This window comes from Eulemur rufifrons, chromosome 29 (genome assembly GCF_041146395.1).
Source record: "Eulemur rufifrons isolate Redbay chromosome 29, OSU_ERuf_1, whole genome shotgun sequence".
NCBI lineage: Eukaryota > Metazoa > Chordata > Mammalia > Primates > Lemuridae > Eulemur > Eulemur rufifrons.
The window spans coordinates 52707309-52779397 of NC_091011.1; positions in this window are offsets into that span (position 1 = coordinate 52707309).

A 72089-nucleotide genomic window follows, 5' to 3' on the forward strand; every position below is an offset into this window, starting at 1 on the left:
TATATTTTCTATGGTAGATAGGTCTAGCTGTCCACCGAAGCTGTGTTCTCCCTTCTATACTGTGAAACTGTTGCTGAGAAGAGACAGCCTAACAGTGAATGTATTATTCAGCCCTAAGCCCATCAAAATTCAGCATAACCATGTAACTAGTACTTGCTAAGGGAAAATGACTGGAAGCTGTGTTTTATTTCTGGTCCAAGAAAGTTAAAAAGCAGGTATGTCTTTTTCACTCCCTAGAGGAGACAGAAACAACAAAAGGAAAGGAGCCTATATGCTGAATGGAAGGCCTGTCAAACAGGAATGTCTGCACTAGACTCTTACCTGAGCAAGAAATCTATAATTGTGGTAAACAACTGAAATTTTAGAATTTACTGCAGCAAGTGTTAATCTAACATATACAGAAATTGGTACCTTGAAGAAGGTGTAATCATAAACAAAAACTAATGTATGAGGTATAGGTATGAGGTCAAGTGACAATGGTAAAGAAATAGGTATCCTAGGTTGGAAAGTTGGAGATCTATCATATACAAAGGCAAATGTTCTGTAAAATTGCTTTCTGTAATAGCAGGAATAGAGCTAGCAGATTTTGAGTTCACCAAGAATAGCCCTATAAGATTTTTTTTTTTTTTTTTTTTTTAAAAACTAGTGCCACTAAAACACAGCTTCAGAGCAAAGACCATATCCAGGGTGCTGACAGTAAGACAAGGCATCAAACCAGGTACAGTGGCTTACATCTGTAGTCCCAGCTACTCGGAAGGCTTATATGGGAGGATTGCTTAAGCCTAGGAGTTCAAGGCTGCAGGGAGCTGATTGTGTCACTGCACTCCAGCTTGGGTGACAGAGTGATACTCTGTCTCTAAAAAAAAAAAACCAAAAACAAAGTATCAGGGGGTGACACATTCAAGGATGTTACTGGCACGTTTGTTAGACTTCTGAAAGGATAACGGTCATAATTTGTAGATTCTTTGAGTTGGACAAAAGAGATCCAAAAAAGGTTCAAGTGTATGGTGGTTATACTTATGTTCAAAACCTCAGTAAGGAAGTATAGAGGAAATAGCATGATTGAAAAAGAGTTATGGCTTATGAAATTGGCTTGAATAACAGAAAAACTACAAAATTTTTGAGAGAGCACTATTGTCAAAAAATGCTTTGATATTCGAAATATAAAAATATCTCTAAAACTCTAACTTCATAGGCACAACAACATCAACTTAAAAAGCCATTCAACCATTAAGAATATGTTCTTTAATGCTCTTTTCAGATATGGCCAAGGGAGATGATATGAAAGAAGGACATACCATGTGATGATACCAAAATCCTGGACAAAAATAGTCCAAGCAAGTACTCCCAGGAAGCAGGTAAGAGCCCTGATATGTGACATGTCCTACCCACAAGTGAGGTGAACCTTGTAACATTTGGCCTCCAGAATTTCAGAATTGCTGTGGAACAATAGCTCCTATGTGCCTCTCATTTTTCCCCTTTTAAAACAGGAGTGTTTATTGTAGTTATTCTACTAATGGTGTATGGAGGACAGTTTACTTGTCTGTTTAGTTTTTTTGGTATTCAGAGGAAGAGGATCTTCATCTGGATCTGAAATAGAGCATATGGTCCTACACTTCAAGCCTGATTCTGTGATTGGTTGAAAATTTTCAGGTTGGGACAAGTTAAGTAAATTTTATAGTGGTAGATTGAATTTCTCCACTCTTCTACCTGGAATCTTTCAAGTATCTAGAATGAAGGGATATATCTCTTCATACTGCTAATATTGAACTCAGCCACATAATCAGCTTTGGCTAAAGAAATTTTGGTGGCATGTGATGCAAGCAAGGATTTTAAAAACGTTTACATGGCTTGGCTTTGCCTCTTTGCTCCGCTGATGTATATCATGGTATGAAAATTCCCCGGGGAACTGCTGTCTCAGGAGGCTGAATTGAACTCAACTTGAATCCTGGACACAAACCTAGCTAACGTGCAACCTGATGTAGGTCTACCAAATTCAAATTGCAATCTTGTGAGTGGGAAAAATAAACGCTCTTTGCTGTGAGCTGCTAAGATTTTGCAAAGGTTTGTTTCACTTCATTATTGCAGCAATATTTGACTAATGAAGAGATAATTAAAATAAATTTCTAATTTGCAAGGGATTTCTCCTTTTCAATTTCCTCTCAAAATTACTAATAATGAAGAACAAATCACTAAGGACAATGTAATTATATTGCTTTGGGTATCTTGATTATACTCTTCTTAAAAAACAATTTTCCACTTCTCCACCCACTCCAGATACCTATTTTAATATAGTAAATGAACATTCTTGCAGTCTACTCTCTATATATATTTATTAGAATCCTTGTAAAATATAAATTGAGTTATATTTGTATATGTTTAATTTGCATAAAGTATAAAAATTTATTTGTGTTCTTACTATTTTTCACTGAAAATATTATATTTTTGAGATCTGTAATGTTGACATATATAAAACTCTTTTCTTGACTCTGAATATTGCAATGGTATTCCAGCACATATATGTAACAGTCTTGATTCTCCTATTTCCCGGTCATGGTACCCTAATGATCCTTTTCTTCCACAAACACCACTAAAATGTTTGTATTGTCTATGTTTCCATATAGACCTCTGCAAAAGTTTTTCTATATTATATACCTAAATGTGAACATGCTTGGGTACCCTGAATACTGGCAAATTTTTCTACAAAATCATGTTGAGTTTAAAATAATATTTTTGTTATTTTAATCTATGCTTATGTTATTACTTGTGAATTTATATCACTCTCCCCTCCTACCCCCTTTTTTTTTTCTATTAGGATTAATGTATTTTTTGTTCTGCCCAGGACAAATTAGGAAATATATTAAAAAATTTTAAAATGCCTGTTTATGAACTCTGTTCCTCTTTGCTGCATGCAGGCAGCAGTTCTTCCTACACCACAGTGAAATCATGTTTGGTCAACCTAATGGTTTTTTCCAGGGTTGAGGTGAATTATTGGATGTGGAATTGAGATCCATTAACCTTCCTATCTCTCAAAGGCATTTTCATTCAGGCTTGGGATTCATGCCAGTGTCTCTAAAACTCAAAGTCTCCATATGTTTTGGACTTTTATTAGCTTGTTGTGTTGGTATTTCTGGTATTCCAAAAACAGCTACTTTTGAGAAGGAGAACATATTTAATATCTTGTACTGTATTTCGGTCTCCTTCTGTGAACAAGTTTTCTTGCATAAAACAGATCTAATGGAATCTATGGCTATTTATCTGAAAATATGTCAGCATTCTACTATAGGAAGGGGATTTGTAATTCTTTGGAGTACCTCCCTGAATTATGGCTGGTTTTCACCCTCAGTCCCAAGCACATCAATGGTGGGGGGGTATTCTCCACTTCTTTCCAGAGTATTATAGAAATGTAGCCACATGTATGCCTTATAGCATTATCTTCACCATTTTATAGCACAAGTGACTGTATGCTAAATTAAAAGATCTTATTTAAATTTTTAAAATTTAAGAATAGTAGCTGTTGGTACTATATATTGTTGCCATATAGAAATAAAATGTTTCATACCAGGCTTCTTCAATATTCTAAAAAACTTGAAAAGTAAATTCATAATTCAATGTGCTTGATTATAAATTTATAGACAATTATGCTCAGAATAGTAACATACTTGAATATATTAAATTCTTAACAATAAATTATTTCTCTCTCTACACATGAATTATATTTTAATCAGGAATAAAACAAAACTAACTTTTTAATAAGGGGGCAGGGTGTTTTCTCATCTATTTTCTATTTGAAAACTCAAGCCAGTGGAAGTTTCATAATTGTAAAGTAAAAACATTGGTAGCAAATCCAAGGGACAAATGCAAGACCACATAGCCAGAGAAGATAATTTGTTTCAAGGGTTATCTTAGTTGTCACTTATTTTTTTATTGGCATATACACAGTGTCAGTTTGGTCAAGGCTCTATTGATAACCATTAGAGATAAATCACATCAATATTTGAGTAAACATAAACATTCCCAGAATGAGAACAAATCATCTTTCCCACTATGTTTAGAGAAAGAAAATCTTGCAGATGGTATATTTGCAGTCCCAGGACCAATAGAACATTTTACCAAGGGATATACCTCTCCTGACATATTCTAATGAGAAAAAGTATATGGATTTAATGAAATATTACAGATGGCAGATTTTCTTAATCTCACAATACATTTCAAAGCACTATTTTAAAATATTTTAAAGCATATGATTTATAAGAAAAGTATAAAAAATATAAGAAACCATAGGATTATAAACATTTTTTCCTTTTGCCAATAAATTCTCTCTCTAGTCATTTAAAAGGTTTTTATTTCATTTTATTGTAGCTTAGTTTTTTAGCACAAATTTCAATGGTCTTTTTTATGGCTTATGAATCTGAGATTTAAATATATTCTAAGGGATGACTGATAAAATAATATGAACTAGTTGCTCAGTAGTAAAAGTATTTAAAGAAAGTATTTTCAATGTCTTCATTGCTGAGACAGATACTCTACTCAGTGAAATAAAATCCCAATATGGTGTCCTTCTATGGATCAAAAGGTATTTACACTTGACACTTTATACCAACACAGAAATTCACATCCACTGGGCCTGAGATGAAAACATTTGTGGAGAGAATCTTAAAGTTATCCAAATAAATGACTTTTAAAAAAGTGTCAATCACCTTCTCATCTGAGTTGTATGTGTGTGGGCATAGAATGAGAGATTTAGACAAAAAAACCCAAATAATAGTTAAAACAAGATTTCATGGACTTTAATTCCCACAGGACTTAGCAAGCATTGAATTTAATCAGCATTATAAAACAGTTTATGTAAATGTCTTAGACACTTAGAAAGGAAGTATGAAATTTTATTTAAGGTAGAGAGAATCAATTTAGTTGAATACAGTTTGATAAAAACTGGACTTCATTCAAATCAATTTCCCCCAAGCTGAAATAAAAACACTCTTTCTCTTATGAACTATTATGCATAATTCTTTGACTCTGATATCTACTGTGAGACTATTTTTTACGAAAGTAACTGAGAAAACAATATAATTTGAATCTATTTAGTTTAACAAAAAAGCTATAGAAATTCTAGAAGAAAATAGCTATTGAGATACAAATAAGTTTGTAAGAAAGCATCAAAAGAAGGACAATTAATTCATTCTTTTAAAAACTTTGCCTGTAAGTTATGTATAATAATTATTAAATTAAACTCCTTTTAAAAAGGAATTATAAAGGAAATCTATTAACTTTTTATTACAAAAACAGCATGTATGAATCAGTCCATCTTACTTGTAAGCCCAAGTTAATTTTGAAATCAAAACATCTTATATTTTTGTGTATTTATTCCGAAGTCAAAATATCTCTATATTATAATATTTGTAGATACCAGAAGGCAACCAGATAATAAAATCTTTATTTTCCTTAGGAATAAGTGTTTACCCAGACTTTCTACACAGTGAATAACATTTTTTTCCTTTACAGGTTTACTTTAGATTGGAATGAAAGTTGTAGCCATGTGGGAGATGAAATTAAACATAGAGAGTTGGACATAAATAAAAGTTAATTTGTAGCATTTCAAAGTCACTGCCTTCTTATCTTACTCACTAGACAAGGTATTATTTAGTTCTGAAAATAGGACATATATAGGTGACTATTATTCAGCTGTTGAAGAATATAGTTAATAATCACTTGCTTTGTGATGATTCTGCCCTAGTGAGAACAAGAAGGGGAGAAAGGGGAAGCTCCTGGATTAGATCCAGATTTTGCTTTCTGAAAGGAATTCCCTTGTCCATTGTTCTCCATAGCTGCTGTTCATCTTCTAGGAAATTTCTCCTTGCTTATCATACTCCATGGGCACAGCTGAAGTAGGCTTTGGAGAGTAAACCTTGGGAACAACAAAGATTCTCTCCTTGACCGCTCTGAATATCTGATCACCCTCAATATCTGATCAAGTTTTTCATCCTCTTCCCTCCCTCAGGTGATATCTGATCACACCCACCTGCCTTCAGCAAGAATCCTCTTAGGTCAGCCTAGCTAGAATTTCCTCTTACCCTTGATGTTTTTTCTTAGTCATTTTTCATTTACTGAGCCCCACCCTGCTCCTTCACTGTAAATTTCCACTTTTCCTTGTTGTGTTTGTATTTAAGTCCAATCTCTTTCCCCTGCTATAAAACCCCATTGCAATGGTCCCCACATCCATCCTGCTGGTCCTGAAAAAGGTCTGCCTTATTGTTTAACAAGTATCATAAATATTTTTTTTTTCTTATCAGGGTTTGTACAAATTTCACAGCAAAGTCCTCATACTATAAATCTGGGCACTCAATGTTTATCTTAAATTTTAAATAATCAAATGACTGAAATCCAAGCTTATGGTTTTTTTTGGAATACACTTTACTCAACAATTCTTTCAGCTTCTGATCTATTTACTTCTCACAAGCAACCATGCCAAAATTTCTTCCTTAGGACTAACTCTCAAGCATAAAGTATTTCTTTGCATCCATGCTCCTATGACTCTCTCAACTTAATGCTCACTACTCTGTGGCAATCTGGAAAAATAGGCTTGTTGAGAAGGGGATCTCTATGTTTCCTTTAAATTATGCTTGCAAACTGGCTAGTTTTTCTTTGAGCTCATCTCTGTAGAGGTAACAACTAACAATAACCATTCATGATATCAATATACTGCCAAGTTTGGACAACAAATTTGCCCAGTGCCAAAAGTTCATTAAATACATTTTCTGACTTCTTGTGTAAGTGTACCCCAAGGGCCATTCAGACTACAATGCTAGGCTAGCTAAAGGGAAGCCATTTTTCTTCTAGTATGCTTTCAGTTTGTTCTGTCTTAAACATTTGGAATTAACGTGCTACTTGTTTACACAGCTGCATGCACAAGATTAGAAAATGACCTTGAGGAAAAACAGATCAAGAGTCTGGAACAGGCCAACTTCAGACTACTGATGACAAGATCCACAAGATGACCTATGGTTAGATAACCATTATGCAAGTCATGATGACTTGCACAAAGCTTGCTTTCTGCTACCCCTTTTATCCCTTCCCTTTATAAGTTGCTCAGTAAGCAGAGGAGATGAGGTGGTCTTTGAGACAATAATCTGCCATCTCCTCAGGCTGCTAGCACTTGAATAAATTCACCACCTTTCCTTCACCAACACTCGTCTCTCTAATGTCTGGTTCTCTGGTGGTGGGCAGCTGAACCTGCATCCGGCAATACTTGGTTACCACAGGTGATAGTATTACCAAATATTATATTTTGCTACCATATAACATATGCTACCATTTGCTCAGCCTCTTATAATAATTGCTTCAACACTCACTACCCAATCATGAAACCATTTTTGGGAAAGGTGGTTTACAGCAGTGTTTCATTTTTGATACCATTTTTTAAAATTTAATCAACTAATACTGCAAAAATCTTGCACAGAAAATCACATTAAAATTCAGTGATTTATAATAAAAAGCACATATTTTTTGCTCATGATTCTGCAAAATAGCTATAGGCAAAGTTCCAGCTCAAGGCCACAGGTTCAGTTTAGGCATGCTCCGTGTATTTCTATATTTCTCTTGGATAAGCAACTATCCAGGGATTAGGAGTGCAGGAGACCAAACCACCCCAGTCTAACCACTCAAGCATGTTTAAGTCCTCTGTTTAAGTCATGTCAGCTCATGTTCTATTGACCAAAGCAAGTCCCTGGGCAAAGCCCAACATGGATGAAATGGAAAAATATACTCTACCCACTGCAGTACACTACAAGGTCATCTGGCTGAATGAGGCAGTGAGGAATTGAGGAAAACATTTAATCTATACCTATCTATCTCACCTTACCATCAGAAGTGGAGCTATAACAATATAAAATAAAATAATGTTATCTATAAATTAAATATCTGTATATTGGTCTTTTTCATGACATTGTACACTTCCTATTTACATGATAATATAAAGAGAAAGACATGTATATGTATATGTATATATACATATACATACATATAAAGTATGTATGCAGATAGATAGATATGAGCTTTCTGTCTTTTCTGCTAAATTCCAGAAAAGTGAAGCTTTTAATTGAAATCTTAGGACAATTGATCAGACATATTTATTTACTCATTTCTTCATAAACTATTTAGTGATCTTACTATTTGTAATAAATATACTGTGATAGTAACCATCTTCTATTTCTTTTGGCCTTTTTATTTATTTATAAGGATTCTTTATATAGAGAGAGCATTACTTCTTTGTTTACAATGTGTTGCAAATAGCTTTTGTTAGTTTGTTATATGTGCATGCTTAAGTGTGTTTTGATTTACATGCAATTTGACTTATATTTAGTTGAATTCATCAATCATAATTTATCAGTTGTGGATTCTGAATTTCATTCAGAAGAGCTGTGTCTTTGAAAACTTAAATAGTACATCTAAAGAAGTTAAGATGAAATCTTAAATGCATTATTTTATGAGTCTCTAAGGAAGATAACCATTCTTGTCACAAAATCCAGATGAAACAAAACAAACAAAACCAGAAATGACTATGCCCTTTTGAATTTGTGATGGATAGAAGCAAAGAAATGAAAAGTAAAAAAAAAAAAAAAAAATTGGGAACATGGAATTATAAAATGATTAGTTACTTTTATACTTGAAGCATCAATCAAATTTCTACAGAAATTTAATATGTTTCTAATTTACTTTCTAATCATAGACAATTTTAAAAAGTGATCAGGCTAATCTTTAACTGTCAGTTGTAAAAGACTGGATTTTTATGAATAAAGAGAATGGGATGCATAGTCACCTACTTTCATAGAACATATAGAAAACCTGTTCTTGGATGTAGTTTGCTACAATAAAGCAATTTTGAAGCATGAATCTGTTACAGTAATCACTGTTACCAGCTTCATTGGAAATCCAGGTGCTAAGCATTCCTCACAGTATAAAGCAGTTGACAAGTTGAAGATAACCAGACCTTTTGTATAAGTCAAAACTATAGTTTCTAGCCAAGGAAATAAGAGTACTGTCCATGTGAGTGACAAGCCAAGATACCGGGGGTAAGTAGTAAAAATGAACAATCACCATCAGCATTTTCTATAGTGACAGATTGATATGTGTGTGAGTGTACGTGCGCACACGTGTGTAGGTGTGCTAATGTGTTTAAATAAGGAGAAATATATCATTTTTCTCTAAAGCCTTGATAAAAATGTGACACTTGTGCAAGTATATTTTTGTTCCCAACAGTAGCTTGTTTTGCTATATTCAATGCACATTCCTTCTATTCATTAGGAAGCCATAAATAGATCTGTTTATATACAGAATAACCAAAGTTATTTCATTTCAAACATCTTTGAAAAATATTTATTTTAATTGTCTGCCTTAGAATGTTGTAATGGTGAAGGTGTTTGAAGATCCAATGTTAACATAAAAGAGATTCTGTGCCAGTTATTCCATTAAGATATTCAAGGCACTGTATTGTGAAATAATTGGATGGTGGAGAGCCTGGGAAATTTGGAGAAATCATTTGGATAACCATACATTTATGATCTTACAGTGGACAAACTAAAGATTGTTTAATGTTAAGAAATGCAAGACAGAACACCTGAGCAAGATCAGCCATATTATTATTGAATTCCACCCTCAATTCATATTATTATTATTCTCCAGATCATTTTAATCTTATAAGTCATTAAAACACTCCGAGCCAGTCCCTGTCTGTTTTTTCCAAACATTTTAAAACAGACTTATTGTTCCCTATCTATCACTTGCATGCATGTTGAGAAATATGATGCCAGTTTTATATGTCCATATTGTTGATGTTTAGAAAAAAGGATGAAAAGTAAGAGGAAAACACATTTTTAACAAATTCTTTGATATTTTGTTAATTTCTCATGGATTAAAACAAAATCACACACTCTGGCTACCACACATTTAAGGTAAATGTGAATTATGTGAAAGATTTGAAATTCAGATGTAGTAGAACTTCAACATAACATGTTTGAACATCACATTGAGTCAGAAATAACCCTTATAAAAATCATCTTAACTCATGCAGTTTGTGGGTCTGAAAGATGTTAAACAAGTAGGATAGAAGATTTCTCTGGAACTCACTTGTCTGTTGCCACACTCTATAGCAGAAGGAATGTGTGTCCCTTCATTGTAGGTCAAATGACAGATGCTATTAGAACAGATACACTCATAAACTTTGATAGCAATCACTATATGTCTCCACTATATGTCTCCGGAAAATTCAGGGGACTGCACTCAGCAATCACCTGACTAAATCCACCCTCCTGACATCTTTGCTTCTGTCTCTCCAACCTTAGGTGTGGTACACATCAGCCAGACTGTCAAATTCCAATATAGATTAGAAGTTCACATTCTATCCACATTTTCATTCTCAGACTTCAAAGAATGCCTTCATCTGACAGCTGAAAGCCCCCTCCATTCTCAAAAATAATTTTTTTCCCTTCATGTTTGCAAATCTGCTCCTCTTTCCCCCACTCAACAAAGATTTAATAATCTGAGAAGCTGAGGATTTAGGTAAAGTTTGGAGGACAAGACTATTTTTGTAGGTTCACATAGTTTTTCCAATATTTTGATTTGCCCCTGTGGACAATGCCTTTGAAGTCAGAAGTCAATAATTTGGCTTTTTTCCCCTGTGGCTCCCAAATGGCATTTTCCCAATCACTTATTCAGCTCCAAATCTTACTCTATGGCAAAGGTGATACCAAATCTTTTGGATTAAATAGAGATGGCCACTGGAGACAAACAAAAACCCAGAGATTACTTAATATCTCAAACTTATTCCAACTATAGTATGAGAGATTTAGGGGGACCTGGTCAACAAACCCACTGGCCCTAAGAATGGATTTTCTCCATTTTATCCTAAGGCTCAGTACTTAAACTCATGCTACTCTCCCTAAATCTGTAGTTCTAACAATACAGACAGTTGGATGACTAAATATTCACACTAGTGGTTATCAAACTATAAAAAAATAAGATATCTTCTCTATATTGACAGAACTTAATTTGTATTTTATTAGAGGAAAATAATAGGTTTCTACAAAACTATAATAAAGTTCTATCAAATCAGAGTGAGGAGTAATTCATTCTGATTAGAATTACATAAAACTTCACAGAGAAAGTGACATTTGAGTTGACCTTGGAGGTTCAGTAGAGTTTGATAGATGATGGTGGGTGGTGAATAGGAGAAAACATTCTGAGAATAGGAAAGAGCACAAGAAAAATCTATGAGGCACAATGATGAGAACCTGAATTTGCATGCATTTGAAATTATAACAAAGCTTTTCTGTAATATTTTTCTTGTGACATATGCCACAATTTCACTTTATGGATGAAAAACTTTAAAAATTTGATCTTTTTCATTTCAATAAAGTAATACTCTAGTGTGAGAATTAAGATAGTTTTAGTGTAAAATATATTTCACACATTAAATGTTGACTAGCCATGTTTCATAAAAGATTATTGAAAAAGTTTTAATAGTCAAAATTTCGTGAGTAATTAGATTAGTAGCCAACAGCTTTTTTCTAATATGTTTGATCTTAACTATTGTGTGCCTTTCCAAATGTTATTAAACATTAATAGTTCTGCTTTCTGATCAACAGAATTGCTGGGGTGTGAATGTTTGTGTCCTCCCCCCCAAACTTATATGATGAAATGTATATGTAATCCGCAAGGTAATGGTATTAGGAGGTGGGGCCTCAGGGAGGTGATTAGACTATGAGGGCAGAGTATCTTATGATTGTTATTGTGCACTGATAAGAGGCCCCACTTATAAGAGAGCTAGATAGCACCTTCCACCATATGAAGACATAGCAAGAAGGTACTGTCTATGAATCACAAAGTTGGCCCTTAATAGACATCAAATCTTTTGGCAACTTGATATTGAACTTCTAAGTCTCCAGAACTATAAGAAATAAAATTCTCTTGTTTATAAGCCACTGAATTATATTGTTTTAATAGTATTTAGTTTTAGTAGTATTTAGTAGGTATTTTGTTATAGTAGTCCAAATGAACTAAGACAAAAGTGATTTTCTTTTATATTATCAAGAGATGCCAGTCGACAAATATCATGGAGTAACAAGAAAAAAGAGAATATTGTTAGTTTTTAAAACACACAGTTTGAATTCTTATACTGAAAGAAAATGTTAATGATCAAATTGGATTTTGAAAACACAATTATAACAGCTAGCTATTAGGTCAGCGTATTTGATGTCATGTTAACTCTAAGTCTTTGAGTTCATGAGAGGTGACAATCTACTGATGAAAGCTGAGTAAGGCCATGCATAAACTGCTAAGGCTTATTCTTACTGGTATTGGCAAATTGTTAAGAATATGTGCAGGATTCCTGGAAATGATTAAGAGATTGATGGTTCAATTCATGATACAATATCACAAAGAAATATGGAGGGATTGACTAAAAAAACATAACTGCTTATAAGAAGAATAGTAAGAGCATAATATTGGTAAACAAGGCAAATTATTGACTAGCCTGAAAGCCATTTGTTAGAAATGATAAACTAAATATGGCCAGTGAAACATTTTTGTTTTAATTTATGTATAACCTGGTTAGACTGAAATTAATATTGTGCCTATTTTCATACAATAAAGTTGGATGTGACATAAATATTTGGTCATTCTAAACCCTTAATTCATTATTGAGGATATTTTGAGAATGATCACACTAGCATTTCTGGACACTTGATGTTTCTGGAGCTACAGAAAGATGTCCTAATCAGTTAGAAGCAACAGAGGCAGTTTAAAATTTGGGACATATGCATGGGTTATTTTTCCCAGTCAATCTCTCAAATATATAAATACTTTCCTCAGTAGAATATCTTTTCTTATGGGCATAACCTTATTAAAGCACTAATACTGATTAATACAATATAATTTCCTATAATTAATTTTATCTTCATATGGGAGTTTTATTAAGAGCATAGTAATGTGTAAACTTAAATTTCAGAATCATTGTCACTTTGTGATGCTGACCTGATTTGCGAAATCATCCATACTTTGGACACTCTTGCTTTTCTTTATGTTGCAATTAATGTAATTACTATGAAATAGTCACAGATGAGAGTCCCAAGTGTATTATAACATTATAGACATAAAAAGCAATTTATTAAGAAAAAACAGGTGATATTTTAACATTCTTCTTTCTTCGGTCCTTTAAGTTGTGTCATGAAGTAAATGGGAGGGTGAGAAATGCAATTACTACCCAGTCACTTTTCAATCCTTTATTGATAAGGAAATTCTCTGGTGGTTCATCAAGTTAGGCTTGATGAATTGTTTCATCATGTATCTAATACACAGTCATATGTCTGATATGATGTAGAAGATACAGAATAAGAGTAGATTAAGTTAGGTAGTAGAAAAAAAGATAAATTGAATAAAGAGCAATGAGTGAAGACATAACAACAGGGAAAATAGAGTAAAAGAGAAGGGAAAGAAGTTGTATTATTATTTTTACAGTTATTTTTCTTGGTCCGTTGCCTTTAAGGAGACCTATAATTCGAATGTTAGTATGCTTCACATGGTCCCATATCTCTTTCTGTGACTGCTTAGACTTTTTTATACTCTCCTCTGCCTCTTTGAATGACTGGGTTATCTCAATAGCCTTGTTTTCATGCTCTGAGATCCTTTCTTCTCCTTGGTTTAGCCTATTGTTAAGGCTTTCAACTGCATTTTGAAATTCCTTGAATTACTCTTTCATTTTTTTAAGTTCTATCATATCCTTTCCTCTAATATGTTGTCTAGCTCTCTAGTGAATTTTTGATTGATTTCCTGAAATATTTTTTGGTTTCTTTTTGTTGGTTTTCAATTCCAATCATCTTATTTGCCATCCATATTCTGAATTCCATTTCTGTCATTTCGGCAATTTCCCTGTGGGCGGAGTCCACTATGTGGCTCCATTGTGTTCCCCCGGAGGTGTTGAACTATTTTGTTTTCTCATGTTGCCAGGGTTCTCTTAATGGTTTCTTCTCATCTGCCTTCTTTTTTCTCAGTTCTGGGTTAATAGGTATGCAGGGTACATGTTCTCCTTTGCTGGGAACTCTCTCAAAGCAAGTCCAGGAGTGACTGCTGCTCAGGGATGGGGGTCCTAAATGAAATGTTGGACCTCAGGGAGGTTCTGCCATCCCAGCAGTAGGAGTGGGAACTCAGTTGTGGGGTCTTGCGGTCCAGACACAACTCTGGAGTCTCAGGGCCCTTATTATTTAACACAAGGTTTAATAGGTATGTCCTTAGGACCCTTAGAAGGTCTTTTCAATTGTAGAAATTTTCTATGGGGCAGCACCTTTTATCCTAACAAAGGACCTAACTGTCCCCGTTTGTATTTTATGTTTGTATATATCTTACTGTGAGAATATTTTGCTGTGGACAAGAAAGATCTTGTTATTTGACCCCAGAAATTTTTGGTTTCGATATATGTTCTCTAAATTATATTTGAAAACTGAACTTTGTCCTTTTTAAAAATTTATTGACAAGCAAAAATTGTATATATTTATGGTACATAACATGACGTTTTGTTATATGTATACATGGTGAAATGCCTAAATCAAGCAATTTGGCATATGCATTACCTCACACACTTTTTTTGTGGTGAGAATAAATTATAGTTAACTGTAGTCACCATGATATAAAATAGATTTCTTGAACATACTCCTTCTGTCTAACTCAAATCTTGTGTCCTTTGATCAATATTTTCCCAATTTCCTCACCCCCTAGCCTCTGTAAAAAAAAAAAAAGAGTTGAACTCATAGAAACAGAGGGTGAACAACTTTTTCATGAAAACATCATTCTCTTCCTTATTATATTATGAACATCTAGAAGAAGCAGAGTAGATTTTTTAATATTCAATGTTGAAATCTCCATAATTAGCCACGAGATCATTAAAATCCCTTTCACCACAAATAACAGTTTCTGCAATTATTCTGTCAGTGTATAATTGGAAACTTTTCTTCAGCTCTTAATAACTTTTTCTTCACTGTCCTTTGATCCCTCACCAACAGCCTCCTTGCTGAGGCTTATAATAACCATTTCTTTAATGTTCCTTCAGCTTCTGCCCACTTCGTGATCTGAAAGCTGTCACATATTTTATATCTTTATGCAACTACCCCACATCTAGAAACCAAATTCTGTTTATTTATTGCTGCATAATGACCTACCACACTATTTAGTGGCATACAATAATAACCATTTAATTTTGATAAACATTCTGTGGGCTAGGAATTAAGGCAGACTCGAGCAGAGATGGCTCTTCTCTGGGAACTTAACTAGAGTAGGCTGGTGTCTGGAAATGGCTGGGGCAGCTGGATTAGGACCATAAATTTGCAACTTTAGTTTTTTTCTCCCTTTGAGATCTGCTGGAGCTGGAATATCCAAGGTGATTCTTTTACTCAAATGTCTGAAATCTGGGCTAGGGTAGCTATTTCTCCAAATGGCCTCCTCACCTGGCTAGTATATTCTTACAGCACGGTGATCTTAGTTTGTTAGACTTTTCACATGTCTATTATAAGAGAGTATTCCAAGATAGACGTTTCAGGGCTTAAAAGCTAGCCTCAAACTCAAGCAGCATTATTCATGCCACAATCTTTTGGTTATATAGGGTCAGAGCAGATTCAGTGTTGGAGGGAAAATGCATAAGGGTTTGAATATCAGGAAACATGGTTCAGTAGGGGGCTAATTATTACAATGCCTATTGTCCAAGCAAAAGTAGTGGCTGGAGGTCAAACAGCAGAGCATAAGAACATTTCTGATAAATTGGTATTTAAAATTATAGTAGAATTTATAATGTTGATTTACTTCCATTATTGTGTGACTTTCATATTCTCTCCTTCCTATTTCAACATACCAACATTCATCCTGTTGGGTTTTTTGTGAAGTCTTCTTAAAGATCTATGGCAATCTTATATACACTTTGTAAATATCAAGCTGAGATAACATTAGTTTTTTTCCTCTCTCAGGATATCTTAAAATTTTATCTATTTATTGTTATAAAAATTAATGGTTTGTACCAATAAAAGAATTTGCATTTTGTCCTGAAACTTAATTATGGTAATTTCCTCCTTTCTTCAATTTTTTATTCCATGTTATCCTTTAGATGATGTGCAAAATTAAAATGAAATCAGTTTGAAATAATATATTTGAAAAATTTTTTTTTTAATTTTAAATTTTTTTACTTTTTTTTAATTTCAGCTCATTATGGTGATACAAAAGTTCAGGTTATGAAATTTTTAAACTATCTAAATAGTTTCATTGCTAAATCCTAGCTTAAAAAATAAGCTTTTTTTTTTTTTTTTAACCCAGAAAAACTGTCAGTTTACTGAGACACATTTTGGGAATTCTAGAGAAATAAATGTGGTCTGTATATTAAGACCTATACTTTGGAAAGGGTAGAATCACAAATGGAAAATTGTGGGGGATATTGATACTTTCTTTTCTTTTCTTTTCTTTTCTTTTTTTTTTTGAGACAGAGTCTTGCTCTGTTGCCTGGGCTAGAGTGCCGAGTGCCATGGCGTCAGCCTAGCTCACGGCAACCTCAAACTCCTGGGCTCAAGCTATCCTCCTGCCTCAGCCTCCCAAGCAGCTGGGACTACAGGCATGTGCCACCATGCCCGATACTTTCTTAATAAAAAGAGACTCAAAATGCTCTTTGAGAATTTTCATTATCAGCTGAGACATTCTGGCCACAGTGTAGAACATGTACTGTGACTAATAATCCTAAGGATGAGAAGTGTGGAACAGTGCATGAAATGGTATTTGAATACACAAACCTTATGTCGTCCATCAAATGTGAGCAAGAATATTGTGTCTAGGAACATGAAACAGATCCCCCATTCACAGGGTCAGTGAATTGGGAAAAAAAAGATAAGGGAATGAATTAAGAGAGAAAAGGAGGTAAAACACATAGCACAGATGGCAAATAAAATGAGAGACAAGGGAGAGAAGTGTGACAGTGATGCTATAGGAGTGTGGTTTTGTTTTCTACATTTTTAAGTGGGTAAACTAGGATGAATTATTTTAACTGGCTGTTCATAGTTTATTTTATTTTCCTTTTTTTCCTCTGTGTACATCAGTTCAAATTTTTTCCACATTGGAATAAATGACACTGATATAAATACAGGTGGGAGAAATGGTCCTATGCTAGTTTTTCTATTAATTTAAAACAGAAACAATCCATCTGCATTCACCTTCTCCTTCTCTTCTTTAGATACTTTAATATCTTTTTCCATCTTTCCCCACTTTGGAGCAGCTACAGCTGCAAAACACACACTGAATAGAGTACTTCCATAGGGAGGAGGAGAGAGAAGCTAGAGGGGCTTTCATTTCAGCAAGTAGTCTTGGCTGCCTGTTCTTTGTATGGACAATTATCACACAATCTCATTGTGAATCCTGTTATTGTAATGGAGACAAAGTGAATTATTTTTGTGAGTTCACTTTTTTAATTTTGGCTGCTGCCGAGGTATGTTTTAGGGGAATATGAGGAAGCTCCCATATGCACCCTAATGTTTTCACAGTGTTTGAACAGAGATTTCATTTAACAATTAAATATAATCCTGGTAATTCTAGACTATAATTTTTACTTCCATTATTTAACTTCCATCAGTTACTAAGTTTGTAACTGAGTTGCTATAAACTGGTTATTCTTAGTTTTGAGCAGAAGGAATGATTAAAGAGATTTCCTTTTGATCCTGAATGTTTCACAGATAGGGAATGGTCGAGACCACACAAAATTAGTTGAAGCTGTCGGAAGTAAACGTCTAGAAGGGAAATGATTAAATTATTTTCCTAAAAATATGATATTTTTCAAATTATTTCCTGAAAAAATTTCTAGACACCTCTATAGTATTCTTCTAATACGACCACACCTGGAAATCTGAGTGTTTTGCTCAAGGCATTTTGCTAGAGAGGTATTTGATAGGTATCAGAGAGATAAGTGAAACCACCTGGAGACTTGCTCCGGTGGCAATCGCTGGCTTGTCCTGTGATGAAGTTATGTTCCCTTTACTGCAGCTGTGAAGCTGCTACTTTGTTCTTTATAGCCCCTCTCAAAAAAATATCAATCAAAAGGTGTCAATTAGGTTTTATAGGTGGCAGCAGCTCCACTTTTATGAAGGGTTGTTATTAAATACCTGTGAATAATATTAATAATGCCTATTTAAATATTTATGAGGGCAGACCATATGACCTAAGTCTTGGGAGAAGATAAAACTGCTCACAAAACCAGGAAGCCCAGGAAAGTAAGACAAATACCTCCAATGTGTGTAAAGTAATCATTTCTTGACCCTCAAATATTAAAGTCTAAGAGACAACCTAGGAGGGAGAAGAATCAATAAGGAGAATAGAACAAAAAAGCTTGAACAGCACTGCTAGAATTATTGTCCTTGTGCAAAGTGAAAGTAAATCTCTTATAAAATGTGCAGTGTTTTGATTCTACTTTGATTGTTGCTCCTCTTCAGGTTTTGAGAACTTATAAAAACATATATAAGCACATCTTTGTGAAATAGGAGAATTTGGAATCACTTGTTACAGATACTCCAACATTTCTTCAGGTAAATGACCAAGAGGGATAACATTGTGTTTTATTTTTTTTTAAAGTGTGTTTAACATTTTAGAACCAATAATTTTTTAAAAGATTAAAAGCAGCCTTTTATAAGTATAAAATTTAGGCATTTTTTATTGTAGAAGGGAATAAGCAAAAGTAAACACATAAAATCTGTATTATGATCATACAGATATTTTTAGTTCTAAAACCTTACTGATATTCTTAAAAATTTAATTTCTACTTAGATTTTCCACAATGTGTATGCATAATGTATATGCATAAAATGAGATAGATGACTGCCATGTTGTTTTGCTGACTGCTAATTTTCATTAACAATCACTAGTGTTGTATGTTAATATATATTCACCCCATTTATAGATTCACATTTGTCTGATCTTATCTAAACTATCCTTTATAGTTGGTTTAGCTAAGCCAGATTCAATCCAGGCTCATATTATTAATATGTATTTACTTATTATGTTCCTTAAGTCCCTCTTTTTACTATATATGTATGTGAACATGTATGCATGTATGTGTGTATGTGGTATATGTGTCTGTTTGTGTGTACATAAATTAGTTTATAATCAACTTCTCAAAGAGGTTAGTTAACATGTTTTCTTTTCCTAGAATAATTTTTTCGTTTTGTTTACTTTTCATTTTAAAGACATTAAGAGACGAGGTTGGTTTTCCTGCAGTGTGATCTATCTTTTTGATTTGTCTGGTTGTCTACCTAAGGTATCATATAAGTTATTTTTCTATCCCTTATATTTTCTGCAAATGTGCATTTGCATCTGAAAGCTTGATGGATTCAAGTTTTGTGGGGTTTTTTTTCCTAGAATGTTTTCTAAGTGATATTGTGGATGTCATATTATATCAGCTGAGGAGGCTCATAACATATATTAATACTTGAGTCACCATTACTGATACTTTCCATAGCTCGAATATAATGTGTGCAATGACACTTTAGTGCTACATAAATGTCCCATTTACCACCTACTATTTATCTAATGGTTTTCAATAACATTGCCTTTGTCCTTTAACCTTGTAGACATTGTTTTCTATCATGGATATTTTTGGACTTAATATAACCAAATTTATCCTTCTTTTACTATTAGCATCTAAGTTTTATTTACAAAGTCTCCCCCTACTACAAGATTAATAATGACTTTATCATTACTTTTTCTTTTCAATCCATTTGTAGTTTATGTTGGTGTATGGTGTGAGGCATGAGTTAAGCTAATCTTTATTTTATTACAAATTGTATCTATTAATATTTGACACAACATCTATTTAAGAGTCCATCTTTAGCCTACAGTTTGAAAGCCTGCTTAACACACACTAAATCACCAAATATGTGTGATATTTCTGGCTTTTTTGTTTCATTTTCTGCCTTTTTATATGCCAATACTATTAATTTTTGAGGCTTTATGATATATTATAATATATGGTAGGGCTAGTCTTAACTCATTTATTTTTCAAAGTTTCCCCTGCTGGTCTTACTTATATATTCTTTTTCCATATGAACATCACAAGATACTTGTCCACTTTCATAAAAATATCTGTTGATATTTTGTAGAGTCTAGTTTGAATTTATAAATTGTTTGAGAAAATTGACTTCTGTGTGATTTTGGTTCTTCCCATGCAAAAGATGGCAAGTCTTTACATTCAAAGATACTTTTGTGCCCTTCAGGAGTGTGTTCTAGTTTTCTTCATGTAAGAATCATTCCTTTCAAAAGAACTGATGTCTGTTTTATATTTTATTACTCCCAAAACTATAATTTGGAAAACCTGTACATATATATACCCTGACAGTAATACTTCCTCCTCCTTACGATGGGCTAACATACCTTTATGAAATGTCTTAATTTGTTCATTTCCTGCTGTCTCCTTTCTTTTTCAAGTGTGTTTTGTCCTAACATATCATTGCCATTTGCTTTAAATTTATTGTGTGATTGAAGGGAAAGCTTTCGTCTTCACCTTTGCTGATTCCCCTCTGTGTTTCTTCCTTTTTGAAAGACATCTTTACTTTAAACCAGACTGAGCCAAATTTTAAGCTACACAAACTCCATTTTGGTGTTCTTAAGACATGGACTGGAGAGATTAACTTGAGAAATCAATATCTTGAAAAAGATATAGATCTATTTTTTTCTGAAACAAAAAGCTCCCTCCATATATTAAGCCTACATATAATACTTAAAAAAATTAATATGTTGTAGAAAATAAACTATGTTCACTTATTTAGTCTATTGTTATTGGAGAGTCTGATCCCATAGCTAAAAACTGAGAAGTATATTATAAAGTAAAAATAGGGACACATTAACAAGAATTAAAATCTATTAATGGCTTTTAGGAAAAAATGTACAAATATTAAAATTAACTTTAATATTTTCAATGTTGATGTTTTTAGTTGATCTGGAATATTGTTTTGGAGACAAATTGTAGAGAGAGGAAGTGCTATCTTTTTTATTGATACGTAATGATTGTACATATTTCTGAAGTACATGTGATATTTTGATACATGCATATAACAAATGATCTGAAGAGATTTCTCAAAAGAAGACATACCAATGGCCAACAGATATATGAGAAAAATGCTCAACATTACTAATCATCAGGGAAATGCAAATTATATCTTAGGAGTTAAAATAATTCATGAATTGTTTACATTTCCTGGTTCTCTGTAACAGTGTATATAATATAACATTTCTGAGTCTGGAGAAACTAAGCTACTGTAAAAACAGTCATAAAATATGAACCAAAACAAAACATAAAATAGTGTAGTAATACTAAATTTGGTAAAAATAAATAAAATAAGTTAAACAAATAAAAAAAGATTATGAATAAAATTATGAAATAATGTAGTTGCCAAATACAGAAGGAATATAAATACAAATTGAGCATCCATTATCCAAAATGTTTGGGACCAGAATGATCCAAATTTTTGATATTTTTAGGTTTTAGAATATTGCATATCCATGATAAGATATCTTGGAGATAAGACCCAAGTCTAAATAAAAATTTATTTATGTTTCATATACACATTAAACACATACCCTGAAGGTAATTTTATACAATATTTTTAATAATTTTGTGCATGGAACAAAATTTTGACTATGACCTGTCACATGAAGTCAGATGTGGATTTTCCACATATGGTGTGATGTCAGTGCACAAAATTTTCAGGTTTTGGAAGATTTTGGATTTTCAGATTAGGGATGCCAAACCTGTAAATAGCTTAATTGAACTGAGAACAACTATAAGAGCTAGATCATCAATTACAGCAAAGAATACATTAAAAACTAATATAAAAATTTAAAATACTTAGTGGACAAAGAAAAATTAATACATTTATGGCCAATAGTTTTAGGAACAAATATGACTTTTTATTTTCCAGTAAAGAAACAGACTTTTAGAAAGGTGAAAGTCACTTATGCAGAAAATCCATCTCCTTATTTCAAAATAAGGATTGTAATTCAAGTTTTCTGAAAATTAGCCTGAGATGTTTTTCTACTAAAACACATTTTCTGATTAATAGTGCTAAATATCATGTGAAAATTTATGCACAAGTAACTATAAAATATTTTTTGATGGAAAAACAATTTTTAGTATTTCTAAAAAAGATTAATTTTTAAATTTAAGCCACCTATGATTAATACAGTGTTGTTTTCAATTTTTTTCTTAAAATTAGGATTTGAGAAAGGGTTGCCTGACAAATTCATCACATTGTAATAAGTGAGGTAGTGAAATTGATAATATTGAATGACTAGGACTCATATTTAATGAATACAAAGCAGAAGATGGAATATATGCATAGGGAATGTTAATTTATATTTACCTCGAGTAGAGAAAAAATGCATGCTCAACCTCTAGGTTTATGAAGGCATGAATATTAATATTTTTTGTCAAAATTTTATTGGCATGGGCAATATTTTATAGCTACAAAATCACTTTTTTAAAAGTTTCACTGGGAAAATGAATCATTATTCAATAAATGGTACTGGGAAAATTAGGTAGCCACATGTAGAAGACTAAAACAGTATCTGCACCTTTCACCTCTCACAAAAATCAATTCACGGTGGATAATGAACTTAAACCTAAGGCATGAAACTGTAAGAATTCTAGAAGAAAATGTTGGAAAAACTCTTATAGATATTGGTCTAGGGAAAGAATTTATGAAGAAGACCCCAAAGGCAATCACAGCAACAACAAAAATAAATAAGTGGGACCTGATCAAAATAAAAAGCTTCTGTACGGCCAAGAAAACTATCATGAGAGCAAACCGACAACCTACAGTATGGGAGAAAATATTCACATGCTATATATCCTATAAAGGGCTGGTAATCAGAATCTATATAGAACTCAGGAAAATCAGCAAGAAAAAAACAAACGCTATCAAAAAGTGGGCAAAGGACACGAACAGAAACTTTTCAAAAGAAGATAGACTAATGGCCAACAAACATATGAAAAAATGCTCAACATCTCTAATCAGCAGGGAAATGCACATCAAAACCACAATGAGATATCACTTATCTCCAGTGAGAATGGCCTTTATCAAAAAGTCCCAAAGCAATAAATGTTGGCATGGATGCGGAGAGATAGGAACACTCCTACACTGCTGGTGGGACTGCATATTAGTACAACCTCTATGGAAAATAATATTGAGATACCTCAAAGAGCTACAAGTAGAACTACCATTTGACCCAGCAATCCCATTACTGGGCATCTACCCAAAGGAATAAAAGACATTCTATAAAAAAGACATCTGCACTCGAATGTTTATGGCAGCACAATGCACAATTGCAAAGACGTGGAAACAACCCAAATGCCCATCAATACATGAGTAGATTCATAAAATGTGGTATATGTATACCATGGAGTTCTACTCAGCCACAAAAAAGAATGGTGATTTAGCACCTCTTGTATTATCCTGGGTAGAGCTGAAGCCCATTCTGCCAAGTGAAGTATCACAAGAATGGAAAAACAAGCACCTCTGGTACACAGCATCAAATTGGTATTAACTGATCAACACTTAAGTGCACATATAGTAGTAACATTCATCAGGTGTCAGGCAGGTGGGAAGAGGGAAGGAGGGGATGGGTATATACACACCTAATGGGTGTGTTGCTCACCATCTGGGGGATGGACACGCTTGTAGCTCTGACTCTGGTGGGACAAAGACAACATATGTAACCTAAATATTTGTAACCCCGTAATATGCTGAAATAAAAAAATTAAAAATTAAAAAGTTTATTGTATTGACTTTTTACAACTTTATTAATGTTATAGCCTCCTAGAAGTATAACTAGAAAATACAAAAAAAGAATAACTAAATGATTCATAATTTATTCAGAGAAAATGTTTGTAATATTCTTGTTTATCTTTTTAGACAAAGACAAATATGCTTTCTCCCCAAATGTTTATTTTATAAATACTATTCTGTAGCTTGCTTTTTAAACTTTTTTTGATATCTCATTTTATTTGTGCCATAATTTCTAAATGTTAACCAGCTAGGTTTCCTTTCAGTTGTTTCAAATTATAAATATTGACATGAACATTCTTGAGGCTAAATCTTTGTCAACTGTGTTATAATTATAGCTGTCAAAGTTGCTAATATATCTATAGACTTCATAGTATTGCTATTGGTTGTAGATTTCAAGAGGTAAAACTCTACATTCCAAAGTGGTAGTATTTGAGAAATTCTGGCAGGTTTATCTGGGAGCCTTTAGATACATTGTTAATCTGTCAATGTATTGATCTATTAAATATAGTCTATTAGTGAAAGACATCACATATTAAATTATAATCATGCAATTCATGATAGCATATGTGTGAGAGAAGTGTCATATCAACCATATTCACATGAAAACTATTCTGAAGATAATACATGATGTTCACCCTTATTCAACAAAATTAAGATGTCTTACTATATATTTCATGTGCAACTGTCTAAAGAAAAATTAAGGGAAATAAATACTTACCTCAAAATGTTCTCTCTTATATTGTAGGAAAAGCAATTAGAAGGGGAATATTCAGAGCAACATGTCATTTTTCCACCACATTTACCATGGCTCCTAGGTTTTTAAGGTAGTAGTTTAACAATAAGCCTCCCATTCCAAGTGGTATAATGGGATTAAAATGCAGTGATTGAGCTGGTAAGCAGTTGTTATTATCCATAATCCACTGAAATTAATATTTTTGACTTTTATGAAAACATTCCTGTTACTCCTATTATTTATAATTATAGCTATTTTATATATCAAAACTAGAATTTTATACTGATTATGGATTGGCTTAAAAAGATTCAGATCTAAATATAAATTTAAAATACATCAATATTTGAATAAAGAAAGATTCTGCTATCTTCAGCTGATGAAACTAAGGTTATTGTATTGGAACAAACAGTTATATCACCCTGCACAGTTTTTGAGTAATCTTTGATGAATGTGATCTGTGTGACTTTTGTTTAGGGTATCTAATTTGACATGATTTTAGAGATCCCTGAATTGACTTAAAACAAGGAATTGGTTTAAATAGTTGGAAATGTAACATTCATCACAAGTTCATGGTGACTTCCTAAAGATATGAATAATGATGAACATGAGACTTTATTATTGTAATATTAGTGAAAGAAAAAAGTACAATTGGATTCACTTTAAATAGAAAATTGCTGGAGGAGGGAGGTGTAGAGGTTATAATTGCTCTAATTCTAAAGAAATCTAAATTCTTCTGAATGCTTAGTGAAATAAAACGTTGCTTCAATTTACTGTGGAAAAATCCTATTATAACTATATCTATTAAGCATAATAGACACATGGAAATAGCTTATGACTCAACTGAACCTCTACATATAATGTGTTTATTGTGTTCTTATGAAATATCAAGATCAAAAACATCTTTGATATTCACTAGTCCATGATTTATTACAGTTACAGAAGAATTCTATCATTTATTGTGATGCTTGGAACACCATCATTGTGTTTAATGCATACAGACTTTTTTAAGATTAAAACTTATTCAGACTGGCTGATATTTGAATTAATTTTGATATTTGACTAAGCTTTCCTCCACCTACATTTCTGTTGCCCCAATGATGATCCTGTGCTATTTCAGCTGATGTTAGTTAACTTTTAAAGAATAATAGATTGATTTTTTTGTTGTAGTTTAACTTATTTCATAGGGCTTAGGTATTTTACTCACATTCTGTTGAGACATTTTGAGAGATCCTAATGATTTAATGGACAATTATGCAGTGAAACTAAGTCTCTCTAAATTAGTAACATTTACAAAATCTTGTGGAAGGGGTGTTGAAACAACATTGCATTATTAAACTAAAATGTTAACTCATTAAAGATATGGGGCTATCACTGCTCCAGAAGTATGATTCTGAGAAATTATTTTTGTTAGAATTACGAAAAATATAAAAGGTAAAATAAAATTTTAAAAGACTATGTTGCTTACTGGAGTAAAGATAGGACTATGATTAAACATTAATATTCTCTAAGAAATCATGACATCTAATATGTTTTTGTCAATATTATATAAAAATAGTTTAAACAAAGGCACTTGAAGGAAGATGCCACTATATGATTTATCTCTTTAACATGTTACCACATGAAAAATTCCATTCTAAAATTTTCCACCCCCCGAAAACCTCAGAGGCATCCACTGAGACACTCTCACAAGTTGTGTTAGTAGGACTGTGGTGCCGAGCAATTGGGATTATTTTCCTCTCTTTAGTTTTGAAACCATCTCCAGAAATTCAAACTTTCAGTCCCAGTGCCTTGGAAGAATGCTGAGGTCCTACTCAGTGGAGCCAGGTTGGCAGGAGGTCACGGTGAGGGGGAAGGATGTTCTTCAAATAGAATTGTAAAAGTTTGTGTTTATTACCTGGATAACGTTTTAACTAGTACTATTTTGACATTACAATTTAAGCTCCACAGGTTTTTGTTCGTCTCCCTACAGGTCATAATAGCTTCTGTTACAACTGCCTCTACCTGAGCTTTTTTTTGCCTTACCAACTAATTTGCCCCAGGGAAACTGGAAGCACCTTTAAAAGAGACCAGATTATTTATCTCTCCATTAATTGCTGCTCTGGATTAAAATTGTATAATGTCTTCTCATCACCTTTAAATTAGAATTTCCAGATAAAATAAAGGAGAGTGTTGTATTTTAAGTATTATACCGGTGCAGTACAAGTATTGGATGAGACATATTACACTAAAAATAATTATTACCTATGATTCCAATTTATTAATATTTGGGCAGCCTATTTTTATTTGCACTCCAGTGTAGCTTATAAAGCAGACTCATTTTAATGACCTGCAAATCCTACTCACTCTGGCTCCTGCCTGTCTTGCCTGCATCATTTTATACCAGTCTCTATCACACTCTTCTCTACTCCCTTGTTTTACAAACTTCAGGGTGGTCCATTAAGTGGATTGTGAAATTAACTTAGTGGTCTCTCTATCTGTGTTAAAAAGAGAGAAAGAGAACAAATAAAGAGAAAAGAATAGAAATAAAGATCAAAGTGTGTAGCATGTAGTAAGCATAAATGTTTCATAAAATTCTTGTTTAAGTTATATGTAGGTATGTGTGTGTCTGTGTCTAGTGTCTCTGCGTGTGTATTAGGTGACAATATAAAATTAGTCCCTTGCTGTTAGGGTAAAGTATTTTGAAAGCCACTGCCTAGCCACATCGTCCTTTATTCATTTCCTTAAGCTTGCAAGTGCAAACTGCTTTCCTGCTTCTTGACCATTGCAAGTTCTTTTTCCTCCACTTAGAATGATTCTCTTCTCTATAATACCTTATTCTTTTCATGTGTCTAGCACCTTGTCATTCTTGGGTTCTAATGTTAGATGGCAACTCCTTAAAGAGGCTTACAACAGTCGAATACGTTGGATATTGAAGTGGATGCTTCACCTGCTCTAAGGATCTAGGGAAGACAAATATATTGAACATAATGCAGTTACACACACACACTCTTTCAATTTTATTTGAATTTATTATCAAAGAAAAGATGGTACTTTTTTTGAGTTAGTTCTATTAGCAAATAATGTCACTTTTGGAGGGGTTATATTTCATTCTCTTATGTGTTAAATGCAGTCACAATAATGAAATCTAGAAATTAGAATTTGCTTTTTAATTATTTTGGTTGATCTAATTATTTACATAAGTTGTTATAGTCTGTAAGTACCTAACTATTTGGAATCTGAACTTCTGTGAAGTGTTCTGTTTTTAATCCACAAGAGGGATTCAAATCTCTTAGGGTAAAATAATTTACAGAAATCTGTTTTGAGGATTGGAGAAAAATTCTTTGAATATGCTTACATGGACTAAATAGCACTGATTTTATTTTAAGAGATACTTATAAAAGCCTTTGCATAATGCCACTCTTTTCCATTTATAAAAACTTCTAAAAAATGAGCATGCTTGTCTTCCAGCTACCAACAACAGATGTGATTAGCATAAAATATCAGAAATGAATTTTGCAGACTGTAGCTAAGATCTAGTAGAACTAGAATGAAAAATTGCCTCTAAAGAAGCCTTGGGCTATTTTCTTCTGTAAATTTGTTTCATATTTTCCTTAAAAGTGAGGGGGAAAGGATAAGCTCTTAGTCATGCTTTTGTATTAGCATTACCTCTGCTTAATGACTTTAAATATGTTTTAAAATGTTTAAATGGGGCTCTTGTGTCAGAGACTTTCAACAAAAGAATTTTAACTCAAAAGAATAGCAATAATCTCCTATGCCACTCCTATTTGAAGAAGTCAGTTTTAAAATTCAATTGTGTCTGTCATAGAGAGTTTTCAATTATTAAGCATCCTTTAAAATTTTTTTTTCTAAAAATCATTCAAGATTTAAGTAGAATCAATAAAGTAAACTGAAAAGCATATAATATTTTCTCTTCTATATATGACAAAGAAAGCTATTGCACATGCTTCTTTCAATATATATAAACAATTTCCTAAAATATTATATAGCGCACTGATTTTCCTTTTAATGGTAAAGTGAGTCATTTTCAAGTTCCTAAGAATAATCTTTGAATTCACCCCAATAGTCATGTATTACATTTGTGATAATAATTTTGGGAGTATATTGTTTATTAATAGTAGTTGACATTTGTATAGTACATTGCCATTTCTGAAGCATAAGTTTACCCTTTTAAATTCTAAACTAATTTTTTTTCTCAAGGCTTTACAAAATGTTTTGCATTTGAAATTTTAGTAAACTAAATTCAATTTTTAAACTAGGTTGCTTTAATTTTTTCTTTATTTTCCCCAAACTTAGAATCTTTTTAATTAACTTTTTATTATCTTGCTTATTATTTCATGTAACAATAAGCTTTTTACTAAATCTATTAATCATCAAAAAGCACTATGTAGATTTTTTGCTAGCAGATACAATAATATATTTTCTCATAAAATAAGTCTTTATTTCAAGTAAAAGTAACGAAATTGTGTTCATGGCTCCGATTTATCATACCATACATTTCTAGAAATACTATGCAGCTGTGAAAGAAATTGACCATAACAGTGAATATCCCTCTTTTTGTAAAACTGATTAGTTTTGTAATATAACTTGCATAATAACAAACCAAAATTTTGTTCCACATTAATGCACAAATAAAATTAACTCTTTGATTTGCTACTGCAAAATGCATTTTCAAAAGTAGTCACTGTTTGAAAAATTGTTTCTGACTTGTGGTTGGCTGGAGGTCTTGATTGCAGAGCAACCCCATTCCCAAATGTAGGGCACCAGGCAGCTGTTGTTTTTTCCTCAGGACTTGACACTGCGATAATTTAAAGCCAAGTCTTGGTGCTTTGCTAAATTAGTTATTCTCTTCTCCTTATATATGGTCATTGACATTTCATTTAGCATCTTGCTATTTCATTGGATGAGCACACTACTGAAATCACAATAGTACTTAACATTCAAGAGACGGCAAACATTTTGGTGATCCTGAACTGATTTTTTTAATATAGAAATTCCTATAAAGGAAGGTAATAAGTACTGCTAACAAAATTGACTATGGCACCATAAATATCTACTGTGTTTAAATTTCAAGATTTCATCTATTAAAAAAAGTTATATTTTAATTTTTTTTATTTCAGCATATTAAGGGTGTACAAATGTTTAGGTTACATATATTGGCCTTGCCCCACCTGAGTTAGAGCTTCAAACATGTCCATCTCCCAGAAGGTGCACACTGCACCCTTTAGGTGTGAATATACCCATCCCCTCCTCCTCATTCCCATCTGCCCAACACTCAATGAATGTTATTACTATATGTGCACTTAAGTGTTGATCAGTTAATACCAATTTGATGGTGCGTACATGTGGTGTTTGTTTTTCCATTCTTGGGATACTTCACTTAATAGAATGGGTAGTGTCCCCAGCATTTGGTCTGTGCTTGTGTGTCATCTAAAACTTTGAGAGTCTTCCAGGTGTGATTTTCATGATTTTAACTTTTTCCTAATTCTCGCTGTGTTGCCTGAGTAACAAAATTCAGTAGTGAGTTACCTGTAGTGCTAAGTTTGTTGTTAAGGCTTTCCTGGAATGTAATGAAATGTGTCCTTCAGCACGTCCACTTTTACTTTCCAAATTCTCACAAAGTGAGAATTCTGCAAAGCCTTTATAAGGTTCATGAATGCTGGGATTTAAAATCTAATATTTTTACTTATGCACATAGTAAGATAAATTAGAGTTATTTTAAAGATATCAGAAAGCATATGTTGACAGCTCCTTTAGATCAGTTGTCATGTCATGTATATGGTCAAATGGAACAAATTTAAATATAGGGAATTTGGCTCGGCTCTACTAGCTCTGGAAAAGACACTGTCTAGTTGATAGAACCATGGTGGCCATAAGAATGTGCCTGTCAGATCTCCAGCTACAGGGAGCTTAACTGTCCAAGGGCCTAGCAGCTGTGCTCTGAAATTTATCTTGGTTTTTGTGCTGATAGGCTACCCTCAGGCTCCCCTCAGCCAAAGACTGAGCATGGCAGGGATACCAAGGCAGGCCTGTTCCTGGGATACGCAGCACTCCTCGGATGCACAACTTTGACTTGAGGACTCATCAACTGCCTTGCGTAATTTTTCTTTTATCTGCATGGCAGTCTTAGATGCTGTCACACCAAATAACTAACTAACTAACTAACTAATTAATTATAACTTTCCTCCCTCTCTTCCTCCTCTCTCTCTTTTTCTAGTAGAGTCATGGTCTAATGACTACACAATCCTCCCCCATCTCTCTCCCTGTTTTCTCCCACCGGCTTTTCCCTATGAGACTTCTTTGTCATTTAATTTTATTTTGGTGTCTAAACTATCACAAAAACCAGTTACTATATTATGAAGTTTTAAAAAATTCTCTCCTGAATATCTAGATCTATTGTTTTTTATTATAATAAAATACATGGTTGCTACAAAATAGTCAAGAAAGTCAGAAATAATTTTACAAGTAAATTCAAATAATTTGATGAATAGACAGGCTATTAATTATTTTAAAAAGTGCTTATTATCTCTCCATACATAAAGATGTAGAGATAAAATATAGAACTTACCTACATATTGTATATATTAATAGGAATAAATGACTCAGTGCTTTGAAAAATGTTTGTAGAGTGATTGGATTAGCATATAATCCATAAGAGTTAAATATTAATTTAGTTCATATTAAGAATGTTAAGTGTAACCATATTTCTAATTTCAGTATTATAATGGTATATTCATATATTTTTCTTTTCATACCAGAAATCTAGAATAACATTAGACTATTAATTCTTCACTAGTCTTGATCTCCTTGAGGATAGAAACCATGATTATTTTACTTTGTATTTCAAGTACCAATAAAGGCCAAATCCAGAGTAAGTACATAATGAAATTCTTACATTTTCCTACTCAAATTATGGAATATATTACAAATGCAGGATCTAAGGTTACCTACACACCTCTTGATTCCAAATCTGCACATTATCAAGATCACTAGGTGGTTCATGCACACATTAAAGAATGAGATGAAGTGATCCAGAGCACTTGTCTGTTGAATAACCATCCTTTCTATATCTTTCTTCCTAAAGTCACCCCACCTTTAATCAATGCCTCATAATCATTTATTCAGGGAAAACATTTATTCAGGGGAGAAGGAATATTTATCTAAACTGGCGATGGCATGATTCTCTTTGAAAATGATTTGCAAACATTTTATCCGTTGGTCAATGAGTTAGGAGGGAAAATCTGAGGAAGGGAGCACTTCTGATCAAAGTGTTATTGATTTTAAAAAAAGAAAACACCCTTCTTAGTTTTTGTTTGTTTGGTTTTTTTTTTTGTTTTGTTTTGTTTTTACCTCTAGATGTTGTTACACCTTTAAGAACTCTTTAAACTGCCTTAGCTTTTTGTCTACTTGTCTGATAAAGAAGCTAAAAGAAGGAAGATGGGACCATGAAAAACAAAGAATAGTGGAACCAGAGCCCCGAGCTATTGTACCTGGTACTGCATTGATGAACCTCTGATTATGTGAGATAAACAAAAACAAAACAATGACAAAAACTTTTATGTTTAAATCAATTTAAATAGGAGCTATTTTCATTTTTAAATTATTATTTTTAAAAATTTTGTAATTGAAAAGATTGAAACCCATTCAAAGTTTCAACCACATGAATGTATGACAGGAAAGGAAAGATATAAGTTCTACTGCTGTGTAGGTAAAGAAAAGAACCATCATTATTTTATAGACACAGTTGCATATTTTTCTCTGGTCTAGAGTTAGTTATATATTTATCCTTCTGTATTGAAATTCATTGCAGTTATGTTTCCTGCAAAAACATATATTACTTTAAACAAGATCAAATATTCTGTAACAAGAAAAAAAAATAAAATGGAATCTGTTTATACTTAAGGCTCAAATGTTTGGACAATTTAATAAGTAAACCAAAGTAGTTAAATTGTTCACTTGGTTCTATTTATCTTGGAGCAATGGCTATTTTATATAATATTCTAATTAATTAAATAGTCTGAGAAGCATTCTTTACTCATATAGATATGTGTAAGTGGAATTATCTTTACATATGGGTAAAATGATCGAGCTATATTATTTTCATATACTTTAACAATTAATATAAGGTAGAATTTGAGACATTACCATTATCATCATTAACTTTATTATTAATAGCTAACACTTACTGAGTGCATACTAAATACTAGGCATTATTCTAAGTGCTTTACAAGGATTAACTTAGTTAATCCTTACAACAGCTCTATGATTATTTTGGTATGATTATTCTCTCCATGCATTGGATCAGGATATCTCAACTTTGGCGCCACTGACATTTTGGGCTGGGTAATTCTTTACTGTCGGAGGCTTTCCTGGGCATTGTAGGATATTTGGCAGTATCACTTTTCTCTGCCTACTAGATGGGTTGAAAACCACTTTTATGGATGGGGAGAATATCAAGCATAGAGAGCCCGCAACCCAATTTTCTCATTAGGACTTCTGCAGTCATTCCCCCAGCTGCTATAAGTTTTGGCTGTAACAGATGTGTTCCTTTTTGGGAATTGTCTACGTATGAATTGAGTCAGCCTGCTCATGGTAATGCTCCTCCCTTGGGTATAGCTCCATCCCATGTGTGGACAAAAAGCCTGATCTCACTGATTAAAGATAAGATAACTCTAAAGGGCCATCCTAAAACCAGAGTTCATAGTGGAATCAGTTAAGGCCTCTGTTGCAACTATATTACTGTTGAACTTCCCCCTCTTCCCAGTCCTGTTTCCTTCACTTCTCATGGGTGTTATTTTGAGAGCACACCCTAACATACCTCCTGGCCAAAAAATTGAGTGTGAGACTCTGTTTCCCAAGGAACACACCTTTCACAGGGTAGTACAAATAATAACAGGGAGAGTCAGGATTCAGTCTCATTCTGGATTAGGTTTTCATGCTCTTAGCAGCTATACTGTGTTGCTTGTATTATACTTACTGCTAATGAAAAGAAGGGGGCAAGTGAAAATGAGATATTATTAGTTTTACTCTCACCACATTCTTTGCCTGAAATACTTTGACTTCTCTACATATGTTTGACTGATTCCATTCATCAACCTATCCTTGTCCCATCTTTTGTAGTCCAGTTGAGACATCCTGTTATCTGTATGCTATTAATATTTTACCTACCACCAGGTCAAACAGTCTAAATATCAAGATCTCTCACTCCACAAATCAGGGAGAGTTTGAGATAGATGTTAATGCCTCTTGCCTAAAGGCTGATGCACTGAGTTATGAACTATATAATGTTTCACCTCAGATTGGAACTTTATCATTAATATTTCCTTTAATTTCATAGTTTTTAGTTTCATTTTCTTCATTTTCTCCTTCCTCTAAACAAAATATTCATCTCCCCTACCTTTAAAGTTAACGTGCATAAATGAAAAATAATAAACAGCAAACACTAAAAATCGTTGATCCTCCTTTTCCAAAATATCTTATTTCTCTTCCTCTATTAATTGTCAAACTTCTTGAAAAAGTTGCCAATGATTGTTATCCCATATTATGTGGGTCCCGGTCAACCCACTAAAATTTGACTTCTTCCTCACTTTCACATTTTAGAACCAGTGTTTGTCATTAGAAACCAAAACTTTATCAACCACTTTCCAGTTTAATTACTTTGCCATCTCTCTAAGTATTTGGTAAGGGTGGACAAACACTCCTTTTTGAGATTCTCATCTTCTGTGGCCTATGAGATTCCAGTCTCTCCTTTCTCTCTCTGACTCATCTGAATCCCTTTAAAAATCAACCTTTCTCACTGATCTCTCTGTGCATTGAGGGTGATATTGTGGACAGCTTGTGTTCTCATGCCTGACATTCCTCTTGAGCTACCCCTTCTGTACTGTCCTGGTTTCAACCTCCGTATATATACATATAACTTCACAAATCTGTATTTTCTAGCCTCGGAACTAAATGCTCTAAGAATATTTTTTTTTTTTTTTTTTTTTTTGAGACAGAGTCTCACTCTGTTGCCCAGGCTAGAGTGAGTGCCGTGGCGTCAGCCTAGCTCACAGCAACCTCAAACTCCTGAGCTCAAGCGATCCTCCTGTCTCAGCCTCCCGAGTAGCTGGGACTACAGGCATGCGCCACCATGCCCGGTTAATTTTTTCTATATATATTTTTAGCTGTCCATATCATTTCTTTCTATTTTTAGTAGAGGTGGGGTCTCGCTCTTGCTCAGGCTGGTCTCGAACTCCTGAGCTCAAACGATCCGCCCACCTTGGCCTCCCAGAGTGCTAGGATTACAGGCGTGAGCCACCGCGCCCGGCCAAGAATATTAAATCACTCAATTCCCACAGCAATTCTATGGGGTAGGTAAACTTATTATCTCCATTGCATAGATGATGAATCCAAGGTACAGAAGGGTTGTCTAAGTCACACAGCTAACAAGAAGTAGAACCAGAATTCAAACTCAGGCAGCCTGACAGTGTTTTTAACCACTGTTCTAGAAACCTAGAAGTCATTCTAACTCCTTATTTTCCATTCACCAATGTACCATGAGCCATTTTTCCAACTGTCTCTCTTATATGTTTTCAATATCAGTTCCTTCTGTCTTGATCACCACCCACTCAGATCTAGTCCTTACCAATGGTGATCTGGTCTATTCCCAAAGGCTCCTGACTATTGTTTTTCCCATTCCGGTTTCTCATCCCCACATATACAAATCACCCTCCACAATCAACAAAACTTTTCTTTCTAAAACACAAATAGGATCACCTTGAAACTCTGCTTTAAGAACCTGTTGAGACACCTCAATGCCTACAGTAGAGAATCCAGTAATCTTAGCATGATACACAAACTTTCTCTGGATTTCTTATGCACCTTGTAATTATTTCATTTTTATGTGTCTGATACAGCACTGTGATTCTTTATATGTCCATTTTACCTACCTGATCATAAAACTCTAGAAGTTATAGACCATGACTTATTCAATCATACATTCACTAAGCAATATCTATATGTCATACTTAGCTAAAGACATTAATGCTATATATCTGAGTTTAATAAATAGACATCGTTTTTCCAGTGCTGGTCAGAGTGACTATGATGTGGTAGTTGCTGAATGATAATTCCAGAATTGAATTGAATGATTCTACTCTAAATCATCTTCACAGTCATATCTTCAGAGAGTACCCTCACCAAAACAGTGCCACAAAGACATTCAACAGGATGCTATTCTCAGAAAACAAAGATAGCACTTTGTGTACGTCTGTGCCTTTGCATATCCTGTTGCCTTTGCTTAAAATGCCACTGTTTGTTGACCATCTAGTTATTCTGTAACATCCAAGTTGTTTCTGGGAAGTTTTCTCCCAAATCCTATTTTCTTTCACTACCACCGCTTCCATCCTTGCTAGAGAAAGGGAGAGTTATTCTTTTCAATCTGTCCTGTCACCAAATTTGTTATATGTATTTGTAATAGCATGTGTAAGGTTTGTACTGAACTGTGTCTTCCTCAATATTTTATCCTACAGCTCTGAACAGTTTTTATCTGACATGTTTTTGGCATAAAAGAAATATTCAACTGAGTATTATTTCATTTGAATTAAAATCAAATTATTTTCTTAAGGCAAATACCTATTTCTATGTACCTTGTTGTTTTATGTGTGTAGATTCCACCTCTGTTACTGGGTTGTAATCTGATTTATCAATGTCCAGCAATTAGATATAGTGCTTGTAGAATAAATATGTAAACAAATGACTCACATCACTCCAAATATATAAGGTGATGATTTCGTTATTCAATCATTTTTTTCTTATTAAATATTTAATTATTGGATTATTTGGAAGTAGAGTAGGAGTAGAAAACATTAATCCAGAGATACAAGCCTAAATACATTACAGGCTTATTTAAACATTTATCTTGCTATCTATTGATTGACGGATTTTAAATTACTAGCAAAGAGCAGGAATAGCCATTACCATGTGCAATAGGACTAAAGTCAAGATATTACAAAATCCAGTCCTTTAACAGGGTTGACCCTTTACATGGAGAGAGTCCTGCTTTTGATTAAGAACTAAATTCAAGGGTTATTCAGAGACAATTATGTGAGGCCTGGATAGTTCTCATGTATATGTCCTTTTGGGATGCAGGTGCTTGAAGTAAAATCTTGAAAGAGCTAGTAGTAACAGAATTCCCAAATGATAACATTAGTATCATAATAAATAGAGTTCTATTAAAGAATTAGAAAATGTGAAAACTTCTTTAAATCTATGCATATTAAAAATTTTTTCACCAATAAAATTAGATGTTTAAATCAGAGAAAGAAAAAGTTTAATCTCCAGTAAGGGGAAGGAAATATATAACAGGACATTTTGTGTCTGTAATATAGTATATAATGCAATGAGATTAGAAAATTCATAAAGATTTTTCAAAATTAGAAAACATAGTTAATTGGAAATCATAATTATTTGTAGTACAAACCATATTTGTAGATTTGATCTTGAAAATATTGTAGAGAAAGGATCACAAATGTGTCAAAGAGAGACATTGCAAAAAGATATTTACCATACTTATTTAGTTGTGGTGTAGGATATGGTAACCTGGTCTTCTGCTCTGTAAGGACAAATTCTTGGCACAGTTCAATACTATCAAGTTGATCAGACTTGAAAGGGCTGATTCATGTTGATTAAAATCAGAAGTGACATATATAAGCTACAATGCCTATTTATTTTCTTACAATGGAAATATAACTGTCATAGCACATTTCCTCTGGGCAACCTGCATGAGGAGACCATTATGAGAAAATTGCTGGTTGACTATGGAGTCAGGACTGGTGTTTGAGATGTAGGGATAAAGCTAAGGGGCATTTATATCATTTGAATATTTAATGACCCTGGGCTAAAAGAGCCAGATGTATCCATTTTCTCAACAGATTTACTTTCTCATTCCATATGAGGGGTTATTGGTTCAGGGCAATCTCTTCCTTGCAAAATGATGGATGGCTGCTGCCAAAACTCTTGTTTTTTCTCTTTGTATACATTTCTGACAAAATTTCTTCCATTTGGCACTTTTTTTAAATTCAGAAAAGTTAATTTATTAATCCATTTACTGTCAAGTTCTTCTTGCTTGCAAGTGATTCTGTCTTTAAATATTAATAATATATTTGCATATCTCTGACCTTACATACACTATGTCGAATTTAGAGTTTAACTGTCAAAGTGAAATCCTATTTTCTTATTTCCTACTTCTTGGTGTACTTTTCTTGCCCTCTCCATGCCCTGACTAACCATTGAAAGCATAAAACTAGATTTACAGAACCAAGCACAATGCACTCTTCTCATTATTATTGTAAACTGTATTTCTACTACCATCATTTTGTAAAACAATGATGGTTAATGAGATAATATTTCAAAAATTTACCCAGTATCTATTTCAAATATTGATATTTATTTGGAGATATGGAAAGTCTTTAGATTATTTGAGGTTTGCATTATATTTGAACTGCTACTTGCATATACAACAAGAGTACTCAGTTTTCTTTTGGGGTGATATTTATAAGGTGAATCTGTATGTGGCAATTAAGAGGTTGATTGAAAATAACTTTTTTACATTGAACCAAAGGTTTAACAAATTACTTTTAAGAGATATATAATATTTATGCATTTTTGTGGCATTATAGTAAACTTTTAACTCCCAATTGTCTTCATGATTGGTTTCACTAGAAAGTATTTTCTATTTTTTTATCATTTAATTTATTTTAGAAATGGAGTCTCACTCTGTCACCCAGACTGGAGTACAGTGGCATAATCATAGTCCACTGCAGCCTCAAACTCCTGGCCTCAAGTGATCCTCCTGCCTTAGCCTTGAGCCCAGGAGTTTGAGGTTGCTGTGAACTAGGCAGATGCCAGGGCACTCTTCTCAGGGCAACAGAGTGAGACTCTGTCTCAAAAAAAAAAAAAAAAAAAAAAAAAAAAAAACCCTCAAAGCTATCCATGTCTTATGACTTTCTTTGAATTAAATTGATGTGGAGATAGTATTATTCTATGAGTTGAGGAATATAAAAAGTGTTGAATTTAAGAGCCTATCCATAGAACCCAACCAAAGATGAATGTGTGCGTATATATGTAATACTATATTATTTATCATTATTCTATTAAAGCAGTGTGGCAGTACAGAATATAAGAAAGTGTTTATTGGCAATCATGTTGAAAATGACTAAACTCTATAAATATTTGGTTCCTTATAAAAATCAAGAGTGGCATTGGACCATTATGTTTCTCATGTGTCTGGTCTCAATATTTTTTGGTTCTATTCCCTATATTCCTTTTTTTGCCCCATAAATAGCTGTTTTTATTTCTAAAGTTGCTGTAAATCACTGGGGGGAATTCTAGTTTCTTATACATATAGCTCTATTTATCAGTGTACCCAGATTTTTGTTTGTAAATTAATTCTGTTGGTGCTCATTTGACCCCAAATTTTGCTTGAACATGCCAGTCAGATATTGTTAGGTGGGTGTGCCTGTGTTTGTGTGTGTGTGTGTGTGTGTGTGTGTGTGAGAGAGAGAGAGAGAGAGAGTTATATTCCTGCTCTTAAACTTTTTGGTTTTACAAATATTTAATTAACTGTATGGATATTTCACTACATAAAGTATATTTGAATTTCTCATAACTTAAGAGTTAAGTTAAAACTAATAGGATAAATAGTTCATCAATTTTATTTCAAAATCTTTTGCTTGTTTTGACAATTAGAAGTTCATATAAGAACTTAAAGTTTTTCATAAGTTTGTTATGAAACACATTTAATTCCCCAGAAATGAGAAGTCAATATTTTAGACAAAATCTTCCTTGGTTGACATATGACTCTCTTTGTAATTTGGGAGATTTGACATAAAATCAAACCCCAACCTAAAAGTCCAAACTATTATTTAGATTTATTCAGAGTATCTTAGTTGAGATAATAGCAATTAAATGTGGTTGGGGATACTCATTCCTGTTACAATTATAATTATTATAGGAATTTGTACTAATTAGTATAGACAAATATTAATAGAAAATAATTGAAATGTTCAAATGAGATTTCTATGTCTAAGTATTTTTTTATTTATTATGCTACTGCATGGGTAGAAGTATTCAAATAATTTACCACAGGACTTTGGAGCTCTTGCCACAATTTCTATACTTAAGGAGGTCAGATGACTAGAAATAGTTTTTAAAATTAGTTAGGAGAAGAAGAAACTAGTGTTATGATAAATAATATGCCCATAAACTTTTTTTCTAAGGTAATGTGAGGAAAGTTCTAAAACTAGTACAAGCTTATTATATTTATTTTCTTTAATTTCTGTACATTTATTAGCAGTATTTTATGTATATACAAAGCAATGTATTTTACAAATGTTCAAAATGTTTTTGATCAATAAAGTCAACAAACATTTATTGAGCACCTACTATATAATAGCCACTGTTCTAAGCACTGGAGATATTCTTGAGAAGTGAGTTAGATAATATAAACAATAATTACAAAATATGTCAAGTAATAATAAGTGCTCTGAAGAAAAATAGAGCAGGATGACATGGTAATGAGTGAAAGGTTGTTGGGGAGAGAGGCAAGGTGCTATTTTAGATGGAATTGTGAGGGAAGCCCTGGCAATTGAGATAGGACATAGAAGAAATTAGAGTGGTGTCCTCTATTCTCATGGGTAATTGGAAGTAGTGGTCCTCAGACAGAGGCAACTGTAAGAGCAAGACTCTGAGGCAGATCCCCTATGCTTGAGCTTTTTACACAAAAAATTTACCAAGTCTGGCCATGACTACTTTACCAAAGTTTGTTGAGGATCTCAGCTTGCAATCTAATATTAAATGACTCAGAAAGTCTTGAAGGAATAATTGACTTTGTTTAGTGGTAAAATGCAAAATAATATAGGATCCAGTCTCATTGTGCATTCACTTAAGGAACATACATGTAACATATCTAGTATGGTGCCAAATTTTAAGTGACATTTTTGAAGATAATGTGAGCTTGGAGGTGGAGGGGTTTTGATATATGAGGACAAGAGATAAGAATTAAAAAACAGCTTAAGCCTTGGCTCAGAGTAAACATTCCGTAGTTGTAAATTGCTGTTACCATTATTATTATTAAGAAATTGTTGGTTTGCTTGAATAATAGAACAAGTAGGAAAATATTATAACTATCAATAGGGTGAACAAATAATGGACTGACCAAATGCTAATCCACAAACATGATTCCTAAGCCTGAAAATCTATCAAAGAAACCATGTTATTTCCCACCTTTGGTGGAATTTTCCAGTGTACTATAGCCACTGCCTTATGTGAACTCAACAGGTTCATGTAGTGCATTAGAAAATGCCAAAGCAAGCTCTCTCTGATCTCCTGTCTATTAAAATTATACATGCTTAGCCTGTCAGGTCTCCATGCAGTGGATGGGGTGTGAGGTGTTGGCAGTCTTGTTGAGGAGGGTATTGGTTGGGCTCTCCCACATTAGAGAAATGGCACCTGGTCACAATGATGTTGCTCAGGTGGAAGTAGCAGCTTGTCTTATTTGCTCTGCATAACTTGCTGGATGCCAGTGATCCTCAGAGGTACTATGGTCTGCACCCTTGGAGGCCAGCGGCCCAATGTATAATCCAAAGGTGGTAAGGGATAATTACTTCATATCTGCACCACCCCCAACCCCACTTAATACCTACTGAAGTTACCCAGTTGCTTATATAATGCAAAAACCCTAGCCAGTGTGCTCAATCTATCTAAATGCTACTGCATATAAACAAGTGAAAGGACTGAAACTTTGGACAAGGGAGCTAACCAGGGAGAGGCTGCTGTAGCTCTCTAAGTGCAGACACTGATCCTCAAAGGTAGACCGAGAAGTCTTGGAACTAAAGATGGCTGCTGAAGAGGCAGGTCACAGGGTCCCTTCCCGGACCCTTTTCCTCTAATCGCTTAGAAGATGTGCACTATGAGTTAGATAGAGTATTAAAAACGATGGCTTTGGGGAGATAGAAGCTCAAAACAAAACCAAAAAAAGGAGAATTAAAATATATTTCAAAAACAAGATAGTATGGGGAAGTAAAAAACATACAAATATGTTATCAAATTAAAACAAAGGTCCATAATTTTACCCAATTGGAAATTCAAAATTAACTTTAAAAATTATATAACAAAAAGATAAAAAGGCATTGTTTGCTTTTGTATAGCTACAATACAGATCCTGAATCAACTTTAACATTTGCCAAAATGCACCAATTGAGCTGACAAGTTTTCATGGACTTAGTTAATACGGTACTCAAATTATAGTTATACCTGAGGACCTCACTAAATTTACACATGGTATACCCTATAATCTTAGTAGAATAACTAAATATAGAGGAAAAATAGATATGCCTCATTGTATCTATATTCTTGCCTAAATTCCCATAATTATAATTATTCATTACCCTAAAATATCCCATAGTGGGCATCGATGTACTGATGTAATGAGTAATAAATGAAAGTTAAATTAAGTCTTTGGCACTTATAAATTCGCTGGGTAAAATGGACCCAACAGACCCCCAGTTAAAATAGTTAAAATGGCTCAATGTAAGCTAAAACAGGGCCCTCAAGGATTAAAACCCACATAAGTCCTAATTAATGAAGAAATGATTCTCCCCACTGCTTCTCTATTTTGTAGCCCAATTTTGCCTGTTCTTAAACCTGGAAAGAATAAATGACACATCATGGTGAATTATGGTAGAGGCTTTAGTAACCTCCTCTTGTACACTTATGTGGGTCTTTGGACAACATATGATAACTATAAGTTGCCTCAGATTTCTGACATCAAAATATTACCCTTCTGGTCTCTGTGCTACACACCATTAGAGTGAAAGTTACTGGCTGTTTACTGAGTTATTCTGGAAATAGAGCCTATCACAGATCCTGAGCCTATGACTCTTCATATCCAGCTGCCGTTTATGACTTGAGCCATAAAAGTAACTCAGCACAAGCTTGGCACAGCTACTCAGGGGCCCTGATACAGGATAGAGCCAAACCTGAGCCCCTCTGGTATATTCCACCTGTTGGAGATTATGCCCTCTCTGTCCTCAGCTTATTGCCAAATCCCAGGGTGCTAGAAAAGGCCACCCTCCTCCAGACTCTATGGAGCCCACTGAGGTTAACTGAATGAATAGCCATAGTATTTTGTAGACTGTGCAGATGGCATTGTCACCATCATTGGTGAAGAAGTTCAATGGAATTTGCCACTTCCATCCCTTAACCAGGATGTCACTGATAAAGGACTGGGCCCAGTTGGCCAAACTTCAGGCAATCATCTTAGCAACAATTGTCTGGGTCAATAAATTGCCCCATCTGCACATTTTTACAAACTCTTGGACCATTGCCTAAGAATTGTCCCCTTTAGGATAAAGAACTACTGAAATTTCTTGCTGTACAGAAACTCAAATATAAATCAAGATCACACATATCTCTACATTTACTAAGGCCACAACACGAGGTCTCACCAGGTCACTCTTTATTCCTTTTGGAATTGCAGACATTGTTGACCATGACCAAGGCACACATTACACTTCTTAGCATACATGCTGGACTTTTGAAAGACTTTCAATAAAACTTTCATTTCCTGATAGGTCCCAGGCAGCTGGTTTAATTGACAGGCCAATTGGGCTCCTTAGTGAAGTCCTATTTAAATAGTAAAATGGAAAGTAGAGTCCTGAATGGGTCTCTATCTCACCTCAGGTCTTAATCTCTCTTAATGCAAAGCCCCTTAGCTGATTCATACCTCAAATCAACTTTAAAAATAAAAACAAAACCAAAACAAACAACAGAAACCTTTCCAAACCTTTTTTTCCCCTATATTTAAAGTGGGATATGTCTTGCCTCCATGTAAAGACTCTTTATATACAAGGCCCTTTAATAATGTCTCCCAATATCTCTACGGATCTTTGGTCCTGCCATCATCTCATAAGCGCTGGAGGCCAGAGGGAGAGCACATATTCTCCTGGGACCCATTAATGATAAACTATCCCAGGGACTAAGTACCTGCTTATCTGATATGGGACCCAATTGAGTCTGAACTCCTACCACTCAAATAACCTTCCTCAATATTCAGGTTAAGGAGAAGATAATTCATCTGGCTCTCCCTCTGATCCCTTCCAGAAAATTAAAAACATCACCCACATGGGAAAGCCCCACTACCAAAAAAGGAGATAAAAAACTTCACTTAATAAATAAAATTGTATTCAAAGATGATAATATAATCAACACATTATTTCATAATCATAATACCAGAAAACTCCTCCTTAGTAATAATATACGCTGGAGAAAAATCAACATCAAACAACAAAAGCCTGTCAAGTGCAGCTGCACACCAATCCGTTGACTATTGGTCTTTCCAGTTTTGGTCTGGGTGCTTTCACTGGCTTGTAATCTGGAAGCCCAAACCTTCCAAACTTGGTTGAAACCAAATCATTGTTTCAACCAAACAGGACTAATGCTGAGGCATGAAAGCCATCAGTTGTGGCTAATGCAAGCCCTGTAGCATAAAGACCCTACTGACTTGCCAGTCATCAACCACATTGACAATTGAGGAAAAGAGACCATAGTAAATTAGGCTAAATTAGAGGGCCTACTGAATGGCTAATGCTGGAGCTCCAACCTCAGCTACACACACTAATAACTACACACACTCAAATCAGGCCATATGATTTAAGACTTATCTGCAGCAAAATTCCTTTTATCATCCATCTGGGAAAACCTTAAACTGTTGGGAAATTTTCGATTCAGCTACTCTCAATTGAGACTTCACTGGCACCAGTCAGGTCCTGGCACTTTGGGCCATTATAGTAGTGTCACATTTCTGGATGGAGGTCTAGCTCCTAGGTCCGATATTGTATCCATATCAACCTGAGTGGTGTACACTTGGCAGGTGTACTCTAGTCCTACATTCCAGACAACATTGCCCCAGCCCAGGAGCTTGCCCCTGGAGATAAAATCAACTAAAATGACGTTGGCGCAGCCAAAGATCTGCACTAGAGGTGACTTTACCCTGAACACTGAGACCACCACCCCAGTGAAGTCCATGGGATGTCCCTCCTAAGGTACTGACAAATTGGAAAAGGACATGTATTGCCTTTTTCCCACTGATGTTAGGGAGCTTGCTGTTTGTTTAACCCATGATCCTGATGTATCCTTATACTCCCATGCCTAAAGTGAAAACTGTATCATTCCAAAAATTAATGGAGATTTTTGCTTTCCCCAAGAGGCAATTGCCTTACATTGCTACACACCTTTACCCCTTCGCTCCCCAGTGCCTTCTCCTACTCCTACCTCCAGCTTTTCACTACAACCTCCCATGCTATGTCTCTGACCATGACTGAAACAACCACCTCTTCCCCTTGGCTATAAATAAATACTATTAACCTTTACATAAACCTTACTAAACTATCAATTCATGTTCTCCAATAATGTAACTTCCAGACTGGCCAGCTTGACCCTAAGAATACACCAAGATATTATTGTCATGAAAACCAAAAAATAACTCATAATTTAATGCACTTTTCATCTCTACCAAGATATTGTTAGAGATCCCAAAATTTTCAGATTAATTTTTTGGCTAATGCCATGTAAATGGGAGACTTGGTTACCAACTATCCTACAAGGACTTCTCATTGTTCTACTTGTTTTTCTCCTTTTTACTCTCATGATAAAAATCTTTTCTATGCTCTTTATGCCCTACTTTCTAAAAGTCCTCTTTACTATTAAGGCCACTCCAAATACCCCAAATAATCAAACTCAAAACTATGTCAAGACAGTAAAGAATCAATTGTAATAGAGTTTTTTGTTTGTTTGTTTTTTTTTTTTTTTTTATGTTTTTAAAATGCTTTGAGCTACTTTTGAGGCCCTGACTAGGGACCAGGTAGTTTCCCTTCTTGGGGAACTAATTAAGTACACACCCAGCCATTTCCCTTACCTGGCTCTCCTATTTTGGGCCACTGGGAACCTACTTTCATTATCCTACAGCCAAGCACAAGACAACTAGAAACAGTCCCTAAGTCCTGGAGTGCACAAAATCATCCAAATTAGTCAATCTACAGGGAGTCCACAAAACCTAACCAACCATACTTGCCTTACTAGCTGCCCCTACAGCTCCAGCTTACTCTTTCCTTACACCTGGGTGCAACCCTATTCTTGGGTGTGGCCTGCCTAGCAGTCTTGTCTCTTCAGAGCTGCAAGTAACAAAGAGTTCTGCCTTTCAAAAACAGTCTTTAAGTGTTACAAAACACATAGCCAGTAGACAATTCTCTGGTCTGTATAAGAATATAGGATTAATCTCTGCCTCTGGGCATGTAGGTTACATCTCTCGGCCAGTTAGAGACTCTCAGGAGAGTTTCCTACTCATTCTTGTATTTCATTCATCATTCCTACAGATAGAACTTATGATCACTTGAGGTTGAATCCCATGAAAATGCCAATATTCAATATAATTTGACCTACAAAAATAGAAATTTCATTAACCTAGTTATATACACATTCTCATATAACACACAGCATGTGAAACGTCTACAGATAGTAGATTCTTTATCCTTCCTCTTTCCTTGCTCCTACATGTTTCTCCACCATTCTTGTCAAATGAGAGTTGGTGAACTGGTTGATGATAGCAATGACTCTTCTCTAATGAGCAATCTTACTACAGTTCAAAGGTAACACCCATACTCTGCTCTCTCATTGCCTTAAGCAAGCAAAGAAGAATATGTATTCACCAGGTGGACCTGCAGCCAGTTCTCTACCTGTATTTGACTTCTCCAAGCCATAGCTGGAAGGATAATGTAGGAAAGAGTCTCATCTCTTCACATAAGCCCATTACTTGTTTTCACACAGATACTTGCAGGTAAGTTTTGGTAAAACAACCACAATGGAGGCTAACCAAGGCTCTGGGAATTAAATAAAAAAAAAAAAACAACAAAAAAAACGCACACATGAAAAACAAAAACAAACAACAAAAACAGCAAGATTAAGGAAGGGAGCCATATGGGGGAAGTCATGGATTTTCACTGAATCTTTGAAGACAAAGACTTGAAAAGGTCAACCTCACTAGCAGCACAGGGTTAAGAACATACTGAGTTTGGGAGAGTTTGGCAATAGCAAACTTAATCTCTTGGTAGGAAATTTGGGTTGATGGTGGTTGGAGGAGGAAGGAGGACAGTATGGAAGTCTCCACTTTAGCCTTAAACCAAAACAACTGCTCTAGCAAGTCGTCTGTTATCAGAGAATATTGCATTGCAGGTTATTGGATGCTGGCTCTGATATCAATTAATAAGTACCTTGATTTGAAATATTCTCCATATTCCTATTCTTTAATTCCTTGGAGAGGTTTGGATGATTTTCAGGGCTAGATTCAGGCAGTCTGGGAAGCTGGATAAAATCTTGTCATCATGGCTGCAAAACCTTTCCTCTACTCTCGAAGAGAATCTTATTTAAACAATAAGAAAACATTAAAGAAATAAGGAAATTAATTGACCTCAAAGACAAAGAGAGGTCCTCCAGAGACAGCAGAGACTAAACTACAAAAGTTATTGTGAGCAGAAGAACGAGAGAAGAAAGGTTGTTTAATGTGAACAAAGATTACACACACCTACATAAGCATACAGACATACTATTTTATATTCTAGAGAGAATTGCCAGGTAATCACATTCAATTATTTCTCAACCAAACAATTTCAATGGGCATCTATCCAGTGAGCAATTTTATACCTGAGAATTCTACTCCCATTCCCCTTCACTGTCCAAAATGCCCAAGAGGAAAGGTCCTCACGCATATTTTTTTTTTTTTAAGTAATCGCTTAGGTAATCCCTTTCTTCCAGAATCCACTGTTCTCACTATTCCTCTCTGACATCCGGGAAAATTAGAGGAGATGACTTTGAGGAGTGCCTTACAACAGCTATGAGATTTTATCACAAGGGATTAGCTCTGAAGAAATATTCCATATGTGATCAATTAAATGAGGGCAAATTAAAAAGTTATAGGTGAGTTCAAGTTTTCCAATATGAGCATCATACTTGACAGGAAGATAAAGGGAGATAGACATTTTTTTCACTCTTTAACAAATAATGATGCTGAAATCAAATTGTAAGAGATGAAGACATGGAAAGCATTACTATGAGAAACTTGGCACTAGGTAGAAAGAAATACTACATTTGTATGTGTGTACATGCACGCATACAAATTTTGTTATTCATAACATAAGGGAAAATATTTGTCTATGGGATGGCATAAGAAAAGAGAATGTAAAGTGATAGAAAATGCTACATTGTGAGGATATTAAATTAAAGACAAAAATGGAATCACCTATAGATATGGGTGGGATGCTCAGGCTGAAATGAAGCACAGAATGTCTATTTCAGACAGATTTTAAATAAAGAGGAGGAAGGGTACGGTAGAAGACCATATTGATAGTTTATGAGCTAACTGATTTTTCTTATAATTTAACTATTCACAGGTTCTGCGTTCACAGGGTTCCCTGCACACAGGATTATTTAACCCCTGAGTTTTCCATCTCTCACTGTGTATTTTGTAAAGTGCAAAAAACTTGACAGGATTTGAAACTGAGTACGAGTAGGTTATTAGCACTGTTATCATACTGTGGCCCAGTTTTCACTCATATTAATCATAATGCATTCTTTAAAAAAAAAAAAAACAACAAAACCTTGAAGAGTTAGACGGGGTTTTGACAAAGAAATAATTCAGTCTTTTTTTTTTTTTTAACATTTGGGCTCCTTAATTAAAGCATAAAAAGAACAAATCATTAATTCATTTACTCTTTTCTACTCCATTTGGGTTTTATCACATTTAGGTATATATTTCTATAACGAATAATGTAAAAATATATTATTTCTAAAAACATCTTTGTAATAAAATTTCAAATCTATGTGATCTACAGCTAAATTTCAAAACATTGTTATTGCAGTTATTTTATTAATGCATGATTACATTTTTTAAAATTAATTTTGCAATTTGCATAGAGAAAGTATAAAGGCAGAGGAGCTAATATTTGCTGAAATCCTGTGGTTCAGGCATTCTGCTGAGAACTTTTCATCCATTCACTAATCTGATTTTCATAACAACCCTGTGTGCTAGATATCATGTCCTCTTTTATAGATGGGGATACTGAGTGCTCAGAGAAGTTAATATTTACTTGAGGAGACCCACAATGCAGTCTTAATTACATTATTTCCTCACTTAAAACCATTCAGTCATGCTTCATGGCCTATAAGAGAACTAAAATTATGAGCTTAGTATAGAGGATTTCTTCCCCTCTGGTTTAGATATGCTATGTGTTTCCTCTTGACCTTTCTGTTTCAACACTACAGTTATAATTTGTATTTCCCTGAATCCAGAACCCTTTTTGTATATGTCCTCATCTCTCTGTCTTCTCTTTCCCTTCCACCTCCACCTCTGTATCTCAGTTAACCCCAAGTTCCCCAGACCTCCCTTCAGCACACACATATTTGACAGGATAATTACTGCTAATCATTTAAGTCGCAGGCCTGCTATGCTTTTTCTTTCAGGAAGTCCCAGCTGAACTGTACTCTCGTAACTTTTTTTTTATTCTTGCTTTCTCAGCACTAATTATAGTCTTTTTTAAATGATATATTTACTTGTCTGTTACTTGCTAACCAGAAAGTATGCTCCTGAGAACACTCTGCTTCATTGTCTTTTTAGAACAGGATGTTAACTATGTCTGGCACATAACTGGTTGTCAACAAATGCTTATTAATTGAGTACCTCTTTCTTACATTTGGATTCTAAAGCCTTTATTTTTGAAATGGTAACCTGAGGGGAGAGGGACAGATTTCTTAGCCCTTATTTTTAATACTTTATATATATAAGGCTATATGGAAATAGGTAATAGATATTATGTTTAAGAATACATTCAGTAGCTTTCATACTGTGAATAAAAACCAACAATGATTTAAATAAAAAACAATAAGCATGGTAGTGAAAATTCAGTCTTCTGGTATCAGCAAACAAATTTATCAAGTTGATTATTTTGAAACCTCATAGATAACATTGAACTCATTTGTAGTTTTGTTATATTCATTTGGTTTAAGGTGAAATCAACTTTAGTGTTTCAAGAAAACAAAGGCATGTTAACTGAAGCCACAGGGCCCTTCATTTACAAAAGACCCTTCCAAGGTCCTATAACCTAATTTTGTATTCATACTTTTGATTTCTATTTCTATTTATTATATTTTGGCTCCTATTTTCCACAAAGAATACATAGGCTCCAGCCTCAATAAAACCTTGATCACCTCTATAAAGAAACCAGGTATTTCTGTGAAAAATATGCTTAAATAAGGCAAAATTTTGAAATCAGAATGTATAGTAAGAAGTTAAATATTAACAACTTTGGACAATAGTGTCTAATATGAAATAGTTGTTTATTAAAAAACTGTTAATTAGAACAAGTTAAGAACTTTATATGAAATCATTAGAAAATCTGCCAACAGGAGTAGGAAGATACAGAATAAATATGTATAAAGAGTAAGCTTATATTGATTGATATTAATAGAGACCGATGCTTATAGGAACGTGCTTGTTTCAAAGAAATTCTAAATAATGTGTCTACTTTATATTTCTTTGTTTAGTTAGACGCCTTCTTAATTTTCTGCATTTTTTAAAAAAAATTTAAGATTCTATGTCTCAATGCAAGTGAAATTACTATGTCCACCTACTTTGAAATCACTCCTTGGGTGATGCATTTCCTATGGGAATGGCAATCCTTTTTCAGTGACACCTCTGCCTTCTCTAAAGGCACTTTTTGGCTTACTTTCAACTCCTCAACTATAATATAAAGTCATTTTGCAGAAAAGCAAATATTGGTGATTTTTTTCTATCAGCTTTCTACATACTAGTTAAAAGCAGTGAACTGGTCCACTTTTTATCAAAGAAAGAAAACCACAACTTTTAAAATAATAATTAAAACAAAAAACTCTTATGCTTAGCTGTTGATAGAGACCCATATAGAACATTATTTGTAATCATGACAATATGATGCTTTCATGTTAGCCTAAAACAACATCTGTATTCTGTAACCATTTTGAAAATTCAGTTAATAAAGTACCTAAATGTGTTTTTAATTGCATTTATTATATTTGGCAAAGACTAATGCATTTTACTATTCTGGATATTGATATATAAAACCCCCAAATAATATAAATATCATTTATAATTAAGTTATAATTTTCAAAATAACACACATACATACAGTCAAAACTCACCATAAATTTTAGAACAGAGATGTACTTCTTTTCCAAACATGTAAAGTTTTTCTATTTAATATATATTAAAAACAATTTAGACTAACTCTGAAATTAATCAATTACAATGAAGATTATAACACATCTTTATTAATTCAAAGAAGAAAAATATTCTACCTTGTTGATAAATAACAAGGTTCATTATTGAGACTGTATCTAAATAGGAATTGTTTTTGCTAAATTGAGAGGTTTAGAAAAATGCAGTCAATAACCCATGTTTTGAATTAACTCTCTCACAATTTATTTGGGAATAAACAAATTTGAGTTAGAGATAAATTAGTTCAGTCTAACTATTAATAGAAAGGAGTAGGTTTGCTTTGTATTTTCTCTTAATTACTGTCAGAGTTGAATGCTTCTTCCAACCTATTTCTTGTTTCCTTATGTAGCAAGTGTTTACTTCTGTAACAATTGACTCTAATTTGGGTAAGTTCCATTCAAATGCCACAATTTTTTGAATTTAAAATTTATTACTGCTCATTATGGAAAATTTCAAAAGCAGGCTAAAATATAAAAATCAGTATAATGGTCCCTCGTGTAATCATCACACAACTTATCACACAAATATCAACTTATCACCAATGTCATTTAAGATATATCTCTACCCACTCCTCCTCCTCCATTATATAAAAACAAATTCCAGACATTACATACTTTTCTCTGTATTTCAGTAAGCATTTGAAAAGATAAAGACTTTCATTTTCCCAAATAAAATCACAATACCATTATCACAACCAAAACAAGAATATCAATAATTTTTAAAATACCTAATGAGTGTGATGCGCACTGTCTGGAGAATGGACAGGCTTGAAGCTCTGACTCGAGGGCCTGGGGGGGGCATGGGCAATATATATAACCTGAACTTTTGTACCCCTATAATAAGCTGAAATTTAAAGAAAAATCACCAAATAGCTATCAGGTTTTCCTGAATGCCTTATTACTTTCTATGGTATTTATGAGTCAGAATACAATTAGGTCTTTTCTATATTTGATTGATGTTATGTCTCATAATTCTTTTTTAATTTACAGATGCCTCCTCCATCTCTGTTTTTTTTTTTTATTCCTTACAATTATTTTTTCAAAGAATAGCAGGTGATTTTTCCTGTTGCAATTTTATAGCCTGATTTGGTGTATTGTATCTCTGTGGTATTATTTGGTATGTTAATCTCTCTGTGTCTCCTGTAACTTAGTAGTTAGATTTTATTGCTAAGTGTACTTTTAGACAGACTTTTTGTTTACCTCTATCAGGAGACATATAATGTCTTCTTATTTCTTTCTTTGTGATGTTAGAAGCCATTGATAATAATAGTTTTGTTCCATTAATTCATTAGGAAATGTGATATTGTAATATTACCTATATTAGCTAATACTAATATATAACATAGACCAATTCATTACACAGAGTTGCAGATCATATAGGAAAAGTAAAATAAATGCTTAGTTCCTTTCAATTACTTACCATTTTTCAAAACAGTGAGTTGACCCCATGGCATCCTTCAAGGTTGACCAATGTGTGCATCATTACTTTTAAGCATTATTATGAATTAATGGATTTTCATGTTGTGTAGTGAAGAATTAACTTTACCAAAAGTAATTTCTGGCCTTTGACTTCAGCTACTGGGAGTTAATCTCTAAGTCCCCGAAATGTCCTGCCTGGTAGAAGTGTCTTTGTTTGGCTGGGCCTTTGGCTGCCAGGTAGTCTAAAAATGCAAATTATTATGGGGTATTTGAAACAACACCAATGTTCTGGACACTATTGATATTAACCCAACCGTCTAGGAGGAGCTGGCATCTAAAGGTTAGCCACATGGGCAGCATGTGATGGAGCCCCAGTAAAAACTGGGGTGAACTTTCATGTTTGGCAATAGTCTGCCTATTGTCACACGTTGATGTCCTGGAAGGTTAATGAGTCCCTGAAGATGACAGAAATTTCATGTTTGGAACCCTCCTAGACCTTGCCCTGTGCAACTCTCCCTTTGTCTGGTTTTGATTTTTGTCTTTCTAATAAAACTGTAATCATGAGGATAGCACTTTCCTGAATACTGTCAGTCTTTCTACCACCTGAAGGTGGTAGAGGGAACCCCCAAATTTGTAGCTAGCTGGTCAGAAGTAAGGGTGGTACTGCTGACCTCTGAACTTCCAGCTGGTTATGAAATGAGAACAGTCCTGTGGAACAATGTTCCCTCAGACTTTGCTGTTTGGCCACCTCATTGCACATATATTTAAGGTGATTCGACCCATTGTAATTAGTCTTACTGAGGCCTAGTTTGTCTCATCTTTGGCTAGTAGAAGCTTTATTCTGTTGATTCCTGAATTCTGAGACCTAGTATAATTTGATAGCTTTCTTGCTTTTAATACGACAAGATATTAGAGATTAATCTAGGATATTTATTACCTCAGCCTGGGAGTCAGCATTTTGTTTAGGGTGTCCTGGTACCTTTTAGTGGAAAATGAGCTTTAACGACTGTGATGAGCAGGATTCTAAGATGTCCTCTAAGACCTTCCCCGCCCCATGCATGCTGTGTGAACATGGTGGATTTTACTCCCATGATCAGGTTTTATTACATGGTATAGTTGACCTTAAGACAGTAAAATTATCTGGTGAGTCTAATCTAATCACAGGAGCTCCTTAAAAGCAGTTTTTTTCCCATTGGTTTCAGAGAGATATAAGAGAAATTCAAAGAGTGAGAAGAATTTGACATGAGGGAGATTCTCTGTTGCTGAGGTTGAAGGGGCCACATGCAAGGGCCTGAATGCATCCTCTGGGACTGAGAGCAGTCCACAAGCCAACAGCGAGGAAGACAGCAGGGACCTGGGTCTTACAACTGCAAGGAACTGAATTTTGCTAACAACCCCTGGGAGACTAAAAGCAGTTCTTTCCCTTACTGAGCCTCCATGTGAGAAACAGCCAGTGGACAAGTTCATTTTAACCTTATGAAATGAGCATAGGAGTATAGAATCCAAGTCAAATATGCGAGATTCTTGGCCCATGGAAATTTTGAGATAATAAATTTGTGATAGTTTAAGTTGTGACATTTATGTCAATTTATTACACAGAAAAAGTAAACGAATATGAATAGATTAGTCCTTGTTTCTTAGCCTTTTCAGTGAACAGAACTAGAAAAAGCTTTTTTTTTTTAAGATAAATTACATTTGAGATTACTCTGATATGTCCAAATTAAATGCAGAACTTCAGAATTTTACTTAATTGCACTTTTTTTACTGCTATGTATTTTTTTCTACCATACTAAAATTCCCAGGTTTCAATGACATAGCAGCTTAATTTTTCATTTGCATTATCCCTCAATGCAAACTCAATAGCCTCAAAGTACCAATAACATCACCAAACACATGATTAAAGGATAAGTTTTTGTTTTCTCTTTGGCAGCTTTCTTTTTTCCTATTAGAGTGCAGTCCATTGGGGATGGATAAAGTTGAATTATTGGATTTTAAACTCACCTGAAATATTGTAGTTCCCTGTACAGTTAGTTATGCCACCAACTTGATACACAAATTTATTTGTTGTATTTTCTTTATTTTTAAGCTGCCTTTTCTAAATTGAATTTTATTTTATCTGTATGCACAATATTTACATGTTTAAAGTCATATCTACCAAATAAGCTACATTCAGGGAAACTTAGATGTTGTTCCAAATACACTCCACCTGATTTCTCCCCTATCCTTTTATAAGTAAACATTTTGAAATGTATAGTTTTTCTTTTTCTTTTAAATATAAGCAAATACAACCACATAGATATTTATAGTGTGTGTACGTGTGTATATATGTGTGTATGATATATATACAAATCATATATATTCAAATATATTTAAAACAACTCTCCTCCTTCATCCTTTTCTTTGATAAGCAACGGAAAAGTATGTATATTTTTCTCTACTTTGCTATTTTCATTTAGTAATATATTCTGGAGATCTTTCCATGCCAGTATATAGACATTTTCTTTATTCCATTTATAGTTTAACATACTTTATGGTGTGAATGTTCCATAGTTTATATTAGCAGCTCCCTTTCGGTTTCTATTTTTTTTTCTTTGTTTTTTTTTCCTTTTTTAATCTACTTTTACACATACTGCTGATATGAATAGCTTTGTCATGAATCCTTCCATATTTTTTCCAGAGCAAAATATGAAAATAGGAAGTGGAATTTCTGAGTCAAAGCTCAGTACATATGTAATTTTTCTGTTTGTTGCCAAATTCTATCCATAATGGTTTTACTTCAGCATACTCTGACTGATATTTATAGGACACAATAAATATGAAAGTACAATCTAGTTTCTTAGGCTACTTTGTGCCTTCGTATGATTCTTTCCTTTGAGAATTAAGAGAACTCATACCTGAAATCAAAAGACTCAGAAAGAATAGGGCAATGAATATTGAATTACTATTTAAAAGTTGATCTAAATAATAAGTTGCTCAAACTACTAAATTATATTTATACATGTGGCAGAGAGTGTGTGTCTGGAAAGGATGCAACCAGATGAGTTATTATAACATAAATATTTTCTTATAGTTCCATAGAATTCCAGATATCATTTTCTTGAATGCATTAATGCTTGCTGAATATTCCATTTCCATCTTGCATTCGATTTTGTATTATTCTTTTTTTATTTGGGTATTCTCTAGTGATTTTTTTCCTAGTATAACTCTCGAAAAGTCTTTAACATGTACAATGGAAATAGCAGAACATTTTGAACCACTTCTTAAACATTCTAAAGTCCTCTATGTAACAAAACCCCAGTATTATGAAAAATAGTTCTATATTTCTGTTTACTTACTGGTTGAGATTTCCCTTAAATTACAAATAGGTAAATTACTTTTTCCTAAAATACTTCAAGACTTCAGAATGATTTTAAGAGCTTTTCATTTTCAACTGTGAAATTGGTTATGACACACAGACAAAGAGTATTGGAAGAACTTTTGTCAAAATGCAGAAAGAGAAAAGAGAAGGAAGAAAAATAAACATTGGAGTGGTGGGAGTTTCTTTTTCAGTTTGAGCAACTTTTCATTGTCATTCTTCCTTTTCAGCCAAGCTTTGTTTCAGTTTATACTCACTATGCTTTCTTCATCATTTTGAATTCATGCCTCAGCTCACCCTTCCTTACCTGGTTTCTGTCTCCTTTCCTTTGAAATGCCTCCCAAACTCTGAAACTTCCAGAGATTACCAGTAATATCTTATTGACACTCTTCAAGTCTTATCTTGATAGATATAACCACTATACTTTACATTGTTCATGTCTTCCTCCTTCTTAGTACTTTCTGCTCTGGAATCAAGGAAACAATCCTGTTCTGTTCTGCTCTTCAGTCCCTAGACATTAAACAGTGGTGAGATCCAGGTCTCCTCCTTCCGTGCCTCTTTTATGTATTTATGGTATCTCTGTGATTTGTCCAGTACACTATCTCATATATATGTATGATTCTACATAAACATGACTAGAGAGTTTCTGAATCATATGACTTATTGTTTCTGGGTGCCTCTAATCGGATATCCCATAAGCCATTGAAACTCAAATATCCATCTTTTTTCACAACCTTTCCCATCCAATATTTATCTCAGTTTATGTCATATTCAATAATACCTTCTCAAAACTCAAGCCCTGATTCTAGAATTTCATTCTTTCATGTTCACTTCTAATCAGTCATAGAATCCTGATATTTCTCCAAATAGCCTCACTGTCTATATGTTTTTATACTGGAACCAAATTTAAGTGCTCATCATATCATGCCTCATCCCTTTCAATAACTACCCAACTTGTCTCCTTACCTATAGTCTTGCCTAAATCAAACCTATCATCCAGACTGGAACAGAAGGATTCATTTAAAATGCAAACTTGGCCGGGAGCCTGGTTCAGACCTGCAATCCTAGCATTCTGGGAGGCTGAGGCAGGTGGATCGTTTGAGCTCAGGAGTTTGAGACCAGCCTGAGCAAGAGTGAGACCTCGTCTCTACTGAAAAAATAGAAATAAATTAGCTGGACAACTAAAAATATATAGAAAAAATTAGCCGGACATGGTGGCGCATGCCTATAGTCCCAGCTACTCAGGAGGCTGAGGCAGTAGAACTGCTTAAGCCCAAGAGTTTGCGGTTGCTGTGAGCTAGGCTGATGCCACGGCACTCTATCCTGGACAACACAGTGAGACTCTGTCTTAAAAAAAGAAAAAAAAAAAAAAAAAGAAATGCAAACTTGATCTTGTCACTGGCCTGATTAAAATGTCCATTGGGTTCCCATCATATACAGGATACAACCTAATACGTGATCGGTGTTTCAATAAGAAATACCTATCTCCCTAAGCTCATCTTCTGTGACTCCCTGACTTATATGTCATCCATTTGATTTTACTGAATAATTTTTCATAGATCTTTGCCTTCAAAAATGTTTCCTCTAGTGGAAATACTCATCTACCAATCCTCCTTATTGGTCTAGTTTTTATGTTTGTTTCATATGCAGCTCATTAATTCCCCAAGAACAATCTCCCCATCATTCTTTGGACATCCTTGTCATAGCAATGACCACAAAAAAATCAAACATCTATGATCATCTCTTTCCGCAGCTATACTGTAATTTTTCCAGTAATGGGGGTGACGTTATTATCCTCACAAATCCTAGCGAAATTTGCAACATAAATATTGTTCAGTAAACACGGGTTGAATTGGACCGAAAAAGGAGTGTTAAATATTCTGCATCAACTATGAAATTAGATAGGTTGGCAGAAGAAAATACTACAAAGAGAATTAAGTAAATGGCACTGAAAAAATGAGAAAGTGCAAATAACTAACAATGAATGAATTTACATTGTTAAATTACATTCTTTCTCCTAGAGTATTATTCAGTCCCTGATTAATTGCCACCATATTTGTGTCATGTGAGATTTAAGCCATAATTGATACGGTTCATCTATGAAATGCTCAATTTTTTTTGTTTTAAGGATTGTTTTTTCTCTTTACTTTGCCATATCTATGTATTATAATACCTATTAATATCTGCTCACTGTGTAAGATACACCTATATAATATTTATGGGTTTTATGTTCCTTAATTTATGTTCATTAAAATAGTATTTAAAATTCATGTTTATTGTTACTATTATACAGTTCAAATTCAAATTTTAGTTAGGACATGGAAACAGTCTGTAAGTCCTAAGTATTGAAGTAAATTTAATACTTAAATTTCAAGTTTGATTTATTGCTATAGAAATACGACTCCCCATTTCAAAAAGTGGCTTTCGCAGTGTTTCTGGAATACCAGAGACTTTCTAATGAATCTAGAGTAAACTGATGAAAACCATATAAACTTTTTTTAATTTTAATTTTTTTAATTTTTTACATTTTACATTTTTATAACTCTATTAAAAATTCCAAAGAAAGAAAATATGACTACATTTTTTGTATGTGGTAAAGGCTACATATTTGGGAAGTTTCTTCTATTTCTTTTGCAACCTCTAATCACCTTTAATCACTTTTTATTTTCTAATGCCCTAAAACACTTTATCATAAAAGTATAATATTAATAGGCATTAAGTTGGAACATATAAGAAACTAAAGTGGAGCTACATTTAATTAGAGCTGGCTAAAATATAGTCAGTGGAAAATATCACATGAGCTGTTTATTTTCAGCTTGTGGACTTATTGATAGCATTCAATAGCTATAGAGGGTTTTTAAGAGATCATATTTACTAAACTTCTTTTTGTCTGAATATTTCAGATGGACACAGTTTAGAGAAAAATTGATTGCAAATTGTCCTGAAAATATTTCTGTAAGCAAAACATTTGAAAATAGCTCGTGTATTTTGTGACAATCAGCACACTGCCAAGTTCTTCTGCCTTTCAACTCTCCATTTAGTAGAGACTAATTATTTCCAATGGAAACAAACTGATAATATAAAGGATTAAAAATTCACATGACAAATAAACGATAGAAACAGATGACTTCAAAGCAAAACACTCTTTAAATTTAAAGTTCTCAGAAATAAAAATTTAAATAAAAAATCATATATGTAGGTACTGTCTAATAAGTTTATATGGTTCTTGCTTGGAGCGTTGCAAGAAAGTATATCTAAGAAGGCCCAGCTTAAAATTGGAAATTAGCTTCAGAAATAATATGGATAGCAAAGACGTATTTCTGGAGAGTCTTATAGATAACAAATGTATACTTTCATTAAAAGTGTATTGAATATATAAATAATTTATTTGTGTAAATTAAATTTTTGTATAAATAATTTTCTGATATTTTCTGTACAGTTAACTTCCTACATATTTTTATGAGTTTCAATAAATTTAAGACTCATTTTATTAAATTTAGGTATTTGTCATTCATATTACCGCTGTTTTCACACTGTATTATAGCTTGTTGTGAAACATCGATTTCTCTTTTTTTGAAACAGAAATACTAGGTAATCATTCTATTGTTACAGCCTAAATAGTTCATATTGCATAGAATTATATTTATTGAATAAATAAATAAACATGAATAAATTCAGCACAGACTATAATGTTTGTTCTTAGGTTTATAAATATGAATCAGTTTGCAAGCAAATAAATAGAAATATTAAATGAGACATTCATCAGTTCTAAGTATTATTTTTCACCATTGCCTAAAATAAATTACTCAATATTTGATCAGACTATACAATTTCTAAACTAAAAATTATAGTGCAGGTGACAAATAGACTAACAACTAAAGTCATCCACTGTACTATTTTTGTTAGGTTAAGATATGAATAATTTTTCCTGTGTATAAAACAAACAAGAGTGAAGTGGGAGCAGCATGTCTCATACATTTAAATAAAAATTCCTTATAGAAATTTCAAATATTTTATATAACTGTGCATATACATATATGAGTTATCAAAGTTAAAACATGCATGCTTTTAAATCTAAAACCACCTATATGCAATATCAGAGAACTGTGGGATCACAGTGTGTTGAAATACTGTGTAATTGAACCTAGAATAAATAGTACTTTTTTAATTAAAGGGTGATTACCAAACGTCTAGGGCTTTGGCCTATGTTTTGCACTCTATAACTTGTAATATCAGAAAAAAAACTAAGCTGTGTTTTTGCTGTAATAATTTCTGACATTATCCTCTACTTGATTGCACATAATTTTACAAAGTTTAATTTAGAAAGCCAGAGGACAGTAAGCCAGCTTTACCCCCTTAATTATCATACATCAATAAATTGATAGCTACAGAGTGATTGATAAAGCCAGATAAGTAGATAGATAATGATATATAGACATATTATGAGGTTTTCCATTATGGTGAATAAATACATTTCAGAAAGTAGTAATTATTTTTTACTTTGATTTTAGTTATCTAATCTCTTTTGTCTTTTAAAAAATTTTAACTTAAAATGTTTAAATTCCATATGCAATGCTATATCATTTTAGAAATGTTTCAGAGAAACACATTAGAAAAATATACATTTTTACACGTTAAATTTTATGACAAAAACAGTTTTATTTCAAACTTGAATCCAGCCTGAAAGAAATAACAGGAGTAAATTCAAATATTGCCACTTGATAACACATCTAATATCTTTGCCTTAAATATAGTTTCCTAACAGCTCATATTGATTTGAACCTATTCCTTCTTATTGGCAGGATGGTTTTGTAATTTCAGCATCAGATTTAATTTTGATATTAGGTAATTTAATGTTCCATATACTATGAATCTTTGGCTATATTGTACATTCATTTGGAAGATATGTCTTCTTTTAAGCATAGTCAGCCCATCTTATTTGTGGTTTGGCATTCATGGATTCAACCAATTGTGTATAGAAAATATGCGAAAGAAAAAAATGAATGGCTGTGTCTTTTTGAACATGCACAAACTGTTTTTTCTTGTCATTGTTCCCTAAATAATACAGTATAACAAGTAGCATTTACATTTAATGAGGTATTATAAATCATCTAGAGATGATTTAAAGTATAGTTGACACTTGAAAACATGGGGGTTAGGTTTACCTACCCCAGGCAATTGAAAATCTGTATATAACATTTGACTCTCCAAAACCTACCTACTAATAGCCTACTATCGACCAGAAGTCTTACCAGTCAACTAACACATATTTTGTATATGTATTACATATGATATTCTTACAATAATGTAAGCTAGAAAAAGTAAAATGTTATTAATAAAATCATAAGGAAGAGAAAATATGTTTACTATTTACAAAGTGGAGGTGCATTATCATACTATCTTTATTCTACTATCTTTATCCTGGTCATCTCCACTTTGAGCAGGTTGAGAAAGAAGGAGAAGAGGAGGGATTTGTCTTGCTGTCTCAGAGGGGCAGAGGTGGGAAACAATCCATTTATAAGTGGACCCATGCAGTTCAAACCTGTGTTGTTCAAGGATCAACTGTATGTGGAAGTGTGTATGTATACTATGTGTAAATACAATACCATCTCATATGAAGAACTTGAACATCCATGAATTTTAGTATCCACAAGAGTCCTGGAACTAATCACCTGCAGATACCAAGGGATCGATTTTATATCATATCAAATTTTGGATCTAAATAATGTCAGAAAAAAAAGTTGCTACAATGCAGTTAGAAAGCAATTTAAGGTGCCAATATCCATCAATTCAAGATTAAAATATAAATATTCAGTAAGTTAAATAAATTATTAAGTAAAATAAATAAATTCAACCTTTTTAATGTTTATCTTTTTTTTTTTTTTTTTTTTTTTTGAGATAGGGTCTTGCTCTGTCACCCAGGTTAGAATGCAGGGACATCATCATAGCTCACTGCAACCTCAAACTCCTGAATTCAAGCAATCTTCCTGCTTTAGCCTCCTGAGTAGCGAGAACTATAGGCATGTGCCATCATGCCCCACTAAATCTTTAAATTTTATTTTATTTTACTATTGTTATTTTTTTGTAGAGACGGAGCCCCGCTAATTTGCCCAGGCTGGTCTTGAACTGCTGGCTGCAAGTGATCCTCCTGCCTCAGCGTCCCAAAGTGCTAGTATTACAGATATGAGCCACCACACCCGGCCTGTTTAACATTTAAATCAAAGCAAATAGTGGCATTGAAGGAGACTAATAAAAACATTATGTTTAGATATTAGCTCTATTATATATAAATATACAAAGAAAGGAACATAATATTCATGGAATAATTTATATAAACTTATATAAATTATTTTTCATAAATATAAATTATAAAATAAAATTTACAAAAGTTTCAAAATATTGCCTTGTCTAGATGTAAAGTTTCATGTTTTCAATATATATATACCTAGCCACTTATTATCAAGTGTTGCTCATCAGAGAGATAATTTTGGTTTTATCTACTGAAAATATTCTATTTGTTGGAAAACACAGAATATATAAAATAAATTAACCGTTTCTTTAGCACCCGTACATCATCTTCTATCTCTGTGACATATATGAATTCTTAAAATATTTAGTACTTAAAGAAAAAAATATAGACTTGGAGATATGGAAATATATACTTTAGCACATTTTTCCATCTGGGAATGTTATAATTGCATAGAACAACAAACTAAGCCAACATTTATATGTCACTTGAGGAATCTCCCTGACAGTGAACATCCATTTTGGCATTGAATAAACCAACAAATATTCATGTGAACGTCAACGTCCTAATACCTCAAACCATAACAAATTCTTTTACTTCTTTAGCTTTGCCTTAATTTCAAAACATCATTTTATGTGCCCTGAGAAATATCAGATCTCTACTCTTTTAATAAATCTAGTTCTCCTCTTAACATTTTCAAAATTTAGTTTTTTTTTTTTTTGTGTGTGTGTGTGTGTGTGTGTGGCTTTTCAAAAACCCAGCGTTTTCAGGCAGAGATGGGAGAAAAAGACAGCAGTAGCTTTTAGATTAATATGTTAAAATGTATTCTTACAGTTATAGTAAATATACTAGCATGTAAATATACACAGATTTTGTACATGTTATGTATGATACATGTTAATGTAAATGTTAATGTTTTGTTATGCTTGAGTCAGGTTATAAATGTGCCCATCACTCAGATAGTGTTCATTGTACCAGTTAGGTAGGTTTTTGCTCATCCCCTTCTCCTCCCTCCCCTGTCTTGGTTTCCACTGAGTTTTACTTCCCTCTGTGTACATGTGTGCTCATTGGTTAGTTCCAACTTAATAGCAAGTACATGTAGTGTTTCTTTTTCCATTCTTTAGATACTTCACTAAGGATAATGGTCTCCAGTTTCATCCAAATTGTTTCAAAAAGGCCTTAATTCATCCTTGTTCATAGCCAAGTTGTATTCCATGGTATACATATACCACATTTTATTAATCCACTCATGAATTGATGGGCACTTCAGTTGATTCCACATCTTTGCAATTGTGAATCGTGCTGTAATAAACTTTCAAGTGCAGGGGTCTTTTTTATAAAACGACTTATTTTCCTTGGGGTAAATACCCAATAGTAGGATTGCTGGATCAAATGTTAGGTCTACTTTTAGTTTTTTGAAGAATCTCTTACTGTTTTCCATAGAGGTTGTACTAATTGGCAGTCTCAACCAATAGTGTATATATGTTCTTTTCTCCTTGCAACCACACCAGCATCTATTGTTTTTGGACTTTTTAATAAAAGCCATTCTAACTAGGGTAAGGTGATACCTCATTGTGGTTTTAATCTGTGGTTTTAATTAGTGACATGGAGCATTTTTTATGTTTATTGGCCATTTGTCTGTCTTCTTTTGAAAAGGTTCTGTTCATGTTTTTCCTCACTTTTTAAAGGGGTTGTCTGTTTTTTCTTTGACTGATTTGCTTGAGTTCTTTATAGATTCTGGTTCTTAGCCCTTTAGATGTACAGCTTGCAAATATTTTCTCCCATTCTGTAGGTTGTCTATTTGCTCTGTTGATTATTTCCTTCAGCTGCCCAGAAGCTTTTCAATTTAAGCATGTCCGATTTATTTATTTTGTTGTTGCTGTGATTGCCATTGGGGTGTTCTTCATAAATTCTTCACCTAGACCGAATTCTGTAAGTTTTTCCAATATTTTCTTCTAGAATTCCTATAGTTTCATGCTTTACATTTAAGTCTTTCATCCACCTTGAATTAACTTTTGTGAGTGGTGAGAGATATGGATCCTGCTTTACTTTTCTGCATGGAGCTATCCAATTTTCCCAGCATGATTTACTAAATAGGGCTTCTTTTTGCCAGTGTATATTGTTACCTGCTTTGTCAAAGAGCAATTGGGTGTATGCGGATGGTTTTATATTTGGGTTCTCTGTTCTGTTCCATTGGCTGATGTCTCTATTTTTGTGCCAATACCATGCTGTTTTGGTTCCTATAGCCTTTGGTTCCCATATTCCTTCTGAGTGTTTCCTGTAGGACATATCTGGTCTTGACAAATTCCCTCAGTGTTTGCTTGTCTGGAAGAGTATGTATTTCTCCTTAATATATGAAACTTAGTTTTGTAGCATACAGAATTCTAATCTGGCAGTTGTTCTGTTTAAGAAGACTAAAGATAGGGTCCCAATCCCTTTTGACTTGTAAGGTCTTAGTTGAGAAGTCTGTTGCTAGACTGATGGGTTTTCCTTTGTAAGTCACTTACTGTTTTCACCTTGTGGCTCATAGGACTTCCTCTTCCATGTTGACTTTAGCCAGTCTGATGAGTATGTGTCTTGGTGATTGTCTCTTTACAATCAACCTCCCAGTTGTTCGTTGAGTTTCTTGAACCTGGATGTCTAAATATCTAGCAAGACCAGGGAAGTTTTCCTCAATTAGTCACTCAAATAGGACTTTCAGACCTTGTAGGTTTTCTTCTTCACCCTCAGAGATGCCTATGACTCTTATATTTGGTTGTTTTACATAATCCCATATTTCTTGTAGGCTTTGTGCATTCCTCTTAATTCTCTGTTCTTTATTTTTGACTGACTGAGTTAATTAGAAAGAGTTGTCTTCAAGCTCTGAGATTCTTTTTTTTTATTGCCTGGTCTAGTATACTGTTAAAACTTTCCACTGTGTTTTGTATTTTCTTAAATTAATTTTTCATTTCCAGAAATTCTATTTGGTTTTTTGTCAATATGGTGATCTCTTTTGTAAATTTTTCATTCATTTTCTGGATTGTTTTTCTGGTTTCTTTGAGTTGGTTTTCTATTTACTCTTGGATTACATTGAGCTTCCTCACAATCCATATTTGGAATTTTTTATCTGTCATTTCAATCATTTCATTTTGGTTTGTATCCATTGCTAAAGAGCTGATGTTCCCTTTTGGGGGTGTCCTTTTGCTCTGATTTGTCATGCTTCCAGAGTTCTTTCATTGATTCTAGCTCATCTGGGGAAGCTGTCACTTCTTATTTTTGGATGATCTTTTATTTAGATGGGGCTTATTTTCCTTCTCCCCTCACTTTTAAGAAGGTGTCTGTAGCAGGTGTTGGGTAAGAACTTTTGACTCTGCTTGTGGGTACTTTGATGGGGGTCTAAGTTCTGGATGGATGTTTTAGTTATAGATATCCTTAGTGTGGTGATTTTTTCACTTGCTATGTGTTTGTAGGCTGTAGCAGTGGTGAGCTGCTCCCTGTCTCTCTTTGTTGAGGGAGGGTGGAGGTCTTTGAGATCCTTTGTCTTTCTCTAGCCCTGTAGTCTTCTTAACAGTGTGAATTGTATCGGCATGTCCGGTTTAATTTTTGAGAGAGTAGGTGATACCTGTGGTTAAGAATCAACCATACCCTGTATGATTGAGTCAGCAAATACTGTAAATGGCTGTGCAGACTGACCTCCTGTCAGTAGGTGGTGCTTGCCAGATGGAACAAGCTGCAGTGTTGTTTTTGGGACCAGTGACAAACTCTACCCCGTCGTGGGGAAGCACACAAATGCCCAGGTGGTGGGTGGAGCCCTGGAACTTCCAGGTGATTACTTATTTTCCACCAAAGCAGGAGCAGATGGGGGAGTGAGATTGGGCAGGGCTGGATTGAGTGAGCCTGCCATCAGGCTCCACAAAAGCTGATAAGGTAGGTGTTTCAGTGGGGGTCAAAGATCCACTCCGAGGTTTCTGGGGAAAGCCACCAGGGAGGGGCTGAGGTGGCCCCACCCAGCCAGAAAGTCTGCTTGTGGAGGTGGGTCCATGTGGTCCCAGATCCACAATTTGGCTGTCAGGAGGGGGTTTCTCTCTTCTCCCCCCTCCCCTGCTCTGTGGTCTCCATGTGGCATCTGCTAGCAGGCAGGAGCTAAAACTTGCTGAGCTCCCCTATGATGGCACTGTGGGCCGGGAGCTCCCTTATCAAGGATCCTGCCCTGGGCTGAGTGCATGGTTTTCCTGTGGGGGGAGGGGTGCTCCAAAACCGTGCTGTGGCTGGGACCCACACTGCACTCTCTTTTCAGTTCTGACCACGTGGGCTCCCTTGCCTCCTCATATTAATTCAGAAATCTCCCCTCCATGCCCCCAAGCAACACGATCAAGTTCTGGGTGTATGGGATCTGGCCTTCTGGCCTGTCCCCAGGTTCCTGAAGATCAATCCCTGACTGTACCAGGGAGAAGTGTGCTGATCTCCAGTTGCCTATGGGGTGCTCCAACAGGTTTGATGTCCCTTTACTTTGTGGTGTGCCCTGCTCTGATGGAGAAGAATAGTAAGCAGCACTGGGGAGGGCCATTCAGCAGAGAGGTCACAGTCAGAGCATCCTTTAGTCCTCTGTAGGTCTTTAAGAGGAAAGGTTTGAGCCCCACTCCCTGTGGAATCCCCATGAGAGGTGAAGCAGAAGCTCCTAAGAGCCTTGGCTCAAGAGTCTCTCTTGGCAGCTTTGGGTGGGGGAGCGGAATGGGAGGAAAAGTGTCTAAATGGAGGAAAACTAGCACTCTGGTCATCTCTATCCCTCTCTCTAGAAGCCAGCCCACCCAAAATGTTCAAGCTCACAGGAAAGAGGTAACTGCTGAGATATTCTTTTTTGCCTTTGGTAAGCTCTACTCTCTCAGGTGGAACACTGGAATGTCCCAGGCTTTGGGAGGGGCCCTATAGCTCCCAAGGGCTTGATCTCCACCACAGCAGAGGCGGATGGAGGAGTGAGGCAGAGCATGGTTAAGTTGTATAAGTCTGGAAGGCTCTGCAAAGCCTCAACAGGGCTCAGAGGTTGTTTTCCTGGCTGCTAGAGAAAAGTCTCTGGGTAGAGGGTCAAGTCAGACTCTCCAGATACGGAAGGCTGCTCATGAAGGAGGGGCTGAAATTCCCTAACAGGCCAGGGAATGTGCCGTCCTTGGTGGCTATGGTGTCATGGGCTAGGACTTTCCCCACCAGAGGACCCACCTTAGTCCAACAGCATGGCTTTCTTGTGGGGGGATGGGTGCGTCCCAAGAGCACCTCATCTTGGATCCCCACAGTATTTTTCTTTCAACTCTGCCCACATGGGATCCTTCACCTTCTGAGTCCAGCTCCCAAATCTCCCCTGTGTTCCCCAGCAACCTGCTTGAGTCTTGGAGGCACGTCATTCAGCCTGCATGTCTGACCTGCTTGTGTGCATCTCTAAGAAATACCAGCTGGCAGGGAGCTCCCAGATCAGGCACCCTGGTCCACTGCAGGTTCTTAAGGGAAAAGTAATGGGCTCCACTCTCTGTGGGAATCTCAGGCTGGAGGGTGTACCAGCTGGGGAGTGGCAGCCACTCACCAAATTCTCAGCCTAAACTGCTCTCCTAGTTGCAGTGGGTGGGGGAGGGGTGGTGAAGTTACCTGGATAGGAGAAAGCTGGCTCTCCGGTCTCTCTGGTCGCTCTTCTTGGAGGGGAACCCCACATGGACTGTCCAAGATCTGGGATCATGCAAGTTCTTCCCATAATTACGTGGTTGCCACAGTGCTTGGGCTCGTGGGGGTCATATAGCTTCCAAGTAACTTGGTAGCCTGCTGATCACCAGTGGAGTGTGGGAAGAAAAAGGGAATCCCCACTTACCCCTTCACTGGGCTCCAAGCCTCTCTGGGTTTGATCCTCATCGATGTCTTTCTTTTTTTTTTCCCTTAATCCTCTTTTTTCTCTGCTTTGCAATTTTCCTCAGTGGGGTACCCAGTAATTTTCTGTATGACCTACACCAGAGCTGTGTCCCCTCTTCCCTCTCCTTTACTTGAAACCCTTCCTTCCCTCTGGGACAAATCTGGCAAGTGATGTCTCTAGTCAGCCATCTTGCCCCTCCCCAATGTTAATGTAAAATTTTAATTTTCCTATATACATACATACTGAGCCATTGGTAAACTATGTATTACTTATTGAATATGCACTCATCCCTGATGCTGTTCAAGAAGTCAAAAGTATGTCTGAGAATAGAAAATAATTGATTTCTGCCATAGCATTACTTTTCAAAATGGGCTATTTTAATAAATGTTCCAAATGAGAAGCATATGTGACCTATCAAGACCTACCTGGTGCTTTATTACAAATTTTTGAACTCTAGGATCTCGTAAATATATTCAAGTCAGGCTTCCTTTCTTGAGTGATTTGTTTATCAGAGCAATATGTAAAATGCAACTGGTCATCTTAGGAAACACCTGTCATCCCTGGGTCTTTTAGAGCTTGTGCACATGTGAACAAGAAATGTTGTAAATGTTCAGCAGAAATGTTTGTTTGGGTCCCTTTGAGTGAAGACCAAACTGAGTCTAGCTGTGAAGATTGAAGAAAATGTATTCATCAATGTCATTTAAAGGAAAATCCATGATTTAAAATCTTTTTTAAGAACTACACACATATGCCCAAAAAGAAAGTGAAGCTTAAGTTGTATACTATATTGGTTTAGTGCAAATTATGGTGTCAAAACTTAGGCACAAAACTTAACTGCTTTGTGCTTTGGTATTCTGGTCGTGAAACTAAGAAGGATGGTAATAGCTATGCCAAAATTTTTTAGAGAAGATTGAAATATGTTAATATACCTCAAATATTTAGAATTATGTTTGGGACATAGGAAGTAGTTAATCAGTGTTACTTATGAAGATGATAGTGATGATGACAACCACAAAAAAATTATGTCTTAATCTGAGTTTCCCCAAAAGCACACTGTAAGATATGTGTTTGGTTATAGGTAGATTATTGAGAGGAAGAACCTCCTGGAATGCATTATAGCAGAATATGGGAATATAAAGCCTAAATGAGAAATAAAATGATAAAGAATGTGTTAGTGAATGGATTATTACTGAGGACAGATGGAGCTCAGTTCTTTTGGGGAGTCTGTAAGAAGCCATGTAGAACATGCCTTAGAATCATCCCCCTGGGGGGAGGGAGTGAAAAAAGAAAGATGGACATTTAACCACTAACATCACAACCCCATTGGCTTAAGGGTGCCCATGAAAGTGCTTTCAAGGTATCCTGGTGCTGAAGAAAACCCTCAGGCAGAGAAAATAGATACAGATACTTAAGGGAGAAGCTTCCAGCTTACTGGAAACCATTTATAGCAGGTATAGGTGAATGAGAGGTGAATGACTCTCTTGGGTCAAAGAGTTAAGAGGATGAAATAAATATGAACTGCCAAATGGTCCTTCCAAAATAATGTGTAAAAATGAAGCCAATACAATGAGGACTAAGGAAAATTGATACTAGATTCAGAATACAGCATAAAGGAAATGTCTTAGTTTTAGTAAACATGAGAGACTTTTGCATGATTCTAACTGTTGAATGTATAAATATATTCTAGGTAATAAATTCCTTATATATTACTTGTTTATTTATAGAATAGCTTTTCTTTATGAAGACTGTCTACTCACTTTCTCTAGTTGCTGGTCAGCACAGAATTACTATAAGATTAATTGTTCAAATATCCTTATTTTCCTCATTGTCTTGTGACTGCCTGGTATAAGAAAATATTCCATGACAGAAAGTGCCCAATAATCCAGTGTCCTAGTGTTGTTTCTCCCAGAGCAGAATGAAAGACCTTCTGAGCGTGCTAAGCAGAAATCTGATCATAGTCTGTTTTCTTGGTTAGTTGTAGGACTTTCTGATTTAAAGCATTCATATGGCTTTTTTTTGAAAGATGCATCTCTCATATGAAGATGAATTTGACATTCCAGTTAAGTTTACTATAAAGGAATTGTCTTCTCAAGGGATTGATATCATTTATAAATAAAGCAAACTAACTACTGTATTTAATGTCAGAGAAACACAAAACTGAATTGATTGGACTCTAGACTAGAGTCATTTTCCCATAGATTTATGATAAGAGGTGTCTAAATCCAGATACACAGCAAGTGTTGTTTATAGTCTGAATGAACAAAAGATTTTTCACAGATATGTAACACTACTTTTGTTTAATAATGTAGAAATTCATTTAACAACATAAATTAATTTATAGAATATTTTATCAAGTATTTATTTGGCAAAGATAACCCCTGTACATGTATTATGGGATTTTTGTGTCAGAAGAACTGGGTTCAATCCTCTTTTAATATTACATAAATAAAATTAGGTTAATTTACTTAACCTTTCTTAGTTTATGTCCTTATTCATAAATAATTCCCATACTTATAAATAAATAATTATAATCATGTATATATGTATTATTTTGTCTATGTAAATAGCATATGTATATTGCTTACATTTCTATACACACTTATACAAATTACATAACATATGTTATATACCTTTTGTGACATGATACATCTCATATTGTCAATTGTTATAAAAGGCTATTGTGTACAAATTAAAGAAAGAGAATGATGAATGCAAAGTCAGTATAGACATTGGGAGAGTGGAAAGTGCTTTGGGAAAGAGTACCTGGGGTTTTAAACCATTGCTACTAATCTATTTTTAAAACTCTTTGCTGGGAACATGGATGAGTGTTGTTGTTATTTAAACAATATACATGCATAATTTATGTAGATATTTATCTCAAAACTTAAAAAACAAAAAAAAGAGAAAAGATCATGTAAGCTGCCACCATAGCATCAGTGTAGCGAGAATCTCTAGGGAAGCTACTCAAACTCGGCTGAAAGTTTCTCCAACTTTGGAGAGTTATGTATTCCTTTTGTTCTTGAGATTTTCAGTTTCAAATTTGCTGATATATAGTTAAAAGTGAAAGTCCACTGTTCCGTGAATGCTAAACCACTAGTACTATAGTTTGACTAAATCCTTCATGTTATGATTTTTGATTAATACAAAATATTTTGCACATGTATCTTTGGAAAAGATTGTATTTTTTTCTTCATGCTTGAATGAAGCCATTTTCAAGACTACCATGGAAATCTAAATAATAAAACAAAATGTGGTAAATTCAATTTTAAGTTTATGTTTAATGTATGTTGAAGATCTATAGTGAAATTTTTTACTGACCTTTTATGTACTCTAGAGAAAAATTCTTATAGCATGATGCTACCAAAATGAAATATTCTTATTACTCTATAGTTAATTTATTACTGATTTTATGTTTTTAATAACCAACATCATCAAAATGTCTAACATATATAGACTGTATCTAATCCAGCTCTAGAAGGAAAATAAATTTCTGACTAAAACCATTAGATCTTAACATGGGGCTCATTAACAGTATCAAAATTTATCATTACCACATACTTGTAAAAAAAGGGTCACTGACTTTTATTTTTTATTTCAAGCCTTTGAAATAAAATGCTCTGCTTTTGAAAAAGTTACTCTGAAAGAAACCAGGATTCTAAGTGAAGTATCTCAGGAATGGAAAAACAAATACCACATGAAAGCTCTTTTTTGTTCAAGTATGTAATAAAAGATAAGTAAGTGAAATTAACTGGCCCATCATCATGTGAGCCTTTCAAAAATGGAAAACATGAAAGCATGATAAAACTAAATTTGAGTGTTCATGATTGTGACTAAGAAAAGTGCAGTCACGTAAGTTCCACTGCACCAAGAATAAATCTTCCCCAGGATGATGACTTGAAAGAATCCAGTTTTTCTTAACCTCAGAAGAGGCCTATAATATGTTAGTAAACTTATATTCTATGGTGACATACTGCATTGCCATAGATTAACCCAGCATACTTTAGTCTTAAAGGATTTATTACATTCTGGTCTACTGATCTAAAAGCCTGCAAAAGGACAGATGTACTGGTGATCAGGTCCTTTAGAAATATTCTACAAGATCACAAAGTAGAGCAGAACAATTTTTTTTTTTTTCCAGAACACAAGTCTAGCCCTGAAAAGACACATTTTATAATAAAATCACATTATCCTAGCTCTGATAGGAACATATAAAAACATCATTTTAATGGGGAGATGTTGGTTAAAAGGCACAAAGTTTCAGTTAGACAGGAGAAATAAGGTTTTTA